General features: G+C 38.3%; 4 protein-coding genes, 1 non-coding gene and 1 pseudogene across 10 annotated transcripts; 3 read left to right on the top strand and 3 right to left on the bottom strand.

Moving 5' to 3' along the window:
• Positions 1-1,670, bottom strand: part of LOC148296727 (uncharacterized) — a 1,830-nt pseudogene extending 160 nt beyond the window's left edge.
• On the top strand, positions 1,179-1,283 carry LOC148296728 (small nucleolar RNA R71). Its single transcript, XR_015834199.1, has one exon. It is a non-coding gene; the product is annotated as a small nucleolar RNA R71 (small nucleolar RNA).
• Positions 1,671-7,453: 5,783 nt separating the features above from the next.
• LOC110763279 (uncharacterized) lies at positions 7,454-10,498 on the bottom strand. Its single transcript, XM_021966032.2, has 5 exons — positions 9,678-10,498; positions 9,101-9,222; positions 8,946-8,986; positions 8,747-8,845; positions 7,454-8,026 (listed from the first exon to the last, which is right to left on the bottom strand). The coding sequence occupies exons 1-5, from the start codon at positions 10,222-10,224 to the stop codon at positions 7,846-7,848; spliced, it is 990 nt and encodes a 329-aa protein (XP_021821724.1). The 5' UTR covers positions 10,225-10,498; the 3' UTR covers positions 7,454-7,845.
• A 27,482-nt stretch (positions 10,499-37,980) lies between these two features.
• LOC110772780 (rust resistance kinase Lr10-like) lies at positions 37,981-40,141 on the top strand. Of its 6 annotated transcripts, none has more exons than XM_088249273.1 (3): positions 37,981-38,626; positions 38,913-38,933; positions 39,024-40,141. In XM_088249273.1, the coding sequence occupies exons 1-3, from the start codon at positions 37,984-37,986 to the stop codon at positions 40,133-40,135; spliced, it is 1,776 nt and encodes a 591-aa protein (XP_088105399.1). In that variant the 5' UTR covers positions 37,981-37,983; the 3' UTR covers positions 40,136-40,141. The 6 variants fall into 6 exon arrangements, with proteins under 6 accessions (XP_088105399.1, XP_088105398.1, XP_088105397.1 ...); XM_088249272.1 differs by having other exon boundaries at positions 38,907-38,933; XM_088249271.1 differs by having other exon boundaries at positions 37,981-38,635.
• A 7,352-nt stretch (positions 40,142-47,493) lies between these two features.
• On the bottom strand, positions 47,494-48,033 carry LOC110772779 (uncharacterized). The gene has a single exon (XM_021977245.2). The coding sequence runs from the start codon at positions 48,031-48,033 to the stop codon at positions 47,494-47,496; it is 540 nt and encodes a 179-aa protein (XP_021832937.2).
• A 2,273-nt stretch (positions 48,034-50,306) lies between these two features.
• LOC110774572 (LEAF RUST 10 DISEASE-RESISTANCE LOCUS RECEPTOR-LIKE PROTEIN KINASE-like 2.2) lies at positions 50,307-62,099 on the top strand. The gene is made up of 4 exons (XM_088247843.1): positions 50,307-51,074; positions 53,316-53,348; positions 60,663-60,701; positions 60,808-62,099. Exons 1-4 carry the CDS (start codon positions 50,345-50,347, stop codon positions 61,884-61,886), a joined length of 1,881 nt encoding a protein of 626 aa, XP_088103969.1. The 5' UTR covers positions 50,307-50,344; the 3' UTR covers positions 61,887-62,099.
• The last annotated feature ends 9,767 nt before the right edge of the window (positions 62,100-71,866 follow it).

Genomic DNA, 71,866 nt, shown 5'->3' with positions numbered 1-71,866 from the left:
TCTGTAAGAATAACTTTTTCAAAATCCACGAGCTTCTTTTTCTTTGTGCAAACATCCTTTAAAAACTTGGCATAAGATGGAATGTTCCTAATTGCATCAATCAATGGGAGATTGATATGAACTTTGGCCAACGTCTTCATAAAATCTATCAACTGTTGATCTTTAACTTTGGGCTTCAACCTTTCGGGATAAGGCATTGGAGGCACATAAACACGCTCTGCAGTTTCTGCAGCAATTCTTTCACTGTTTTCGGATCTGCCCATAGACTCTGTAGAATCTGCAAAAATTGCAGAATTTGCAACAATATCAGATTCTGCAAAATTTCCTGAATCTGTTTGTGGCTGTGATGCTGCCCGCGAATTTTCAGCACAAATTTCACCTCTATTGTCATAACTTTTACCCGAACGTAGAACTCGAACTGCCTTACAATCTGCGCCTCCCCTTGGATTTTGTTCAGTTTGGCTAGGAAATGTACCTGGTGCTCTTTCTGAAACTTGGAATGCAATCTGCCCCATTTGTTTTTCTATGTTTTTCACTGTTGCCTGCATATTTTGGAATTCTTGATTGGTGTCGTTTGCTAATTTTTCAATTGCAACCTCCCAAGCAACCTTAGGCGCAGCAGGTTGCTGTACCTGTTGTTGAAATTGTGGCCTTGCAAACTGATCTCTGTCCCACTTAAAATTAGGATGATCTCTCCAACTCGGGTTGTAAACAGTTGAATACGCGTCATATCTTGGACGCTGAAAATTATTAAATGCATTAACTTGTTCCGCTGCAAATTCTGGATAAGCATCTTTATGTGGACAGCTCAAAAAATCATGGGTTGTCACATTGCAAATGCTGCAGGCAACTGGTAAGGGCTGCTGTACAACAACCTGTGAACCTAGAATTCTTTGTAATAACATGTCAAATTTGGCATCAAATCTTTCAAGCTTTTTCTCCATTTTTTCAATTTGTGCCGACATATATGGAGAACCATTAGATAGCTCAAAAACAGACCTAGATTGTGGTTGCTCAACTGCCCATTGTTGTGTATCTGCTGCCATTTTTTCAAATAATAAACAAGCCTCTTATGCCTTTTTATCCTTGTACGAACCTCCGCATGAAGTGTTGACAAGAGTTTTTGTTGTCATATTTAACCCTCTGAAAAATATATGCACTTGATCAGTACTGTTAATACCAGAATGTGGACATTTTCGATTCAACTCTTTAAACCGTTCCCACGCCTCATGAAACTCTTCATTTGGTTTTTGGGCAAAAGATAAAATTTGAGTTCTCATGTCGAGAGTCTTTGAGGCTGGATAATACTTGTTTAAGAATTTTTCACTGAGTTGGTTCCAAGTGCTAATGCTTCCAGATGGAAGTGTGAGGAGCCATCTCCTTGCTTGATCTTTCAATGTGTATGGAAATAAACGAAGCTTAATAGATTTAGCTGAGAATCCTTTCACCAAAATATTCTTGCATCCCATTAAAAATTCTGCAATGTGCATGTTAGGATCATCAGCTAATAACCCATGAAATGTAGGTAGAATATTCAACATGTGATGCTTGATTTCGAATGTAGACCCTTCCTCCACTTCTGGATATGTAATGCAACCTGGTATGTTAGTGGCATGAGCTGTTAAAGAGTTACCCAAAGGATCACCAGCCTCTGGAATAACAAAAGCCATTGTTTCTTTACTGTGCAGGTCCTCAGAATATAAAGACTGCAGAAAAGTCCCTTGCAGTGAAGGAACCCACAGCAAATTTTGCTCCGTGCGTCTCCTCCTTAAAGATTGCTCAGGTTCTGGATCACACGGAAACAATTGCTGAATTGCTGAACGTGTGCTGACCATGCACATATTGTAAATCTACACTGCCCTGCTGTGATATGTAAAAATAAAATAAAAACAAAGATTATTTCTTCTTTTTTTTGGTATGTATGTACAGCAATAATTCATGCAGAATCTGATTAGAACAAATTATTTTAAATAATCCCCGGCAACGGTGCCAAATTCTTGATAGACTTTTTAGTACCTGCACAAATAGGGTTAAAACTCCTATAAAACTTGCAAGAATGACAAGGTTATTGTAGTATAAATGATTCTCGCAAGGTCGTTCTCCGCAGGGATTATTAAATAACTTGTAGCAAACCAAATTCTAATTAATTATTGTAAAAGAGAAAGTTGAGATGTTTGATTTTAAGACCTTAACTTAAAACGAATTTAACTAATAAAAATAAGGCAATATGCAAAATTAAAGCTAAGAGCAAAAGAAACAGTTGTGTTTTTAGAAATCAAATTAAGAAAGCACTAGGGATCCGCCGTCACCATAACAATTCTATATAGTTCTCCCCATTACTTATGACCTATACATGCATATTTCAAAGGTTGGGTATTCCTAATATATGCCTACTTGGACCCCCAACATAGAGCGTATATCACACATGCAATCCGTCTGTGGTATTCAGATCAAATCTAAACATACATGACTCATTAAGTTATGTGAAACCTTTTGACAAACCTTGCAACCCTTAAGACGTGGTATTCATCCTAAGTGAACTTGCACATATTAATCACAAGAAGCCTTCGTCAATTTCAAGGACTGACCTCCGACCAAAATTGCATCAAATTACTTTTCTAAACATCCTAATGGTGATCAAGCATCAAGACACTTAGATAGTTTAACCCAGTGATGAATAATTCGAAAACCTGCATGCATATAATCATAAGCAAATTGGACAAAAACTACATATTCTTGCTAAGGCTCGTGCCCTCACCCTAGCAAAAGAGAGTTAGTTACGCATGTTCATAATAAAAATCATCAAGTTCTTCATTAAAATAATAAAGATCGAAAACACCTTGAAGTAGAAATTCTTCAAAAACCCTAGCAAAAGTCGCGTTCACAAGCCAAAAAAAGAGATCTAAATTTTCTGTGAAAAATAACTTAAATATCCCCTAAAACCTAGCTGCCCAATCCCCACAAGGAAACTAAATAAAATAAAATAATGACATGACATAAAATCCAAATTGTACTAGGAGAATCTGTCCATAATCTGCCCAGCCACTTTTTGGGCTCAAATCTCCTCCAAATCCAGTCCAATATATCTTGTTTTAAAGATAAAAACGTTCTGAACACTTCTCCAGAAGGCCATGAATCCATCAGAGGTCATCTCGGGCTCCAAAAATGCCATAAAAGCCCAAAACGTCACTTTCCATCACTGCACACTGCTCCTTTATTTTATCACCAGAAAATAACCGCTTGGTAGAAAAGTCTGAAATTTTGATACGATCAAGCCAAGTGACTCACGAACATCTTCCAACTAGAATTACTCCAAAATTCGTCCATTTGATTATGTTTTGCTCCAGAGAAAGTCGACAGTCCTATATTGAGAATACAATTCAAAGTATCAAAATTCTTCCAAAATATGAACCAAAATGTACCAAGAATGGGGTTAAATCGGTGGCGGACCCAGACTTTCGTTCATCTGGGGGCTGAAAAAAATTCAATGGGTTATGTGGGGGCTTTACTTGAGAAGGACCTAAAAATAATTAAAAATAATGAATTTAGATGGGATTATATGGCTGAAGTGTTTGGGTAAGTGTGGACAGCTGCCCATAGTTGGAGAAACACTTGCATGCACCGGGGATAGGACAACAGTCCTATCCCCCTCCAATCACAACCCGCCATGTGTCCATTTTCTGCCAAAGTTGGACACGTGGTGTGCTGCGATTGGAGGGGGATAGGACTGTTGTCCTATCCCCGGTGCAGGCAAGTTTTTTCGCAATAGTTGGCATTAATTGGGTCCACCCCTGGTTAAATATATAATATAAAATATACCCATCAATCTATTCTTCAATTCTTCCCTTTCTTCCAAACCCTCCACAAATCTAGAGTTTTGACAAAGAGTGCGCAAGTTTGGAGCCAATATGTTGTGATTACACTTTCCAAAACCTCTTCTGTTGCTTAAACAGAGAAAAAAAATGGATAATAAATTATGTATGTGATATATGGTAACATTTTAACAAAATTTACGTTCGTGCAACATAAAAAAAAGATTTTGATATGTGCATTTAGTACTTCTTTAATTTCTACTGTTACCTAATGATTTTGAACAATTCAAAAGAACTATAGTTAACAATTCTTCACGCCAACCAATTCCTCTTTACCATTGTTTTCACCTTTTTAAAAATCAAGAGTAACGAAAAAAATTGTAATTTTTAAGTACCATTTGTGCTTTTACTTTTACTATTAACACTTACATGTTTGTCTTTTTCGTCCTCACCCTCATTATTTTCATCCTTTTCATTTTATTCGTTTTCACGATGAAGATCAGAAACACCCACTCAGTACAGTCATGAACAAAGATAGTTGGATCATATTTGCAAAATTTTGTTCTTATATGATAAATGAACATATTTTACAACGATAATCACCTTCAAATATTGAATTTGGGTTACAAGCATTAATATAAACGAGTAATTGTTTATAAACTAGTAATTCTTTAGGTTACATTAAAACTTGTTAGTCGTATTATATACCTTTTACTGTTTGTTGTATTCTATATTAATCTTCCTGATGAAAAATTTATAGAAAGTTCCATTGTTTTATTTTTCGAATGACTACGTTGAACTCTTCTCTTTTGTCTAAACACAGTATCGACAAATCTAGAGCTTTGGCAAATAGTGCACAAATTTGGAGCTGTTGTGTTGCTATTAGAGTTTCTCCCACATCTTCTATCACAATATTCTATCGCAATTCCAACCTCAGAGGCATCAAATTTGAAGAGTGATGAAATGTAAAAAACATATCTCCATTGAGTGTGCACGGCAAGTTGGTGCAAATATTTTCGAAGGCGGGCTAGCGTAACTAACGCTTGTTTCCATGAACTTGTATCTGTAGGCAAAACATGCCATGATCTATTCTTCAACTCATCTGTTTCATCTAAACCCAATGTCAACAAATCAAGAGCATTGGCAAAGAATGCACAAGTTTAGAGCCTATATATGTGTTGCAATTACAGTTTCTCCCAGATCTTCTATCACAATTCCAACCTTAGAGGCATCATATTCGAATACCTTGGATTGGATGAATGTAAACAAAATATCTCCATTGAATGTGCTTGAGACGTTGGTGCAAATATTTCGAAGGCGGGACTAGTGTAACTAATGTTTGTTGTCATGATCTTATATATGTAGTCAAAACATGCCATGATCTTTTCTTCAAATCTGATCTTGCGTCTAAACCTAATGTCGACAAATCTAGAACTTTGGCAAATAGTGTGCAAGTTTGGAGCCAATGTGTTGCAACTACAGTTTCCCCTACATCATCTCTCACTTATCCAGAAAATAAAATGGATCATAAATTATGTATGAGATATATGGTTTGAGAGTGTAACAATTTAACATAATTTATGTTCATTCATTGACCAATATTTTTTTTTTTTTTCGATATGAGCAGTTACCTTATGATTTTGAACAATTCAAAGGAACAATAGTTAACAATTCTGCACGTCAACCAATTCCTCTGTGTCATTGGTTTCGCATTTTTAAAAATCGAGAGATTAGCTCCAAAAAAAAAACTGTAGTTTTGAAGTGTGTCTATTCGTTAACCGTTTCTTTTTCAATTTTCCTATAAAAACAACTTGGTCCTAAATATTTTTTATTTTATTTTATTAGATCCAATAGTATAATTACTTTTACTAACTCACCCTCGTTGTTTTCATCCTCTTCATTTTACTCGTTTTCACATTGAACATCAGAAACACCCGATCAATACAATCATGAAGAAAAAAAAAGCTGGATCATATTTGCATAATTTGTTCTTAGACGATAAATGAACATATTTTACATAGAAAGTCAAATACAGATATTGAATTAGGGTTACAAGCATTAATATAAACGAGTAGGGTTGACAATGGATTGTAGCTTAAGTAAGGTGAACAAACTCTCGTCTTTAATATCGCGAGGAATTTATAAAATACTTAGGCATTTTCATATTCCAAATAATTTGCGCAAAAAAAAGGTGTCGCGTTAAAGTAAAAACTTGTAATATTCCATGGGGATGACAATGTGATACGTAACGTAAGTAAACTCACTAACTCACACTTCCTTCCAACCCACCCCTCATGTTACGTGTGGTGGGGTTGAACAAGAAAGGGAATCACATCGGCTTGGTCCCAAATTGATGTTATATGAAGTCGAGAAATATTGTCAAACCTTGCTTGCTCTACAAGAATCAGAATCTTCGTAGAAGGCAGGAAGCATGACATTGACAGCGTTAGAAAAGTAAAAGATGTCTTAGGTTTTCCAATTTTGTAGAACACTCAGCTGTCCAAGTGTCCATCATAAAATGCGACAGTTGAGTAGAAGGAAGGAAGCACGACATTGACAACGTTAGAAAAGTAAAGATGTATTAGGTTTTCCAATTTTGTAGAACACTCAGCTGTCCAAGTGTCCAACATAAAATGCGACAGGAAGAGAAACGTCGTACATGCTTCACATACTCTCATTATAAAAATGAACATATACGATGGTCGTATTATGTTTTGATTTAGTTTGCTTAAAAACGAAAATGCTAAGTTGGTCAGGATAGTATTCAGGTCTCCTTCCACTCAAGTTTGAATCATCGTCTCCCAAAATTAGAGTAATTTTAAGATATCGCCGTATAAAAACAAAAGGGTAACTTCCCAACATATACGATTCGACAATAGAGTGAGTGAATTTTCTGTATATCTTTAAAATTATGAATACAAGGCTTTGTTTCTGCCTGAATACATTTCCAAACTGACTTCTAAAAGATTCTAGAACCACGTATAGAACGATTGTAGAATAAGTACGCTGCAGGTTGCAGACGTCAGCTAAGAATTGGCATAGCTGACCCTAAACTTTTCCCCAACTCTTTTCTCGACTTGAAAATTACCCACTAACAATTGAAAACGGACCTGCAAGAAGTAGCAAATTAGAACATTCCAATCCCAAAGCTGAAACAACTAACCAAGATAAAAGTGTTTCATTATACTGAGGGGACGAAGGTAAGGTATAAAAAGCCAGAGCACCCCCAGAGTTGCCAAAGGGAAAAGAATACCAGAGGAGAGGCAGAATTTAGATAAACTCATAGAGAACGGTTAGCAGGAACAACTACTGGGGCAGCTAAAGAACCGAATGTAGCCGGGATACCCACCCATGCACCGTAAAGAAGCAGTTACAGTAAACTCTCCCAACTTACAGTAATTTAGGAGTTTAGCATATATTCTAATGAAGTTGGAAGAATATAAACTCCATTATCGAATCACTGACGAAAATTCCAACCAATGGCAGAAACAAGCATTTCCACCTGGCCGTGCAATTCGACTACAGAATGTAAGCTACTGTCAAGTTTAAAAGGAGGAAATCGAATTTTCCTGATCAATCTGGGAAAAAGAAACATTGCTACAAATTATAAAATGTGTGAGCCAACCAGAACACCAGGAAACTAAAAGTATCAAGTAAATCTGCCTTTGAATTTTCAAACAAAAATAATGAACCTACAAAATTGAACCAGCCAAATTAATGAATGCAACGGAACTCCAATAGCTGGCCTTGGAAGGAAATATTTATTCAAATCATTATCTCTAAGAAGCTGGAATCGCTAGTTGACTCCTTGTCAGTGGCCAGCAGTTGCCGGACTGGCTAGCCTTCCCTGCCTTCAGCCTAGCTACTTAGTCTTAATCTATTACTTGAATCAAGGTCATTGCAGCAAACTAATGAACTTGAAACATGTTCCTCATCGGGGAAACTCTTCCCTCACTAAAGTTGTAAGCTCTTCTACAACAATGTGATTTATTTGATCCCAAGGAATTTATGTTTATATAACCATATCCAACTTCTACATGTTTAGTTTCTTCAGACTCTGTTCTGAGAAAGAATCCAAGATGTCATAGTGTCCATATCCATGAAAGAGAACATTGATTGGTTTCTCCTCTTCTTTCCGATACTCTTCACCATAATTTGCTATGTTAACCAAACCAGCCGAGCTTCTATCTATCATGAAGACAGATATTGGTGTCCTGAGGAGTAAAACATTGTGTCAGACTTAAGGATTAAGCAGATTGCTATATAGATCATAACACACCCTCTTCCGGCAAAAAACTGAAAGAAAGGCGAAATGGAAACTAAAATTGTAGAACCATGATAGGTAGTGTTCCCTTTGAAAATTAATCAAGAAAAAAAAAAGAATGACGACACAAAATATGCAGCCATGGCAGCTAAACTAAACTAAAACTTAAGGGGGAAAATGCAGGCCATTTGCATGAAAAAGACTAAATGTAGAGCCTGGGAAGAGAAGAAGGAAAAGACTAAATGAAAGAATATAAAAACCCCAGGCTGAGAAACTAAACTTCAAACTTAAACTCTGATATTTTGAAATGCTCAAAATTGTCGAACACAATGACAATGCAACCTATTTATTGAAGCCACACAAATCTGAATATAGAAATCCTAACATAAAACCCAATAATAACCCAACATGTAGCTCAAAATGCTTAACTAAGTCAACCATAGATGAGTTAAAACCCTATGCCACGAAACTAATCCACACACCCTCATCGCATGTACGTGAGTAGAAACGCATCACAAACTCCATCTATGGCAACATGATGGTATGAGAATCCAAAATAAGTAGGAAGGACAACCGGGCCTATGGAGTTAACACAATTCTACCAGAATGAGAAAACATCAACAATCATGGTTGAAGGTATAACAAACAACACAAAACTGCTTGTTCTCACTTTAAAACATGAGAAGCCATCAGCAACTCAGGTTCTCCACCCCAAACATAAGGCTGTTGAAGTCTCTTCACATACGCATCAAAATCACCTTCGATGAACCTAAACATGCATTTCATAAAAGATTAAAAACCAAATCATTTCTGCGACATGGTAACAAAAACAAATTGAAAAATTTCAGTCCAAAATCACAAAAGCTTACCATTCTGTTTCCTCCCGCCTCTTTAAGAGCTCGTCTACGACCTACACCACACAATAAGAAAATACAGCACACATATAAACAATTTGGTAAAACATTCAATGCCTCCGAAAAAGGAAACAAAAAAACATTTATGCCTAAAAATGAATGAGAGTTACTTGAGCTCTTAATTCATCAGCGAGATCTCTCTGACGATTTTCATCAGGGGCTTCCTCCCCATTTCTCAAGCAAGCCACGTGTGCTATCGCTCTGAATAGGCATCGACCATCGGCTGGCACCCCTGTTATTATCTCAGACAGCATCAACGTATAGTTCAGGATGTTTTGACGGAAAATTGAAGTCAAAACAAAGAAAGACAACGAAAGTAACTTATGTATGCATGCACCCACAAACAAACACAGTCACCAAACAAAGCATTAGGAAAAGCACCAAAAAGTTCCAAAAAAGAAAAGTTAAGAATAGTGGCTTTCAATAAAACCAATTAAAAATTCACAACCAAAAAGTGCACATATGACATAGCATTTCTCAATAGACTAATCTTAGTGGTGAATCCAAACACCCAAAATGAAAAAGATGAGAGCTTTCTTCTTCATTATTTATATAAATTTTTTATATAAAAAAATAAAAAATAAAAAACAATACTTGACATAACAAACTCAATAATTCACTGAAACAATGTCAATAAATTGATGAAATTGATCCTAATTAGCATTAATTACAAGAAAAAAAAGTAACCTGTAACTCTGTAATCAGCGGAGTTATCAATGTTATTCTGATCAGGAGCAGCTGAGCATTTCGAATCAAAACTCTCAGCATTCTCGTTCGAAACGCCGTCGTTTCCGTCAGGAGTAGAGTCGTCAGCCCAGTCGATCGGGGCTAAGCAGTTGCAGACGCCGAAGAGGAGCCAAGCCGAGTCGGGACGGTGGAGCCAACGAGCTGGCCGTGCGTCCCAAGCGGCGTTCCACGACCCCTCTCCCTTAAGCTCGTAGTGGATCGCCGGCCGGAGGAGATCTCCAGATCTCCGGTTGCCGGAGGAAGGGAGCAAGGCGTGCCATATCGATGCCGCGCCGGTGCCGCAAGCCGAGCCGAGCTGGCACGCGCTCGAGTGGTGGTGGCGCCGGGTCTCAAAACCGCAGGAGAAGCTAGCGATTTGCTGATGAATAAGGGGAAAGGTATGGGCTTGGAGGAGCCGGCTCTGGTGAGCCGCCGCCGAGCCGTGAGCGAAGGACGAGAGGGAGCTGACGATCCAAGTCTTCCGGCGCGCGCAAAGAAATCCGAGCATCACCGGATTGAGTCGTTGAGGGAGGAAGAGGGGATGTGTGTGCTATTGGTCAGCTGTCAGGGTGACGGGCTTAACCTACGCACCAATTCGTTGCTGGAAGGTTGGAAATTGTGGCGTACAGCTATCACCAGAAAGGCTATTGTTGGTGGCTGCAGCCATGGCTAAAGGTGATGATGATGAGATTTTCTGAGGTTTTTGTGAGTGTGAGGGCGAAGCTTTTTAGGGGAAGCCAAGAGGGTGACACTCGCGTTTCACGAGGAAAATGTGATTTTTAATTTTAATTTAATTTAATTTTACGTATATTATGATATACGGGCAAAATATATGTACTTTTGTTTTTTGAAGTTTGTGATTTATACTGTTGGAAGCATATGCCAATGAGATATTCCAGAATTTTCTTTTTTATGAGTTGTTTTCATTTTTATGATTATTTATTAAATGATAGACGATTACCAATATGTATGAAATAATTGACAAGTGGGCAGTATTACGTTTATGAGATATTTATTTAGAGTAAAATAACTTTGAAATTTCAAAATAAAATTTAAAGATAAATCTTATTTTTTAAATACTAATATACAGTAATTATTGTAAACCTTATTTAGGGCTATAATTGAAAAACTAAACAAAGTTTGTTTACAAATCGTGTACAAACAAATGATATTTCTTAGTTACTTTTCTAACATTACCAACATGGTAAATGAATATCGAACAAAAAACAAAAAAAGCCTTAGGGTGAATTTGCTTCATAGGAAAAGGGAATTGGTAAGTCCATGCTTGAAAAATGATTTCTCGGCTCATGGAGTAATATGGGGAAAATGAACCTCCCCCACCATCCACCTTGGGGTTTCATTTCCCTTCCTAATAGAACCAATACAATCATTAACTACACTTTTTAATGATTAACCTGCCCCTATTAACAATTAAAAAATACCCAGGAAAGCATTAGTTATCCTATTTTTGCATATTTCTAATTTAGGGATATAATTATAAAATTAAACAAAGTTTGTTTTTAATTTGTACACAAACCAAACATAGGAAAGGAAAAAAGATATCCTAGTTATTTTTCTGACTTAGGCCATGTTTGGTTCATAAAAGGGAATTGATAGGGAATCAATCCCCATGCGTTTTCCCACTTGATGGAAAATGGAAGATTCATTTCCCATGTTTGGTAATGTTGGGAAATTAACTTGGAAATACAACTTTATTTTCTTTTCCATATTTGGTTTGTGTAGGAATGTAAAACCATAGTCTAAAATATCGATAATATCGACGAAATATCGATAATATCGATGATAATATCAGAAAATATCGATGTCGATAATTTCTCTCACACTTCAACAATATTTTGCCAAAATATCGCTATAATATCGATAATATCGAGATCATGAAGACAATGAAAAATTTGAAGAGTGATTTAAACTAACACCCCATGAGGTTTCTTGTGTTTTCACAAAACCCCTTCAGGTCTCAAAAATTACACGAACAACACCTGAGGTTTCAGTTTGTTTTCACAAAACCTCTTTTCGTTGATTATTTATCCGAAAATTGATGATTTCAGTGAAAAAAAAACTTATACAAATGACAAAATTAACCTGAATGAAGTATATGCAATCTAATCTCAAAGGCCAACTTTGTCATTTGGAGAATTTTTTTGTATAAAATCATCAATCTTTGGATGAAAAATCAATGAAAAGTAGTTTTGTGAAAATAATTTAAAACATCAAGGGGTGTTCTTGTAATTTCTAAAACCTCAAGGAGTTTTGTGAAAATGTCGAAAAGCCCATGAGGTGTTAGCGTAAATAACTCAAATTTGAACCTTATAGAAACTCAAATTTGTAGTGTTTGTCAGCTCGCTATATAATCAACTTAAATCAGTTAAACCCATAATGCAATGCATTGCCTTCCAATTTTTTTGAGATAAAGTAATAGATAATTGACTAAATAAACATCCTCCAAAGTTTCAAGAAAAAATTCCAAATTTTTCTTACAATTTCCCTGGTTTTTATTCAATTTTTATCGATATCGATAATATCCCGATATTTCCATCGAAATTTACGTGTTTTTGGACTACCGATATTTTCGAAACCATCGATATTTAAGACCTTATGTAAAACAAAGTTTGTTTAATTTTCCAATTATACCCATATGAAATCAAATAATAAAATCATGCATTTAATGCTATATTGTAATTCTAAATTGTTAATGGGGACAAAATGGTCATGAAAAACATGTATTTAATGTTGGCCCGTTTTCCCAAATTTTCCCATTGGAAGGGAAAATGAGACCCAAGGGGGGAGGAGGGTTACATTTTCCCTTATATTTTCCCATGTGCTAGGCAACCATTTCCCATAACTGGACTTACCAAATGGAGCCTTAGAGTAATCAAATAAATGGCTATCAATAAAATTATTTTATGTCCCATATTTTACTCTTTTTTTTAGCCAAAAAAAAAAAAAAACTTTCATGTTCTATATTATCACATTTTAGGATTTAAAGCATTTTGGAGGAAGAAAAGAATAAATTTTGTCCAAGTTGGAAGTAGAAAATCAATTACTTATGAAGGAAATTTATCTCATTAATCAACACAATATAAGAGGATATCAACACCTTATAAATTATCCTTTCTAATTTCCACTAAAATGAAAAATCATTCACCTTTACATTCATTTCCTTGTTCAACTTGCCTGTGAGTTTTTCAATCGAATCCAATTTCAAGTACCTATTTATAAAGGCATGTTGAATAAATAAATAGAGAAATTTGTTCCAACTTGAAGATAGAAGATGAATTACTTATGAAGGAAACTTATCCCCAAAATGTTAGGATATCAACACCTTATAATGTGTCCTTTTTAATCTCAAAATGAAAATCCCTCAAATCTACCTTCATTTCGTCCTTGAACCTACATTAGATCTATTGCGCTATCCAATCCAATTATATTTAACGAATGAGGCATTAATGTTAAATTCAAATTATTATAATTCATATTAGAAAGGTAATTCGATTTAAATCTTTTATGACTTAGAAATAAACTTAAACCGACACTTTTAATCATAACCAAGATGATATGCAAATTGTCTTAAAAAAAAATATGCAAATTAATTACTAGAATCCATATGATCAAAAGAGGAATAAAACACGACTTTTTTTTTAATAAATAAATATCAGAATTTAAAACAATGAGCGGATCACCTCAATAAAGAGTTTATAAAAGTCTAGTGGTATTCAATTTTGACTTTTAATAAGTAGTTAAAAGTATTTAAAAGTTTGGTGGTATCTAGTTGTGACTTTTATGTAAAATGAGTTCGGTTGTTTTTTCATTTTTATTAACTAGGAGGGTGATTCAGTATTAAAATTTCTAGAAAAATAAATATTACTAAGATTGAAATAAATGTTTTTTGGTATAAAATAAGTATAGTTAACACGGCTATATATGGCTCAATACGGTTTGAGTTTGATTTGTGTTTGAATCGTTTTTAGTTTGTCCGAGCTCTGTTCGTAAAAGAAACAAGTGTAGCTTGACCAAAATATTAGGCTCATTAGAGAAATGGCGTCAAAATTGAGCTTGGCATACTCGGCTCTCATACAGGTCGTGAGTAGCTTATATTCTTTTATGAGATAATATTATGGGGAAAAAAAACTCTCTCACCTTACGCGAGGAGAGCCATAAGGCGGCTATTGTTTCTCCCTGTGCCTGCTTCCTCTACGTCTCTGTTAGGTTTTCTCCTTCGTTTTCTGAGGGTTTCTTTGATTTCTCTTGGATTCAGTTTGATTTTTTTTCTTTTTTTCTTTTTCCATAGGAATCTTCACCGGGGCTCTTCCGTACAGGTGCACCTATTGCTGGCTATCGACTGTGGCCTTATGGGGGTGTGTTTGTCTGGATCTATCTTTGTGGGAGGCTTGTGGTGGAGGTGACGTTGTAGAAGGGCTGTTAGGTGTAGGAAAGGTCATTGAAGAAGGTTCGGGTAATGAGGAAGATTCACGAAGAAGGTTAATTGGAGAAGAATTGGATGGTGCGGGTGAAGTCATAGGTTGGGTATGTGGATCAACAATGGGTGGCTCAAGTGGTGGGTTTGATTGGTTGGGCTCAAGTGAATGGGTGTCTTGAGTGATTGGGATGGATGGTAAAACTGGAGCTTGAGGTAGCTCGAGTTGTGTGTCATGGGAAATATCTGAGAATGGGAATACATGTTCATGAAAAACTACATCCCGGTTGGAGAAGAATTGATGTGTTTTGAGATCAAATAGGCGATATGCCTTTTGGCCAGAGGGATAACCCACAAAAATGCATCTACGAGCCCTAGCATCAAACTTGTGTGTGTGGGCTGTTTGGGTGGCATAACAAAGGCATCCAAAGACACGCAAATGGGTGTAGGAGGGTAAAATTTTGTAGAGCATTTCATGTGGAGTCTTTCTAGAAAGCACTAAGGTGGGCACACGATTGATTAAATATGCAGCAGTTAGGACACTCTCCCCCCAAAATTTAAGGGGTAGGCCTGCTTGAAAACGTAATGCACGTGCAACTTGAAGGAGGTGTCTGTGCTTTCGTTCCACAACCCCATTTTGTTGAGGGGTGTGGGGGCAAGAATGTTGCCAGATTGTGCCCAGTTGGTTAAAAAACGGACGCATGGACAAAAATTCTAATCCATTATCACTACGGACTTGGTTGACTGTGCATTGGAATTGTATGGAAGCGTAGGCAAAAAAGGTTTTCAATTTTTCTTGTGTCTCAGACTTAAAATTCATGAGAAATATCCAAGTAAAATGTGAATAATCATCAACAATTATTAAGAAATATCTAGCACCTGAGTGAGAAGGCAAGTGATGAGGACCCTAATCATCACAATGTATTAAATCGAAAGCTTTATTTGTTGAAATGGAATTGAGCAAAAAAGGTAATCTGGTTTGTTTAGCAAGAGGACATACATAACAATGGGAATTAAAATCAAAAGAAATTGAAGGGATAGTTTGAGATAAAACTCGAGATGGACCACTAGACAAGTGACCCAATCGTTTGTGCCAGAGATTTGTTGTTGAAGAGGGTTGTGCAACAGTAGCAATTTTGGGACTACGCTCACGAAGAAAAACTTCGATGACTGGTACTAAATAGTACAAACCATCACTCTCCTCCCCCAATCCAATCATCTTCCTTGAGGTTAAATCCTGGAGGATACAAAAGGTGGGAAAAAATAAGATCAAACAATTGAGGTCACGAGTGAGTTTGCTAACAGACAACAAATTAACTCGAAACCCAGGGACACAAAAAACATCATGTAATTTTAGGTGAGAGGTGAGGGGTGAGATTGATAGAACCAACACAAGTGATTTTTGCTTGTGTTCCATTTGGCATGGTGATCGAGGAATTAAAAGGTGAGGATTTTTCTGGGATTAATTTGGATGAAAAAGTAATATGATCACTTGCACCGTTATCAATGATCCAATAATCTGGATGATCAGTGGCAAAGGCATAACACTGAGGTTTAGTCATACCTGCGGCATTCACAAATGCTTGATTTTTACCATCACCTCGAAGGATTGCCTTGATTTGGCACACTTCATCATCTGTAAATTTTAAATCTTCAAGGGTCTTGGCAGCAAATGTCTTGGCTCCCTCCTTGTTGGTATTGTTGGCTGCTGCACGCTTGTTTCTATTTGGTGGCTTGATTGCCTTTCCATGCAACTTGTGCCAGGTTGGAAATGGATGAAGATAGTAACACCGATCCATGGTATGAGTGTCACCATCACAGTATGTGCAGTGGAGGTTTTTGTTATCTTCACCTTGCACTGGGCGAGGCTGCTTATTGGTGTTTCTTGATACATTCATTGCATGAGAAGAATTATTCTCCCCACTTTCAGCTATTTGCCTTTGTTTTTCTTCTTGTACAAGCATCCCATATACCTTACGCTCAGTAGGCAAGGGTGACATTAGTAGGATCTGTGTGTGAACTGCGGAGTAAGTTTCATTCAGGCCCATATGGACTGCTGATGTTGTTGAAGTTCGGCAATGTCTCGTTTAATCTGGAAAATCCTGGAAATATTCCCTTGAGAGAAGCGTTCTTTGAGATCTAACCAAACCTCAGCAGCTGTATTTGCATAGATGACGGTGTTGGCTAGAGAGGGGCTGATGGAGTTGAGGATCCAAGACTTGATCATCTGGTTACATCTCCTCCAGATGGGGTATTTGGCGCTGGTTGTGGTTGGTGCTTTGATCGTCCCATCCACAAAGCCAAGTTTGTTCTTTGCCTCCAAAGTCATTATCATTGCAAGACTCCAAGTTGCATAATTGTCACCATCCAAGAGTGAGTGACAAGTGTCAGACCAGTTTGGTCTGAATGATGTATATAAAAGGGATCAGAGACATCGTTGGTCTCTGTGTTTTGAGATTTAGGCTTATGGCCTGTGGGTTTTGGTGTTTCTTCGTCGCTAGCCATGTTCTAGAGGTTGCGGAAGGTGATGAAGATATAAGAGTCACCGAGATCGGCGCTTTGATACCATGAAAAAATAGAGAGGCTAGGCAACGAGAGTTTGAGGAGAAAACTCCAGATTTTGTTGTGTCTTTCATTCACAAAGTACAAGCTAATATAATGCCTAAGCAAGGCTGTACAAGGTAAGTAGTTGTTTACACCATAATTAACCGAGCATGTCCAGCCTTAAAACAACTAGCACCAAGGCAGACTTGCCTTCTCCCCTGCCGAAGGAAGACACTCTTCCAAGATGCCAGACACCTGCCAAGGCTCCCGACTGCTGAAGGTCCCAATTGCTGAACCTAATCTCAAGGACACGTGTCGCCACCACAGCGCTTGGACATAGTCCCACATCGGAAATCTACACAAACCTCTCATTTTCACTTCCTTATAAGTAGGGAACAATACCCTGGTAACTGGGGGGACTAAATTCTCACTCTTACTGTTACTCTGTCAAAATTACCACTTACAGCTGACTTAAGCATCGGAGAGCCTTCGGCCGGCACCACACCGGTGTCCGAAGCTTAACGACTGTTTCTTCCTCTTTGTCTTTTGCAGGGTATCTAGATACTGAAGGTCCTAGCCACCTAAACTGCTGAAGACCCAAGTCTTTACCTAAGTTGACCCTCTCCCAAAAAGAGCATCAACAGTTTGGCGCCGTCTGTGGGAACCGACTTCTGAATCCCAACTCCCTCTACCAGCCCAGCTGGCTCCTTCCCCTATCAGGCCCCGTCGCCTCTTCCACACCCCACACTCCACTATGGTGAGCGAGGCTAGCCATGCTACCCAGCGCCCCACACCCCGTGGGGATTCCTCCCGAAAGAAACCTTCGGCAGAGGGGGATCTCCAGGCAGAGGTGGAACGCCTCCGCGCTAGTGTAGTCAAGATGTCAGAAAACTACGAACATCTTCGCACTAAGAATGTTGAGCTGGAGCACGATTGCCGAGCCCTAAAGCGCAATGTGGAGAACACTCGCCATCGATTTATCCAGCAAGACCTCACCCAGGATGTCGAGCACACCCTGCCGAACCAACATGCCATCTCCCGTCATAGCGCCCCCATCCAGTCGAGGCCTGACAAAGGCAAAGGCCATCTTCATCCGGAGATGACCAAGTCGCGACCCCTCCACATCTCCCCACCAAGAGATCGGCCCCATAGCCCAACCAAAATCTACAAAGATTGCCGGGACCGTATCTCAGAGAAGCGGAAGAAGCCTATCCCCATCAATGTCGACCTCAGTGACCCAAGGGTGACGCACCTCGGTCCCCTACCAAAGCCAACCCGCGTGCTTACCCAAGAAGGAGTGGGGGACTCGGACGATTGGGAACCTCGCAACCCCGAAGACTGGGAGACCTACCATTCCGAAGACTTCGAACAATGGGAGGATTACCCTCCCCAACCCACCCAACACTTCAGGTCTTCGGCACCCAATGCTCTTCCGCATGCTGACCCAGCCATGCGCCTCCTCTTTGAGAAGGTCCGGCGCCTGGAGAGTGAGCAACACCGCAGCCACCAGCCTCTCTGGGCTAAACCTCGCCCTGGGCCCTTTACCGAACGCATCCTCAATTATCATCAAGAGAAGGACATTCAGCCACTTCGTATTGCCTCTTACGCAGGCACAGAGGACCCCCTTACCCATATCCATTCCTTCCAGTCCGCCCTCGGATGCAAGGGCCTTAGTGATGAGGGCATGTGTCTCCTTTTCCCTTCCACCCTCAGTGGCGCAGCTCTGAATTGGTTTTACCGGCTGAACCCCCGCACTATCAACTCCTTCGACAGTCTGAAGCAGACCTTCCTGGACCATTTCATGATCCAGACCGATCGCCTCTACTCCGCTGACGATCTGTACATGCTTCGGCAGGGTGAGGACGAACCCCTTCGGGAGTATGCTGCCCGCTTCAGCCACGAGTACTCTCGTTGCCCAGACACCGACGATCGAGCTGCATTCGGCGCTTTCAAAAGTGGCCTTAGAGAATCCAACTTCCGCTACCTAGTCCACAGCAACCCATGGAACACATATGCGGAGCTGATGAAGCAAGCAGCTATTCACGCCAAGGCCGAGTACTTTAACACCAAACGTGGCCCAGCCAACCAGTCGAGGAGCACCTTCGGTAATTCCCCATCTGCTTCAGCACCCACCCCGGCCAAACCTCACCATTCAGCTCCCGTTCCTGACCACCAGGGTACCCAGTACCCTAAGAGGAAAGACAGCCACCAGCATACCTTCAACAACGAGAAGCGTAGCAGACACGACAACCGCCATCAGCCCCGCGGAGGCCACCCTCCCAGGCCAAGTGGTCGTGCCCCACTCCCTTTTGAGCCGAAGCCCAGGTTCGAGGTATTCACCACGTTGAACACTACTTATGAGAATGTTCTGGTCCAGGAAGCCCCCATTATACCCAAACCTCCCCCTCGGAGACTGCCCAACAAGCCTATGCCGAACACAGGCGTCTTCTGCCGATTCCACCAGTTCACTGGCCATGATACCGAATCTTGTATCACATTGCGCAACATCATTGAAGGCCTCATCCGGGAAGGGAAGCTAGACAAGTACGTGCACAACCACCCAGCCCCACCTAACCCACACCAACGACAGATCAACATGATCTCTACCATTAGTGGTGGCCCTACATTGGCTGGAACCTCCAATAACTCCATCAAACATTATGTCCGCTCCACCTATGCGCACCAGGTCTTCAGCACCGAGCAGGGACGCTTGCCGAAGACCCATAAATTAGGCTGGGCCCCCATTACCTTTAGCGAGGAAGAGGAGCGTGGTGTCATTTTCCCTCATGACGACCCACTCATCATCCGGGCGGACATCTCTAACTTCGATGTTGGGCGTATCCTGGTGGACACTGGCAGCTCGGTCAGTGTGATGTTTGCTGAAGCTTTCAACGAACTCCAAGTCCCTACTCACTTGCTGGACCGTAGCATCACCCCTCTGGTGAGCTTCTCTGGCGATGTTGTCCAGCCTATTGGGAGCATCCACCTCCCTATCTCCATTGGTTCAGCACCCCAGCGAGCAACGATCACCACTCCCTTCATGTCAATGTTCAGGATGATTCATCAAGTTCATACTCATACTCAAGGTGTTTATCCTAGTCTTCAACATGTTCGTACAAAAAGGACGATTCAATTTGAAAGTTCAAGGCAAAGGAGGTCTAACCTTGTTTGCACCACCACGGAAAGCCAGTCGGAAATCTTTCTGATCAATGCTCTACCACCAAGTCTCTAGCCGGAAATCACCTTTTCTCCTCCCCACTTTCTCAAAATTTTCCTCAAGTATGAGACATTCTCCACTCCAAGCTCCTATTTATAGATCCTCAACGGTACCAACGCCTTGGGTCACGGAAAAACCCTAGCACCCTTTCATCTTCCCTCCCAAATCTCTTGTACCTACACATTTTGAAATTCAAATTCGAATTCATAAAAAAAAAAAAAAAAAAAAAAAAAAAAAAAAAAAAAAAAAAAAAAAAATTTTGCACCTGCCGAACGGTAAAAAAAAAAAAAAAAAAAAAAAAAAAAAAAAAATTGAACCTGCCGAACGGTAGGTGACATGCAGAACCAATTTGGAAGTGCTCACTTGCCTAGCACTTGGCTGACCTAGCCCTCAAAAAAAAAAAAAAAAAAAAAAAAAAAAATTGAACCTGCCGAACGGTAGGTGACATGCAGAACCAATTTGGAAGTGCTCACTTGCCTAGCACTTGGCTGACCTAGCCCTCAAAAAAAAAAAAAAAAAAAAAAAAATTTTGAACCTGCCGAACGGTAGGTGACATGCAGAACCAATTTGGAAGTGCTCACTTGCCTAGCACTTGGCTGACCTAGCCCTCAAAAAAAAAAAAAAAAAAAAAAAAAAAAAAAAAATTGAACCTGCCGAACGGTAGGTGACATGCAGAACCAATTTGGAAGTGCTCACTTGCCTAGCACTTGGCTGACCTAGCCCTCAAAAAAAAAAAAAAAAAAAAAAAAAAAAAAAAATTTTTGCACCTGCCGAACGGTAGGCAACGTGCAGAAGCAATTTGGGAAGTGAGGGAGCACTTGGCTGACCCAGCCATCAAAAAAAAAAAAAAAAAAAAAAAAAAAAATTGAACCTACCGAACGGTAGGTGACATGCAGAATCAATTTGGAAGGAAAGGGTCACTTGGCTCCAACCCAAAAAAAAAAAAAAAAAAAAAAAAAAAAAAAAAAAACGGAACTAACCTTGTTTAAACCACCACGGAGTAAACCACCTTTTCTCCTCTTCACTTCCTTTTCCTCAAAGCTCAAGTGTGAGTCCTTCTCCAGTCCAAACTCTTATTTATAGATCCTCAAAAGGTACCAGCCTTGGGCCATGAGAGTACCCTAGCACCTTTTTCATTTTCCCTCCCAAATCTCCTACACAGTTTGAACTTCCAAAAAAAAAAAAAAAAAAAAAAAAGCCTGCCGAACGGTAGGTAGCATGCAGAAGCAATTTGAGGGGTGATTGTTGGCTGACCTAGCCACAAAAAAAAAAAAAAAAAAAAAAAAAAAAAAAAAAAAAAAAAAAAAAAAAAAAAGAATAAGCCAAAACATCTAGGCCATACTTTTGAAGCTTGACGCAACTTCTGGGTTGCCAACTTGGGGGACTAGGGAATGCCCTACGACTCATACTAACCTAGGAATGCTCGGTCATAATTATGCAAAAAACTTACAAGTTCCCAACCCAGAAGCTACTTCTTGACCGCGAACTTGGGGGACTACTGTTTACACCATAATTAACCGAGCATGTCCAGCCTTAAAACAACTAGCACCAAGGCAGACTTGCCTTCTCCCCTGCCGAAGGAAGACACTCTTCCAAGATGCCAGACACCTGCCAAGGCTCCCGACTGCTGAAGGTCCCAATTGCTGAACCTAATCTCAAGGACACGTGTCGCCACCACAGCGCTTGGACATAGTCCCACATCGGAAATCTACACAAACCTCTCATTTTCACTTCCTTATAAGTAGGGAACAATACCCTGGTAACTGGGGGGACTAAATTCTCACTCTTACTGTTACTCTGTCAAAATTACCACTTACAGCTGACTTAAGCATCGGAGAGCCTTCGGCCGGCACCACACCGGTGTCCGAAGCTTAACGACTGTTTCTTCCTCTTTGTCTTTTGCAGGGTATCTAGATACTGAAGGTCCTAGCCACCTAAACTGCTGAAGACCCAAGTCTTTACCTAAGTTGACCCTCTCCCAAAAAGAGCATCAACAGTAGTAAAGCTGCAGATATTCTCGATCCTACAATCAAGGTAATATGATTGTAGAGTAAATACAAGATTACTGCCTATCAATCAATCAATGCAATCTGTATATTCTAACAGGTGGTTTTGTGCGGTGCGGCTGTTGTTGTGCTGGGTTTGTTTTTTGGCAATGGATGGTATCCCCTTTGCCCAGGTTGATGGATCCTCCTTCACCACCTGTGTTGGAGATGGTGGTTTTTGACACGAAGGTGCAGCGAAGGGTGGCTACTGTACTCTCTATTTAGGAACTGGCAGTGGTTTCTTTAGCTCAGCAGGGGTAACAAGTATGCATAATCAAGTGAGAAAATTAAGCATGTGGGAATTGACGGTGTGGGTGAGCATATGATCGATAGGGGAATTGATTCTTCTGGTAAGCGATGATTTCGTACCAATGTTTTTTTATGCCAAGACAGAGGAGACTAGCCTCTACGGGTCTCCAAGGTCTCCCTGGTAGTTCTCTTGGAGAGTTCGTGGGCTTTGCTTCTGTGATTATTTCGTGCTAGTGTTCCTTTGTTTTTGATCCATTGCAGACTGATCAAATCTCGCGTTGTACAAATGAATATGTTTACATTGGAGGCTTTTTTGGACAAAACTTGAGAGGCGTTGGTGCGCTCTTTCGATGAGTTTCCTTAATTTTTGTCTGTTGCATGTGTGCTACTTTTTTCTCGCTCTAAGTTTCCTGAGAAGGTTTTACTGAAGCCATTGTTAACATGCAGGTTCTTTTGTAATGTTATATGGATATTAATAGAATTGATTTCTCTTTAAAAAAAAAAAAAAGTGGGGTGGGGATAATACTTGATATATACGTTTCCAAAGGACTACCGCATCTTGACTATGTCCATTGTCCGTCAATCATTTTGTGGTGCTTTTATGTTCAACGAAACTAAAGAAAGTGTCTAGGCAAATTTCCAAAGTAAAGAAGTTTTGGTTTTTTATTTTAATGAGTATTTCAAAATATATTTTAATACCAAATATTTTAAGAATTTAAAATTAACTTTAATGTTTAAACGTTAGCTAATTTGATTTAATTGCTTTCTTCAAATTGAATCTTTATTCTGAGTTCTGGTAACGTTTAATTGGTTTAATGTGAAAAATTCTGCAGACCCAATCAACTATTATTTACTTGTTTGTTTATTTTGGGCATTAAATTTTGTTGGCTTTGTTTTTAACGTAGGCTTTGCCTTCAATTTATTTGACTTCTTTAGAAAAAGCTTTCGCTTATATGATCATTTTGATTTGCTGAAGGTCTTGATTACAAATTGTTTGTGTTTATACATAATTACTTGGTCTATTAGTATCAGTGTTCAATTTCTAAACTGTGCCACTATTATTTATCAAACGGCAAAATCTGTCTTTAATGACCGACTGAGAAGGGGGAGTTCGATAAACTGTGCCACTATTATTTATCAAACGGCAATTCTCTCTTTTATTCAGATTGTGCTTTGAATTTTAACAAGGGGGAGTTCGATAAATTTGGAGAACAAAAGATAGAATTGAGAAATAAAAAATAGGAAGACTCCGATGCAGCAAAAGCCTAATGGAGAGACAGTTAAAAGGCTAACGGAACAAATAGTTAGAAGGCTAAAAATAAATTATTACACATGTCTCATTCCCATTGGCGGGTACACTAGCCAACTGGTGTACCGGGTACCTACAAAAATTTCTCCTCTTTGGGGTCAGCTTTGGCTGAAAAACATTTGGTAATAAATTTCGTTTTATGTTTTAAAAAAGGTGAAATTTTGTTTTCAAAATCACCCTTAATTTGAAAACAACTTAAAAGAATTTTCATTTTTCATTTTCATTTTTTTGCACTTCTTTCTCATTCACCAATTGTACATCACCACACATGCATTGCACTCCAGTTACCAAAGCTCGATATTTTGGGACCTTTTGACTTGGACTTGGCTGCTCAACTCCTACGTTTGGCTGTGAACCCAATCCAAGCCTCGGAATCTCCATATCCAAAATTAAAAGAAAATTCATCCTAACTTCAAACAATTCACCAAACAATACTACGAACTCTTTGTAACATGCACTTTCTATCTATGATATCAAATTCACAATTTGATCCCCAAAAAATTTCATTTCCAAGTTTCACATAACATTGAAAATTGAAAAATGAAGTCAATTATCAAACAACTTTAAAATAGTTTTTCTTGAAAACTAAAATTGATTACCAAACAAGTTTTCTTTTTAAATTTCTTAAAAATGCAAAACTGAAAGCCAGTAGGGTATAGCTTAGTTGATTGAGCTCTTCCACCTTTACTCATGTGGGCGGAGGTTTGAAAACCCTTGGCACCCAATGAATATTTGTGTAAACTCCCTTCCCCAAATCGCTTGTACTAAAATAATATATATATGAAAACTGAAAACTAATTGAAATGGTTATCAAACGGGTCATTACGGGTTAATAATGATGCCTAGGGCCCTAGGGCTTTTGTCCATATGAACTCGATAAAAATGGAGCCTGGACCTTTCGTCCATATGAGCTTGATACACATGGAGAGCTTGGAAACTTCGTCCATGAGAGCTCGAAATAAATTGAGCTTGGACCTTTCATCCATATGAGCTCAATAAAAATGGAGCCTGGACCTTTCTTCCACTAGAGCTCACCAAAAAATGAGCTTGAACCTTTCATCCATTAAAGCTTGATAAAAATGGAGCATGGATCTTTCGTCTATCAGAACTCAGCGAAAATTGAGCTTGGACCTTTTGTCCATATGAGCTTGATAAAAATGGAGCCTAGACCTTTTGTCCATCAAGGCTCTACAAAAATTGAGTTGGGACCTTTCCTCCCTATAAGCTCGATAAAATGGAGCTTAACCCTTTCGTCTATCAGAGCTTTAAAAAAAATTGAGCTGAGATCTTTCGTCCATATAAGCTCGATAAAATGGAGCTTGGACCTTTCGTCCATCAAAGCTAGACAAAAATGAAGTTGCATTAGGGGTTCATAATGAAGCTTTTGGCCTTAGGGCCCTAGGTCTTTAGGACTCTTCATTTGGGGGTATGTTTGTGGATAAAATTGCCATAGGGTTGAGCTTTATATGTGTGAGAGTTCGTTTTCTTTTATAAAAAAAATTAAAGAAAAATAATTGTTATATATTTATAAGTAATTATCTTGGTTAAATATATATATAAGCTCAATGGATCAATTCGGATATACTCATTTTGTATACTAAATAATATTTATATCTTATTATATTATATTATATATATATACATGTATATTAATTAAATATTTTCTATTTAAAAGAAGAGGTTGATGTAGCTTATCAAATATATTAAGTGACTTACAAGTGGCAATCATGAATGTTAGAATATAGAAGATATTTTTGTACCGTCATTATAGTTTGATATAGTTATCCACAACTTGGATAACAAGTTTATTGCCAGCCAATAAGAGAACTTTGGTGCACCGCCTCTTCTTAATATAAATAGGAATAGATGTTCATTCATTTCAAGCAAGAATTATTTGAGAAGAAGATGATAGTTCTTTTAGTGAGAGAGAGAGAGAGAGATAGAGAGAGAGAGAGAGAGAGAGAGAGGTGATTGTTGGAGGAGATAGGTAGATGGGTTGTCTTGCCAATTTATTTAAAGGGTTCTCATTAGCGAGGTGAGTGGTTTATGTAATGTGTTCTAAAAGTTCTTATTTTGTGATAAAATATGAAAACCATGAATTATCGTGGATTTATTCTATTTACAAATATCTCTCTATTTCAAGTCAAGCATGTCTAATTTGGTGCAATCTTTCACACTATATATATATTGATTGGAATATGAAGTATGTATTATTCATGGAACATGAGAACTTCAATGTTGGAGTATTCGAGGGATAGATGTACCACACGGGGATATAGGGCAGTGAAGCCAATATAGGGGTCACGTGGTTGGTTACATGCTATGAAGGATAACCAAGATATGAAGGGATGATGTGATATGATCTGGATTGGTGTATCTTTTCATGATATTTTCTAGAGTGTGTAAAACGGCATTGCTTGACTGGCATATTACATAATCTACTCACTGAGCGGTGGTTGCTCATCCCTCACCTTGTTTAATTTTTCAGATGAATTAGTGGGCAAGACAAGGACTAAACCAGTTGAGGATGGATTAGATGAGAGTGATAGAGCTTTATTTATTAATTGTAAAGTTGTAAGATTTTTGAAACTATTTTTATAACATAAGTTTATTTTAAACTTTTCTTTGTATTTCTTTTTATTTTATTCACGCACCGGGCGCTGGGTTTCCACCTACCCCCGGGTCCGGGGCGTGACAATATGTATTGGAATTCTATTCAGAGATGGACTTCTAATTTGAGGCTAATTAGAATTTGATTATCTCCAAGTTTTTATATAAAGGTGTAGGGGCTTTTTTGTTCCAGCAACTACAGTTGGGCCTGAGCTGCTGTAAAGAGCAAATGGGTGGAGTTGCCCCTGTTCCTGAGTTCAAGAATCAGGCCCCAAGAGTGCTTCGAAAGGTTCGTGGAGCCTTAGGAAGCACTTTGGTTTCTTTCACCAACAAAACAAGCAGTTGCTTACATGTTAATTTTTGGCTTGGCCTGAGAAGCTTGTGGCATGGAAGCTGAGCATTCATGAGTTTAGCATTAGAGAGAAAGCTTGGATTTCCTATGAGAAACAGAGGTTCAAAGCAAGAGGAGAGAGAAATTTAGGAAGATTTGTTGAGGGAAGAGAGGACAAGATGAGAGTGGAAGTATGGGTGACTTGAGCAAATTTCCAGCCGCTTGACGAAAGTTTCGTCGTGCTCTTGGATGGTTTGCCCGAAGAGAAAAAAGAAGAAGATGGGAGAAAAGGACTTGAAATTGAAGGTTCCAGCAGAGAGTAAGGATGCTTGCTTGCTCTCTGGATGTGTTATTTTGCTGGGTAGGAGATGCCCCTTTTTGTAGGCGCTGGAACCCCTAATTTTACCAAGCCACCCTCTCCCTTTTCCTTCACTTTCTTCCATTCAATCCTATTTAGTGAAACTTTCCTAGTTTGAGCATATAGGCACGAAGCTTTTTGGAGTTCCAAGATTTTTCACGTCGCTAGACTCCTCCATGTGGATGAGGTGCCACTTACTTGTCTTCCTGGTTTTCCTATTAAAGCTTGCAAAAGAAAGGAAAATGGGTAGGGACGTTGGTCTGAAGGTTATTCTTCCTCCAGCAACCTGCGCATATGGATTTCCTTTGGTTCTTGCGATGGCTTGCCATTTGACTTGGTTTTTGTAACATCCCGACCCAAAGTATTATTAAGATTGGTTTTAATTTAATTAAAATTTGGAATTTCCAATTTTGCCTTCGAAGTGGGGGCAAAAAGGTCAATTTTTATCCGGAGAGAGTTTGGGGCAGCAAGTGGTGTTTTTAGGAAGATGGTACTGAGCCGAGTCCGTAGACATGCGGTAGGCTCGATTCGGATTTGAAACGAAGAAGTTATGGTCGAAAAACCATTAAGGGCCTAATTGGAAATTTTCAGAAATGAATTTTGTTAAAATCAGAAAATCGGATTATTTCTCTCATTTCCCTCTCTCTCTCTCCCGTGCGTCTCTCTCTCTCCCGTCGACTCCCTCTCTCTCTGCAAAAACCCCCAGCCAGAGGCGGATGCACGTTGGGACAAGAGGGCTCTAACGACCCCTTGGAATGCCTGAAATTTGGCTATAGACTCCATGGACGACCCCTTGGACAGCTGCAGAGCGACCCCTTCTGTGCACACCAGGTGCTTGACGAAAGTCCCAGCCTGTCTGTCTTGTGTTGGTCTGCCATGGAATCAATAGACCATTTGTTTTCGATTGTGCACTGATGCAAAAGCCAAACCAACTTTCGTGCTGCTCTTGTTTGTGAAACAATGGAAGAAAGTCTCTTCGTTTAGTTAGCAGTGAGGGAGTGGCGAGGGAGGCTGGGAGGAAATAAACAGAGAGAGAAAGAAAGGATAAAAAAAAGAGGGGTTGGCTGGAAGAAGACGGAAAATAATAAAGAAAGAGAGGGGGAAATATTAAATAAAAGAAAAGAAAAGGAGAATAGAAAAAATAATAAATAAATAAAAGAAGATGGATCTATCTTCTAGTCACTCTTTTTTTCTTCTTTTTTTCCTTTCTTTTTTTCTACCCACTTTTGTAGTTATATTTATTTTGTTGTTGGCAATGGCATATTTGATTAAAACCATTTATAATCATAAGTTATCTTTTATTATGTTATATCACAATTGGAACTCAAAAAAAGAGAGAATTTGAAAGAGAAAAAATAGATAAGAAAAAGAAAAACTCTCTAATTTTTTTTTTGGAACATTTACACTATGACCCCTTGGGTTACTGATCCTGGATCCGCCACTGCCCCCAACCACCACCACTGACCACCGTAGCCCCCACCGTCGGAGCCAAGCTCACCGGCCCGGCCCTGCCGTCTCCTCCCCCGCCATCTCTGCCGTCGCCAGCAGGGCCGTCCCTGAGATTTTGAGGGCCCTGTGCGAAACTTAAATTGGGGCCTCACATAATCTAATACGAAAAATACTATAAATAAAAATTTGCCATAACTTAATGTCATAAACAATTTCTTTTTAGAACCAAAAGTCACCATCAATAAACATGTAATGACTAACTAAGTCGTTTTGTATATCCAGAAACGTATTTTCTAGTAGGTGGCATGTTTAGATTACAAAGAAAAATTCCAAAACCCTATAACCTGGAAGAAAACCCCAACAAGAAATAGATAAATATTTCTAAAAACTATGTTCTCATATAACCAATCATCAACATGATAATAATTTAATAAAATAAGTCACGTAATATATAGATTGAAATTTAGATACATACCTGAATTTGAATTGATATTTGAATATGCCTATTTGATTTTGAGTGGTCTTTATGAATTTAGGAATTAGGGTTTTCTCTTTTTAGTGTTGAAATTCTTGAAATTGAAATAATAACAAAAAATTTCAAATGATTGAAAAAAGAACCAAGAGAGATTGATGAATGATGATGATTACTTACTAGAAAATCATAGTTTAAGAGAAAGAAGAAGTCATGAAGCTTTTTTTGTTTTGTTTTGAATGAAGAAAGTACTTTTCTTAGAGGAGAAAACTTTTTTTTTTTTCTCTAAGAACTATAGGGGAGGAGTAGAAAGTCTTTGGGGGATATATATACTCCGTTTGGTGGTTACCTTCGATGTTTCCCTTTTTTTAAAAGTGTTTCTATTTTTTATTTATTTTATAATATGTAAAGCTTGTTATAATGCTAAAAAAAATATAAAAAGGCAATTGATTGACTTCAATAAGAATCGAACTCTGGCACCTCTGTTGAGAGGAGGCGCGCTAGAAAGCCAACTCAACCACATACGCTTTTATGCAAACAATTAGCATGCTATAGTATATATACATTTTTTATAATAATAATATATATATAATATAAAGAAATTTTTTTTCGGGGCCCTCAAGAATCGGGGGCCCTGTGCGGTGGCGCCACTTGCGCCACCCCAGGGCCGCCCCTGGTCGCCAGCCGCTGCAGCCACCGGAAAGAAAAACGCAGAAAATTTGCTGGTTTTTGGCAGATTTTTCCAAAGGCTCGTTCTCCTTCGTTTCTCAACCAAATTGGACGAGTGAGGTATGAAAATCTAACTATTTTTCGTGCTCTAGCTGCATGTTGGATAGGTTTCCCGAAATTTTGAGAGTTTACAAGTCAAATTTCGAAATTTAGCTTCAGCCGGTTTTCAGTTGGGATTTCCGGCCACTTCCGGCCATTTTCTGGTCTTCACCCAAGAAGAAAAGTGGTTCCAAATTAGGTGTATTACCTAGGTTAGGAGTTTGGAGCCAAAATACTAAGTTTTTCCGGTCACCAGAATTGTGATCAAGCCACCCGCGTGCGGCAGCGCGTGGGGCGGCGCGTGGGCAGTCCGGCAGAGGTCACACTTTATCCTAGAATGATCCTTGTGTTGTCACGAGCGCGTAGGAGTTTACGGATCTCAATTTGGATATCGTTTGGGCCTCGAACCAATTTGACATATTATGTGATTTTCGGGTTTGATGTGTTTGGACCGTTGGATCAAACCCAATTTCACGTATGTTGTTCCTGGTATTCCTAGGATCGTATAGGAATTCGCGGATTGTGAATCGGAGCCCCGGATGTTCCGATTCAATGATTTAAAGTTTATGTTTTACGTTAACCGTTCGATCGTGAGTGTTGACCGTCCGGTCGACCGAGTGTCTTCCGAGACTTTTCCAGCGTTTGAAACTCTTAGGTGGACCCTAGGAGTGTCTCGTTCCTCGTGCGTACTAGAAACCCGGGAAAATTAGGATTTTATTTTAAAGTCTTATTTCGGAAAGTTGGATTTTAATATCGTATTCCTATTCTGAAATAGGTAATCCGACTCCGCCTTCGGAGCAGGCAGGACCCTCTCGGGGTCATGCAGCGTGGGACTACTTGTGAGTGGATTTTGTTTTCAAATAAATAGCATGGTTTGATAAGGAAATTTCTATGCATGGAGATTTAAATGGTTTTATGCAAACCCATCCTTTCGTATCCAATTATTCATATGTTGAATATGTTGTGTTATAAAGTTATTTGCAATTTATTTGGGTTTTGACATATAAAGTATCTTGAAGCATATAAGTATTTTATTGGGAAAGTGATGGCTTGTTGAAATTGTGTGAGGTACTTTGGGGTGTTATGAGATGAGGAAAAGTATGAGTTTAGAATGTCAGTTTGGAGTGCTGTAAGCACTGCCCTGTGTACCTCCCCTGATTTGGATTGTGGATATGGAATTGTGAGATACTTGGAAATGTCGGAACCCGGGGCATACCTTAACGGGGTGCCGCTGTAGACCCTTAATTGGGTAGTCTGCGCGCGTAGGACTGTTTACAGGCGTACGGGTCTTGATTCTTCGTCCGTACGTGCTGGCTGAGAATTAGTCCCCCAGTTGGACGGCTTGTCCCTAGCCACATAGTCCGTTTGAGGGCTGATAATTGTGAGCTAGTCAACAATCCCCTGCTGGATTGTTTCCCCGGTACAATTAGGCGTGTCTTATATATATATAGAGTGTATCTCTCATATTTTAGTATTATGCAATTGTTCTTATTTTTGAGCGAGGATACTTCCCCGCTCGTCGTGCCGGTGGGCACGGGTTTCGAGAGTTTGATTTGAGTTTTGTAAGGAAAGGTTTGGGTGGGTTGATTTGTATGTTTCATCGGATTTCGGATTTAGCTCGGGTTTGAGCAAATTATTTATATATGTATTTGACGGACTTAATGCATTGTTCTCATGCATGGTTTTCTAACAGTGGGGTTATATTACTTTGGTTTAAATTGAACTAAACTTTGTTTTGTCCACTCACAATTTTCTGTTTTGCGCCCCACAGCCAGTAGTGACTGGTACGAGCAGCAGAGCTGTGTCGTGTGCCCTTGAACCGTGAACTTTGGTGCTCCGAGCTTTTGTAGAGCTTCGGTACCCTGTTAACTCGTAAAACTCTATTTTTATTGGTTGGTTGAATTCTGTTAGATGCTCTGTTATTGCCCAGTTAGAATTTGGTATTTTGAGGCCGGAGGCCATGGTTTGTAACACTAAGCTTTGTGTATATTTTACGCTGGCTGTTGGGTTGAATTTTTATCTGTGTTTCTGACAAGTTGAAATTATTGGGATATGTCCTGTTTACAGGGGAGACTCTGCCAAAATTTTTGGTGGAAAGTCTCGGTTTTTAGTAAGTGGGCCCGGCATCTGCGGAATGCCGGATTTTTAGGCGGGATCCGACCCGGTTTCCGAGGAAATCCGGGGCGGGTCCTGTCAGTTTTGATTCGGTTGAGGCTTTTTTTGATAATGCTAGATATTTTACATGATGCTAGATATTTTATAAGGTGTTGGGCTGGGCTATTTTCTAAGGTGTTGGGTCATTGGTATTTTATTTCCAGCGGCCTGTGAGTTTACCTTGGTTTCGTCAAGCTGCCGGAAGCAACCTATTTGCTTTGGTTTTGACAAGGTGCTGGATATTTTGGTTGTTGTGAGATTTTTTTTCAAGTGTTGAAGGCCATTGCATATTTTCCTAAGGTATTGGGCCACTCTTCTCTCTCTCATGCTTACCCATATGTTTGGGTTCAAGAAATGGGCTTGAGTTTTGGTGCTCCCAAGTAGCCCAAAACTTTCATTCCTTGAACCATCAATGGGCCTCATGAATATTCGTAACCATCCATACCACAACATGCTCAGTAAGCCCCAGGCAATAGCGGGGCTTGGGCCCACTTAAGCTTGTAGCGTGGCTTGGTGCCAAGATAAAGGTTTTCCGCTTGGCGTTGCGTGTTATTTGGCGTGCTTATGCTCGAGCTTTGCCGTATTGTAATGGGCTATGGTCAGGCCCAATGGCACTCGACAGGATAATAAGCACAAGTTCATAGAGCAAGTACATTTTACGGGCTTGTTATGACCTTTCTGCGTGGCGGGTTGCGTATTTGCTTGGCCTGGCATGTGGACCATAACTTGTGCAAGTGTACACGACAAACTCTTGCGTACCCAAGTTGGGCTTCTTCCCTAGTTAGGTGTCGTATTGGGCCAGAAATATATTTGGGCCCAACCTTGAATTTTTTAGGCCTCGACAAAAGGCAACTCTCAAACTTGAGAGGGGTTCCAGGAGGCTTTTCTCTCGCATCCTCTCACGAGAACTCAACCCTACAATATTAATATCTTATTTTATTCATTATATGAATGCTATGGGTGTAATTGGTATATGGGTTGTGAGGATCAAACACTTTGTATCTCTTATTCTTTCTTCATTCAACAGTGAAAACACCCCAACACCCCCTAGAGGTAGCCCGATTATGGGTAAATCTCTCATGTCTCTTGATTGCATGTTCTTACTTAATTTCTATTTACAAGTGCAATCCCTAAGCACTAGAAATCGTTCTAGAGAACGACCTGCTTGGTCATGCCATGTTTGTTTGGAAGGATTGCCGACCTCGATCTCGAAGAGGTCATTTTCTATTAAACCAAATTTAGGCATCAACAGTTTGGCGTCGTCTGTGTAAAACGACACGAAAATCCATATCGTTTACATCATCGTTATCTCCTACCTGGTAAAACTCCACTTGCACCAAGAACGCCTCCTCCGCAAAGATTGCTCCGACAAAGTTTCTGTTGAGACACCTATATGTCTTCCATCTGCGTTGCCTAGTCTACAAAGCAAAGACCGCAACAATTGAAAAAGAAGACATCGAAGAGAAACCAAAAGTAATCTTCTCAAAGCGTTATTAGTTAGCCAGAGGACGCATATGACCAACAGGAAACAAGAAACAAGACAAAAAGGAAAATGGGCATGGCCTTGTCAATGTCATGTTTCACTGCATATAGCTTTTATTTTAAACCCACATATTTTTGGGTCACACTCCCTACACGAATGAGAATGCAAAGTACAAATGCTCTTACAATGTGAACCAAGGGAACAGCAACCAAAAGAAAATCAGGGGACTTCCTTACTTGTTTCAATTGCTTTTGTTTGCAGCAATTTGATCACACGAACGTCCCCAAGACAAAAACAAAATAGAGAGCAGCCACACATGTCAAAGGGGAAATTCTATTTTCACTCAACATCTGAAGCAACATTCTTATATATGGTTTCCAGTGTAAGAAAAGATGGGGCAGTCGACAGAAATTTCTCCATGGATTTTTCAACATGGCACGTGGATTTTTCGAGTGCCTGGGATATTGGGGATGCCTCATTATTTCCCACAAATGCTCCAAATTTGGTTCCCATATTTGATATATATCGTTTCAAAAAGAACAAATTTGAAGACGCGAAGACTATCATCACAAGGCCCAAAAGCATTGCCCATTGATCAGCACACTCATCATATTGGTCTAACATCTGTACATATATTCGTGCTCTAACATGAGGCATGGTTCTCACTTTACGAGCCAATGTTTCAGCCAAGGTTCCTCCACCGCGACTCCAGGTCCAAGGGAAATGAAGGTCCCGACTAAAGAGAAGCCACAAAAAGAAAGTCTTGTTACAACTATTGATAGTTTTTCTGGTCATTTAGAAGGTTTTTTTTATTATTTATAGATTATCGACTTTTCGGAAAGAATTTTAGCGCAAGTCCAATTGGAGAAGAAAGTTAAGACATCAAATATCATTGGGTGAATTTTAGCGCAAGTCCAATTGGAAAAGTGAAAGTTGAGAAATTCGTAAACAAAAGAAAAATGGGGTAAGCGACGGATGGGCGCTATTTTATATTTTAGGGTATTCGGAGCCACAGGACATGCATGCTTTGTGCCCTAAACTATGAATTAGTGGGATTAGAAGGGAGTGAGTTCATGGCATCACCTCATATGCAAATTTATTTATCTTGTATGGTTGCATAATTTATGTATCTTGTATTGTTTGATGCATGACACTTTGATTAACTGTGATAGTTGACCTTGAGGGGTTTGACGGTACTCAACTGGGCATTAGAATGCTCATACCCTAATAGATTGTGTGTGATTCAAGGCGAAGTTTGAGGAAGCGGGTTTCAACCAAGCTACTAGGCCTTTGTTGTTGATTTGTGTAATTTATATTTCTAAGTAGTCAACCGTTTGTTAAAGATCTTAAAGTGTATTTAACTACGAGTTACTGTGACTCTAATTATGTGTTATTAAGTAAATTTTTATTATTTGTGGCTCTATTTCTCATCATATTATGGTTGTAGGATTTTATTCTTATGACTATGATATGGCTCACACCCTGATTCGGGAATATTCCTTTTTCTAGAATCGGGTCGTGATAGTGGAGGAGGAAGCGTGAGACTGCATGAGTGGTTGTCTTATTTATTTTTTTAATTTTTTATGAAGTTTTATTTATTTATAAAGTTCTTATTTGCCTTTTATTTTTCTTTTGTTTTTATGTATTTGATTTTTATTTTACTCAAAATTATAAATATACCCTTAGTATTAACAGAGAATTGGACGAAATCATCTAAAATCTAATGACAGGTTTGAAATTGGCCATTTCAATTAATTCAAGTGCTAAATTGGCTGACTTTTAGTTCAAGGGGTTAAGTTCGATTAGGGTCCTAATTCGGGGGGTATTTCAGCAAAATTTTAACTAAAAAATAAGGAGCATAATTGTAAATGCTCTCATAATTTATAAATAAACAAGTTCCCTATATAGTCATTGTACACTTTGACATTTTACATATGCACTTACTTAGTATTACTAATGTTAAATATTATTGTTGCATCTCAGAAGCCAGTCTAGACGATTAGAGTTCATGTAATTGGAATGAGCTATTAATGATATGATGTATATTTGTTTGCCGGTGCAGTGTAACTTTACAATTTGACAAGAAAGCACAATCCATGATTTATATAAAGAGATATTTAGTCAAATACCCATTCTTAGCACTAAAACTATAAATAAACCCCATACTATTTAATTTCTATAAACAAACCCAAAAAAACCCAAAAAATGACAATTGGCCCTATTGAATTTAATTTTGATTATTAAATTACTTTGATGTCCTATTGAGTATTTTGGGCTTGTTTATATGTTTTGGGGTTGGGTTTGTTTTGAGAAATCAATGGCAGTTTTGTAATTTAAAAGAAGTTAAAAGCCTTTTTGTTATGTTATAAATGAGTTTTGGGTGTGTTTCTAAAGTCCATTTCATATGGGGTATTTTTATAATTTGGGCTCATATATTGGGTATATTAGTGAATCTCCTGTATATAAATGAGCAGATATGGGCTTAGCCAAATTGGGTAGAGCGGATGTGTTTCTCACTATGCACCTGAGTTCTAATCATCCTCTCTATAATTTGGGCTCGTTTGGTACGTCGGACTGTACTGACTAATTTCTGTCGGATAGTACTAATCTGTTCCGGAGAGTACTGACTATTTATCCATAATATTATAAGGCGTTTGGTGATGTTCCGGATAAATAGTTTGTCAAAGTTATACTGTGTTTGGTGATGTTCCGGATAACATCAGATTAGACTATTTTAAAAATAAATAAAAAACTTTGATAATTTTAATGGAAATTGAGATTCAATCCCACAACGTCGAATCAATATATCACATACAAAGAAAACATTCGATTAAAAAAAATGTCAAAAAATAAAAATTAATAACTTAATTTCCACAAAAATTTAATAAAAAATTGAAATATATAAAGAATAGAGAAGAAGTAAGATGAAGCATATTGGAGAGAGTATGAAAAAGAGAGAGAGAGATTGAGAGATGAATACCTGGAGAGGAGTGAAGAAAATAACATGTGGAGAAGATAGCAGAGAAGAACCCTAGGGAGAAGAAGATGAAAAGATCGTCTGACTTTTTTCGTAGAACGCGTGTTCTTTTTTTCTAGCCGTATAATTAAGCGTATATTATCTAATCCGAGGTGTGTGGGCTGTATTAGTTAGTCAGGTAAGTAGAGTATTAAAAGCCCAACCCGTATAAAATAGTCGGATAATTAAATAATACAAGTTGACACCAAACACCTGACATAGACTATTTACTCCTATCCAAAGTCTAATACGGTGTACCAAACGAGTAAAATATTGCTTGTATAAAAAAAAAATTATATAAAGAATTATTAAACGATCACTGTCCTTCAGGCCCAAAAGAAAATGCCAGGGTGCTTAATTTCAATTAATTAATTTGGCACACCAACTGAGTATTCCACTTCTTGGAAAGTGATGGTTGCTCTAGTATTCAAACCCTTGAATTTCCTTATTCCAATATCACACGTCACCCATGCTGTCCAATTCTTAATTTCCACATTTCATAGGCTTGGACCAAAAACAATAATAAGAAAAGCACAACGACCCAGTATAAAAATTTGGGCAAAGTATAATTTTGAACTAGTACAGGGTGCCAATGGGTTCCCACCAGGGCCGGCCCTGACTTTTGGATGGCCCTTGGCTAGAAATGAAAATGATGCCCTTGGCTAGATAAATAAAAGAATTTCTAGTACATATTAGCTTTCTTTCATTGATTGCTACTTTTAGCAATTAAATACTTTTTGGCAATTAAATACTTTAATACATGTAATTGATGTTTGTATATTATATAATTTTCATTTGGACTCTTCAGAAACACTTGTAATCAAACTTGGGGCCTCCAAATGCCAAACTATTGAAATTATTCTCCTCTAAAATCATATTCTTCAACTTGGTACATATATAATATATATAATTTGGGGCCCTACAAATGCGAGGCCTGTGGCCGTTGCCCTCCTTGCCCACCCTCAGGGCCGGCATTGGTTCCCACCACAGTGGGGAATGGTGGCTTCCCCTCCCCATGTCAACCAGTTTGAACCCGTTTGAACTCCAATGTAACCCCAAAAATAAAGTTGAACGTTAACTATTGCAATGATCACTCAACTTGTACCCAACTTTTATTCCAGTGACTCAGTTCAATTTTAAAATTCTATTTGTTTGTATACTTTCACTTGTATCTTATTTTCATCAGAATTTTGTGTAATTTTCTGTTAATATTAAGGGTAAACTGGTGATGTCACCTCCCAAATAAGGGATAAATTAGACACTTCACCACTTATGTGAAATAAAATAAAGAAATTCCAGGGGATGGTATTTGTTAATTGGAGTGGGGCTGTGTGGGATGCCCTTAAAAATATATGTTGGATGTCCTTGGTTGTTGAAAAAGGCGTGAGAGTTTGTGTGTGATTTAGAAAGTTAGGAGGAATAGGAGGAAATTGTATGTGCTTGAATCATTCAACTTATATATATATATATATATATATTTATTCTCTTATCCGGATGTCCGTACGTTATTATCGTGCGGATCCTATTGTAAACAGGCAGGAAAACAAAAGGGGATAGTACAAAATACACGGCGTCCGCACGATAATAACGTCTGGATGTCCGCATAAGAGAATTTCTGATATATATATGTAAAATATTCAGAGAGAACCGGAGAGGGTGATAGTCAAACTCTTGTCTAGCAATGTAAGAGAAAATACCAAGTAAATAGTTGGATGCATCGTTATAAGATGAGGAAGGCCATGGATATCAAACAGTAAGTCAATAGCACGACACAGATAATAGTGTCATTTAGATCAGAGAAAATCCATGAGCATTATTTCCACAGAAATGCAACAAGCTGTTCTCATCTCTTCCCTTTGCTTAATTTTAGTCGCTTTTTCCAGAGTTCTTGGAGAAACCCAAAAAGCCTGCAAACAACTTCACTGTGGGGATCATGGCCCTGCTATCCATTTCCCTTTCAGGCTCAAAGACAGACACCCAGATCATTGTGGATATCCTGGGTTTGTTGTATCTTGCAATGAAAGACATGAGACTGTTCTTGAGCTGCCAATTCCAGTCAAATTCTCTGTGAATACTATAGATTATAAGAATCAGGAAATCTATTTATATTACCCAGATAATTGCCAACTGGCAAAGCTTTTAGAAACCCAGAACATGTCATTCTTTCCCTTTTACGTAATTGACCAAGGGAACTTTATGCTATTCGATTGTTCTTCAGGGCTTGAGGAATCTGGAGAGGTTGCTGTCCCCTGTCTTAGTAGCCCCGGCCACCATATTTATGCAGTGTATTCTTCTGATTACGTTGAAGGCCTACAATATTGTACCAAGACGTCTGATGTTTTATCAGTCCCATATAAATTTCGTTGGTCTGAACCAAATTGTACAGAATGTGAAGCTAAAGGAAAGAAGTGTAGATTGAAGAGTAATGGCACCAAAAACGAAATCGAATGTGTACATGAAGCAAATATGAGTAAGTGGGGTAACATTTATTTATTTATTTTCATATATATACAGACATACATACATACATATATATATATATACGTATTGTGCTTCAGTTTTTACAGATTCCAAATTTCTAATAGAGCATAGATGTTTACACTTTCTGCTTGCTTATTCATCCATCATTTTTTCCTAAGCAAAAACTAAAACGAAATAATCTTCAAACCGTGTGAAGTTGTACCAAATTCATGTACCCATATAAAATATTAATTTCATACATATTCTGACTGTGCCATTATCTTTTACAGGTGCAGCAAGGAAATTAGTGGTTACAGGTGAGTCAACTAACTGGTTTTTGGTTTGTTTCATCTCTACAAGACGTTGTCGGTATATATATATGTATTCACATAGGGTTTTCTGTGCAGGTGCATCCCTGGGTTCATTTGTTCTCATGCTACTGGTCATTGCAGCCTATCATGTCTATAGCTATGACAGAAATGAAAAAGAGAATCGATTGAAAATTGAAAGATTTCTAGAGGACTACAAAGCTCTCAAGCCAAGCAGATATTCTTATGCAGACATTAAGAGGATTACAGATCAATTCAAGGACAAGTTAGGGGAAGGAGCCTATGGATCTGTTTATAAAGGAAAGCTTTCTTCTGAATTATTTGTTGCAGTGAAAGTCCTCAACAGTTCTACGGGAGATGGGGAAGACTTCATAAATGAAGTGGGAACAATGGGTCATATCCACCATGTTAACGTGGTTCGCATGGTTGGCTTCTGTGCTGATGGATTTAGACGCGCTCTTGTCTATGAGTTCTTACCTAACGGTTCACTACAAGATTTCATTTCATCAGCCAACAATAATAACAGTTTCCTTGGTTGGGATAAGTTGCAAGATATCGCTCTAGGCGTAGCCCAAGGAATTGAATATCTTCACCAAGGATGTGATCAACGGATCCTCCATTTTGATATCAAACCACAAAACGTTTTGCTAGACTACAACTTCACTGCAAAACTTTCAGATTTTGGTTTGGCCAAGTTATGTTCCAAGGATCAAAGCCTAGTGTCAATGACTACAGCTAGGGGAACCATGGGCTACATTGCACCTGAAGTGTTCTCCAGGAACTTCGGAAAGGTGTCCTACAAGTCAGATGTCTATAGTTTTGGAATGCTATTGCTTGAGATGATACGAGGTAAAAAGCATATTGGTGCAACCCCGGAGAACACTAACGAAGCTTACTACCCAGAGGCGGTCTATAATCTTCTCGAAGAAGCAGAAGACCCAAGAGTCCATATTGGAGAAGAAGGAGATGGTAAAATTCCAACGAAACTTGCCATTGTAGGGTTGTGGTGCATCCAATGGAACCCGGTGGATCGTCCTTCCATGAAAACGGTGGTTGAAATGTTGGAAGGAGGAGAAAACTTAACCAAGCCGCCAAATCCTTTTGCTTCCACAGGTTCTACAAGAATATTTGCAACTGGGCCATCAAGAAATTTAAATCTAGAGTTAGAAACAATTGTTGAGTTAGAGTAATAAGTAAGATAATGGTACTAAAATTCAATGTATCGTGTTAATACATACAAACAATCCTTACTAAGAGCAACGTGGTAATTTGAAGGGTAAAGTTTGCTACTTTACTATTTTGTTACCCCATCAGTTTCTTCAATTTAATTAATTCAATATTTGACTTTTCTTTTTCTTTTTAATCAAACACTAATATTTAATTCAGTTTAATAATACTAAATCAATATTTAAATAATAATTCATTATTGTTCACTTGGCCCCATGTGGCTTTTGCCACGCCAAGACATCTTTTATTGTTCAGAAGCTTAATAAATCCGTTGAAGAGCCAAAGTCCACTCGTCTGTTCTGAAGAGTGAATGAGGAGTCCTATATTTGGTGAGCGTGTTTGACAAGGCTATTGGATAAGGTTTTTGCTGATGTGACTCATCTATTTTTGTGTCCCAAGGTCTTTGAAGATGCTGTTAGAGATGCTCTAAGTTTTTAATTATTTTATCCTCAAATTTGCGTGTTTCCACGTGTCAAAAGCCATAAATTTATATACCTTGAAACTTTAGCTACAATGCAGAAATTATTTGTATTTATATATTATAAAATTGTAACTGTAATGTAGGGATTTGATAAGTCATATGGTTAGGTAGTTTGTTTAGTTTTTGATTGCGTGATGTGGTACTCTTTTTCCTTGACTGGATTTCCTCTTCTTCATATTTTTTAAGACAACGTTTTAAGGAGGCCACAAAATAGCACTGCATATTCCAGTTTTCCTGGTTTTTTTATTATCTGAATTCTTAGTTTGAATGAAATCTCTACCTATTTTGATTTAATAAAAAAATACCCGAAAGAGATGACTACAATGCATAGTCCAATTTGAAAGCTCATAGAGAACTACTTATTCGTTGTTAAGACTAGCCACTTCGCACGCGCTTCCGTGCGTGCAAGAGGCTTTGTTTACAAAAATTTTAATTTATTTTAGAATTAAAAAAGATAATATGTAGTTGTGTTCCATAAAAATAGGATCCATTATCTAATTTTTCTTGTAATTTTATTTTATTTAATATGAAAAAGTGTGAATTTACCATATTATTCTCATTTAATTAGTAATTTTAATTCTTAATGTTTGCATTAACCAAGGGCATTTTCTGGTATTTTGAATGTTATACCATTTTCTGCCTTTTGCTTTATATATATAGATACATACACATGTCATGTTGAAAACTCTCCTTCATAGGAATATATATATGTGAAAGAAAAAATTTACAAAAGAGGGAATAATTAAAAATTCAGAATAGTTAATGTTAGAAAATTATAATATTTATATTTAATTTTTTAATAATTGAATGTAAATTAAATTGTGGGATTTGTGACTTTAAGTACATGACTTTTACGAATTGGTATGTATCAATTGGGAATAGTCATGTTCTTAATAGAGGAAAAATAAAATATTATTTATTTTGTTTGCAAATAAAACAATAATACTTTATGTGAAAAGTTGCATTGTTTTATAGTAATTGAAACATTGCACTTCTCGGCTTATGGTTGTAACAGGAAAAGACAAATTTGTTGATATTTTTCAATCACATCTTTTCTGAACAGAGAACTTTTTTTTTTTTTTTTTTTTTTTTTTCCTGAGTCAAACAACTTATACGAAACAAACCAACCTAAAACCCAACCACAAAACCCTTAAAACAACATCCCATCACTACGTAGATATTGTCAAAGAAGACCTCCTATGATCTAGAAAAAGCATCATAGTTCTTCGTACAGAGTCAAAAACGTACTGTGGGTATCAAAAAAGATCCAGTCAATCACCCAACCGCAAAACCATTGAAACACATCCCATCACTATGCAGATACTGTCAAAGAACGCCTCCTATGATATAAAGAAAGCATCATAATTCTTCATACAGAGTCAAAAACGTATTGTGAGCATCATAACAGATCCAGCCAAACACCAACCACCACCTCCAATTTTCTTGATCCAGAACTCGAGCTGACAAGCAAGGGAGACCAAGATTGGCCTCTTAGCCTGAAGAAAATTCCGAAGAAAGATCTTCATAGTAGGAACGTTCATCGGTTGCTAAGCCCAAGAACGTTCCATAGGAGAATTATTAGGGAGATCTTGGAGACCCCTCGAGGCTAGTCTCCTCCGCCTTGTCAACAAAATCCTCGATACAAAAACTATGCTTACCAGAAAAATCCATGCCACTACTAATCAGATGCCCAGCACAAGTTTTCGCACGCTTCTGATTCCCCATTGGTGTCACATACTTGTCATCCCCTTGAGCAGAAGAGACGGTGGCCATCTCCATAGTGTTAAGATGGAGACCCCTCACCAGTGACTGGCTCCTTAGGAACCCAGAAAGGAAGCCAACGCAACCACCCCAAGAAGAACAAAAGAGCACAAAAAATGTCATACCCAATTCACCAAGAAGAACCCAAAGAGAAAAGCAGAGAAGACTGAGAGAGACGACGCAGACAATGAGTAAAGAAAACTAGAGAAACCCTAACCCTAGCCTTCAAGGCTCTCCTCGCATGAACGAGAGAGCGACCCCAAATCTAAACAGAGGCCTTGTTGCCTATAAATAGAGAAGGTCCTACAAAATTTCATTCATCCAGTTGTCATCCAACAATAGTAGTTTTTAGGGCATTCATAGCATTGTATTTTCATAAATATAGTGTGTTAGTAAGAGAGAGTTCATACACAAGTTTGAGTTTTCTTTTCTTGGGGATTAGAGTGCTACTTCAACAAGAAGTCGATCGTTGTATCTTGGGAGACGTTTGCGAAGAAAATCCTAAAAGCACCTGTGAGGAGGGAATTTCGTCTTAAGGAGATAGAACCAAGTTTTAGACTCGATCATTTGTAAAGTATTCCTAATTTTACCTTGTCATTATTTTATTGTATTTATTTCGAATTTATAGTGAAGTTTTATTTTCGAAATTCTGTAAATATAGCAATTATCTTTATTTTTTACCAACAGTTAAGATATCCACCACTCATACTACTCACACTTATAAATAAATAAATAAATAAATAAAAACACCAACAATATAACTATAAAAGCTTGACAATACCCTTGAGACCACATAAAAGCATGGTTTGTGGCCTAATATAACGAGATTCCTTGGTATACAAGCTCCACGTACATGTAGATTCCGATTTGGGGTCACTCTCTTGTTATGTGAGGAAAGTCATGAGTCTTATCTAGGGTTTCCTCTCGCAGTCAGCTGCCATCCCATCCTGGTGAATCCACGTCGCTTTCTCTCTCTTGCAAGATTGTCTTCTCACGCTTAGTGGTTAACACCTCCAGCCTCTGGCCAATTGCGTTTAGTCGCTCTCTTAAATCCCACCGTCATAGTCGCCATCGTTCTCCCTCTCCGACCTTGCAGGGCGTGTCTTCCTGTTTGTCCTCATTTGCACTCCTGAGCTATTCTCCCTCTGTCTGCCATTGCTGTGATCATTCCCGGGTTTATTTGCACTCAATTTGGGGCCTGGTTTATTTGTTCTCGGTTTTGAATTCCTTACTGTTTGGTGTATAGTCTATTGTGTTGGGATGTCTATGTCTGTTGTAGACATTGAGCAATCCTTTGATAGTAGTCTGGTACTCACGCCACGTGAAAAGACTGGTCTGATTATTGGTTCTTCTAACGTTGCATACAATTTTGTTGGTTTTATTTATGGTCTTGTCGCTCAAGTCCTTACTGATAAACCTGTCAATTGTGATGGCTTTATAAAAACCTTGGGTGCATCTTGTCGCTTTGGAGATGTCTCTATAAAAGAAATTGGTTCCAACAAATATTGGGTGCGTTTTGTTTGTGATCGCGATAAGAAGCAGGTTCTTGATATGGAGCCTTGTGCCTTTCGGCGTTCATTGATATTGCTGGCGAACATCCCTGATAACGGGAATCTGCATTCAATGCCTTTATCCCTTGGTACCTTTTGGGTTCAACTCCATGGTGTCCTTGGTTTTTGCATGACTGTCATTGTTGCTAAAGCAATAGGGGCTATTCCCAGAGAAGTTCTTTAGGTGGATAATTGTGATAGTTCTAACTGTGTGAGTCGTTTTATTCATATTCGTGTAAGGTTTGATGTCACACAGCCTCTTATATGTTGTACACCTGTTACCTTCCCAGAAGTGGGCAAGCGAATGGTGGACTTTAAGTATGAATATCTTCCTGAATATTGCTTTGCATGGGCAAAATTGGTCACCCATCCCAGGTGTATGTTGATAAATATGAGCTCTCTCAAGGTTCTCTCAATCCGTCTTTGTTGGCCAAGTTTTCCTTTGCTTTTGTTGATTTGGAAGATGATACCAACTTGCAGGCAACTCTATAGGCTCTTCGGAATGCCATATTTCGGCTCCCTTACCCCCATATAAGAGCCCTCTTTGTTCTCCTCGGCAAGCGGGTCTTTGGACCAATGATGGTTCGGGTGGTCATAGTAGTTCTGACACTCTGTCTTGGCGGTCTTCCTCTCGTGAACGACTGAGGTAGAGGATTCCATCTCCCCTTCAGCTCTTCCACTTTGCTCCATAGTGTTTGATGCGGTGGCCTCTCTTCGGCACCAATATGAGATATTTGCTACGGCGGCGAGTACTCCGCTAGCTTCTCTACTTGTGCCAAACACCTCGGTGGTCCCAGTGATCCCCGCGCTAAATGATCCCATCTTCCAGGCGCCTCCCCTTATTCCCTGGGATTTAATAACCTATGATCCTCTTGAACTTATGCCTATTATTCAGTTCTCTGCACGTCATTCACCAAAAAAGGGTCTCGGCAGACCCAAGAAAGGGGAGATTCTCCGTAGTGCCTCTTATATGATTACTGCTAAGCATAAAACTCCTATTACACCTATTTCTGTCAGTGATACTTTGGTTTCTGGAGTAGATTTCATGGCTTCTAAGCGACTGTACATTGATGTCCCTTCTGATGAACCTATGAAGACCAGTCCAGTGGAGTCTCTTGGGAGCATTCCTTAATGTGTTTTTGGAGCATTCGTGGGCTTGGCGGTCTGGTGAATGCTCTCAAACTTGCTCCCCATGAGCAAGTTAAGTTGTTGATGCCAGTTTTGTTATTATTACATGGTGTTTCTTATTTCACCCCTTCACATCTCTTTGATTTTCGCATGTTTCAAGGACTAGTTATATAGGAGGTTTCTTTGTCAGTGTTGAGATGATACAACGTGCTTGGGGGACCTTTTATTCATTTTCCTGGCATGTTTGCATGGTTTGTCTCTTCTTTGTGTCACTCTTTGCAAACTTTCTCTAATTTCATCGCCATTCACTATTGGAGGTGGCTAGAGATGGTGTGCTTGTGGTTGGTTTTTTTTTTTTCTCTTCTTGGGGAATTGGTGTGTTCTCTGTCGGATGCTCTCACTATCTTGTGGCTGTGCAAAGGACTATGATCTCATAGCAGGGTTCTTTTGACAGTTGGGTTGTGTTGTAGTGTTCTCGTCGGAGGTCTATGTGCTAGTTTGTTGATTTATTCTGATTCAGACTCTCTTGTTAGTCTATGACATGTGTGGTGTTCTTTTCTACCCTGGGGTTTGTCCCTCAAGAAGGTTTCGTATCGCTCTATGTATATGAATGAAATCATTTTTCTCAAAAAAAAAAAAAAAAAAGAGATTGGTAATTAAATTTTCTACAGTCTGTATTTAATCTTAATTCTAGCGTTTGCAATAGGCTATGAACTTATACACCATCTCCACTTTCAAATTAGTCTTTTCGACCTCAGTGTAACGTCTGTTACTTTTCATTACATATATATCTAAAACATTAAAAGTTAAAAACATCCAATATAATTGAAAAATAAAAACCGACTGGAAAAACATTATAAGTTCATTTGTTCAAGATAAGTGGTGAAATGTCTAGTTTATCCATTATTCGATTGGTGGAATGATTGATTACCCCTAAACTTAACATAAAACTTAACAAAAGTGATGGTAATGAGGAAAATAAGACACAAAGGAAAGTATACGGGCAATAGGAAAAATTGAATTGAGTGATCAAAATGAAATTCAAATATGAGAGTTGGGCACAGGGTCCCCATCCTGAACCCGTTGGCTGTTGGTGGACTGCTTGAGTTGCTCCCAAATTTTGTAATACATTAATGATGGATATTCATGGTTTCAACTTTGTTTTTCCCTGAGACTAGACTTGTTGAAAATTATAAGGGCCGGTTTGATAACTATTTCAATTTTAGTTTTTAGTTTTCATTTTTTTGTGCTGGATTATAAAGTAAAATGAGAGTGAGAATGAGTGAGGATGAGATTGAGAGAGAGGATGGGAGGGGAGGATGGGAGGGAGGAGTAACAAAAGTGAAAACAATTTCAAATAGATTTTAGTTTTTAGTTTTTGTTTTCACTTTTGTTCCTTCTCCCTCACATCCTCCCCTCTCATCTTCCCTCTCAATTCCATCTCCACTCTCATTCTCACTTCCATTCTCCCTATTTTTCCTCTATACTCTAGCACAAAAAATGAAAGCTAAAAACTAAAATTGAAATTGTTTTCAAACGAGTCTTAAGCAAAGACGGACTGTGCATATGGCTAACCTGTGCTATAGCCTAGGTGACTTTTTCTTTTTCATATCCTATAACATTCCCAGCCCACCACCTGCTTGGTGAAATGCTCCACTCCAGGGAAGGTTTGTAGAGGTGTAAGCCTATAGATGCATTTTTCAGGAAAAAGATGAGAACACACGCCATCTATTTGACTTTTAATTTAAAAGTTTGTTTGTTTTTTTTTTTCTTCAATGAAATGGTAAGTTTGACAAGAGGTATATTTAATACACACGGTGTCGTTTTCATTAAATTTATGTAACCCAGCTAATCCTTTCCTTCTTATTAATTAATTTCCTTCTCACTACAAGCCCAAGTTCCATAAAGCAATAGCTACACACCTTTTCCAAGCATTGTAAAACAACCATAAATATTTTTATTTTAGACAAATATTTGTGGACCGGCACAATGCATATTTATTTTGATATAATAAAAAAAATTACCCGAAAGAGATGACTACTTTTTTTTTTTTTTTGGTCTGAACCACGAGATGGTCCTGGATGGGCCCAAACTATGGGTGGCACCTTTAAGCCTTAACCACAACCCAGACTAATCCCCACTCACACTGGGTCGGCCCATAAGGGGTAAAGTGCTGGCCAAAATGGTGACTCCATACGAGATGACTACTTTTATTTTAATATGCTAAAAAAATACTTTATTTAGCCTTATATTTTTAGAACAAATATTCATGGACCGACCACTGCACGCACACACTTTTATTTTTGGTAGGTTTGTATGTAAGATAAATTTAGCCCACCCCAATTTAAAATCATGGATCCATCCCTAGTCCTTTTTTGAGAATCAAGATTTCATTCAAAACTCAAAAAGAGAGTACATCTGCAGAAAGAAATGGGAGCAACCATGTAGGTGCTTCCTCAATCCAAGAAACAAAATCATTACAACTAATTGCAAACTGAGCCAAAGTATGTGCCACCTTATTACCGCTTCTTGGGGTCCATTGACATAAAACTATTCTAAATTTACTAAGTAGATGTTTCGCCTCTTCAAATAAGAGACCATCTGTTCCATTGCAATCCTCTATTGAAAGAATACCAGTTATGCATTCTTTTGCGTCCATCTCTAGAATGGCATAAGTAAATCCCATGTCAACAGCAAATCGCATTTCTTCAATTGCAGCCATAAGCTCCGTTTGCCTAGCCCAATAACTGGCTTGGATTGGCTTAACACATGCACCCATAAATTCACCATACTCATTTCTAACAACCACACCAATCCCACGAATGGAGTCACCAGGTTTGAGTGCTCCATCTACATTTATTTTATAAAAACCTGCTGGTGGAGGCCTCCAAACATGAGAAGGAGCTTGAGAGCTAGACGTACCATCATGGATTCCTTCCATAGTCCTAAGTTTCTCAAATTTCTATTCCAGTTGTTGTGCTTTTCTCATTATTATTTTTAGTCAAAGTCTGTGAAAAGCTGGAAGGTAAGCATTGGATAGCAGACGAGGATACATCATGGATGATGCTTTCTTATCAAATTGTAAAGATACACTGCACGGACCGGCAGCAAAAGAGGATGCATCATGCCTTAGTAGTTCATTTCAACTACATGACAAAACATCAGCGACTTTCTAGAAATCGAGGATTCTTTCGCTTTTTTAGGGCCGTTTGGTAACTATTTCTTGTTTTTTAGATTTTAGTTTTTATTTTTTGTTAGATATATAGAGAAAAAAATTTCTTGTGTTTTGGACCGTTAGCCAATGTGATCAAATCCGTTAAATTTATATTTAAAAACTGTTTAAATCTATATATATAAACATTCAAAATATCAGAAAATGCCTTTGGTTAATGCAAACATTAAAAATTGAAATTATTAATTAAATGAGGATAATATGGTAAATTCACACTTTTTCAAATTTTAAAGAAAAATCAAATAATAGATCCTATTTTTATGGAACACAACTACCCATTATCTTTTTTAATTCTACAATAAATTTTAAATTTTTTTAAAAAAAACCTCTTGCAGGCGCGGAAGCGCTTGTGGAGAGGCTAGTATTAATAATTAAAAAAAAGATATATTTGAATTCAATTTAAAATTAGATAATTAAGAAATAAAAATAAGATCTAAAACTAAAAGAAATTAAAATCAAAGAATACCACCATCCAATCTAGTCGCCACCCCCACCCTTCTCTCTTCTCTCTTTCTCCCAGCAACTACCTGCCCAGCTACTTCCTGCAGCCGGACCCAAAGGCCCCAACTGATCCCCAAGCTACACCCACCTCCTAAACTCAAATCCACCCAACCCCTGATCTCTCTCTCTAAAAAACAACCCCTACCGCCCGACCATCTCCCAGCAGGATCACCAACCCCACCATTAATTCCCATTTGGCCAACATGATAAAACATAGGTTTTAATGAAGTTTCAATATATTTTTAAATTAATTCAATTTTTAAAATCAATTTCAAATAAGTTTATAGGTTTTCAAAAAAAAAAAAAAAAGGGTTAAATGTCAAAATAGTCCTTGTGTTTTATCATATTGGCCAATTTAGTCCATGTGTTTTTAATTTGGCCAATTTAGTCATTATGTTTAGCACCGTTAGCCAATGTGGTCCAATCCATTAATTTGATGTTAAAAAGTTTTTAAGAATTAATATAATAATTGAATTGAATTTAAAAATAAATAAATAAGCACTAAAAAAATAAAAAGGAGATCCAAAAACAAAAATTAAAAAATAAAAAATAAAAAAACAAGGCACCACCATCCAATCCCAGCTACCTCCCTCTAATCAAATGCTATCACACACAAAATTGTGGATTTTCTCAATTTCCCTTCTTTGAATTAATTGTCAGTCTAGGTTTGATGTGAGGAAGGTTTTGAGCTAACTGTTGATGCCAATACAAAAATATGGGTTCTACATCGAGGATTTTATGCATAATTGGGTTTGGAAAGTCTGTCTACCTGGAATTGGAGCTGGTGATTGGAGCTTGGGTTGGCTTTGGAGAAGCTGTAGACAGTTGAAGAAATTATATTGCAGTTCATGAGCTGTGAAGGGATTGGTGAAGGAGGGTATTTTTCGTCCTTTGCTATGTTTTAATGAAGTTTGAATATTTTAAAGTTAATTCTTAAAAAAATTAACTTCAAAAAGGTTTTCAGTTTTTAAAAGACAAAAAAAGGTTAATAATGTAAATTTAATTGATTGGACCACATTGGATAACTATTCTGAACACAATGACTAAATTGGCTAAATTGAAAACACAAGGATTAAATTGGCCAACATGGTAAAACACAGGGACTATTTTGACATTTAAACCAAGAAAAAAAATATCATTATATTTATTTAATCGCAATTTTAACGGAATGAGCCACATTGGCTAACAGTCCTAAACCCAGGGACCAAATTAGCCAAATTAAAAACAGAGATTAAATTGACCAACGTGATAAAAACATAGGGACTATTTTTTTTTTTTTTTGGTGAGTAACATAGGGACTATTTTAGCATTTAAGGCTTTGTTTAAATAAGCTGGTCCAATTGGAATGGAACCTTAAATTAATCACTAGAAGCGAAGCTTCACAGAAGCTAGCTTGTGAAGAATTGGCACGTCATTGAATTTATCAGAAGCGATGACAATCCACCTAATTATAAAACTACGGCTACTGTCTAAAGCTTTACTTTGTGTAGCTATCAAACTCAAACCTAACTCTCTCTCCATGGAAACTGGAAAGTCGTTCTTCACCTTGTCGTCATGGTTTGTAATTGTAGCCTTTCTTGTTGTTGGTTTATCCGGTGAAACTTGTAACGCTAAGTGTACCTCTTCCTGTGGCAATATCCCCAACATAAGCTATCCTTTCCGACTAAAAGATGATCCAAAGCACTGCGGCGATTTATTGTTTACTCTGTCCTGTGAGAACAACAGTACACTACTAGTAGACCTACCTCCTTCTGGAAAATACTATGTCCAGGCAATCAACTACGATAATCAAACCATCCGAGTTGTAGATCCCGGCATTCAGAAGAACAATTGCTCCTCCAGTCCTCTTTATCCTCTCGCCGTTAGTTCTCAATTTCAGAGTATGGGTCCGAACGGCCAATATTACCCATTTGGTATGCCTGTAACTTTCTTGAAGTGCGCAAGTCCGGTGAATTCTCCACTCTATGTGGACACTGCTCCATGCCTTAATATGAGTTCTTCGTCCCAACAAAAAACGCATGGCTATGTCATGATTGGCTGGACAAAAGCATCGGACTTTGAGATCGGGTGCACTGTAGAGTGGACGACGGCTATGCTTGACTCGTATAAACATCAACTCGACAACACTTCCTATGAATACATACACAGCTCTCTGCTGTATGGCTTTGACGTGGAATATTATACTGATCGTTGGTGCACATCAGGATGGCGGGTGGAATATTATTATTGTTTTCACCACACTATCTCAGGTATGTGATTAAATAACGTGAAATGGTAAATGCAACAAGAAGAAGTGGAATTAATGGTAAAGATTTAAATTCAATTATCATACATAATCTTTAAGGCCCCAAAATATTTTTAACGTGTGTATTATTATATATATATATTAATATTATAAGTACTATATAAATATTCGAGCGTGCAGGATATAAAAATGAGCATGTATTTGTTTGAGTTGGTTTTCAACGCCTCAATCAGCTGGTATTTTAACTTTCTTTTTTACTGTTAACAACAGGAAAAAAAATTCCAAAACACATCCTAAAAAAAAGGAAACACGTCAAAGAAGAGGAAACCAGTATATATAATAAGCAGTCGTACGATTTCACCAATCAACTTTTTGGCTTAATTAAGTAGTAGTCCCTCAATTATACCCTGAATTACATTTTCATCCCTCAACTCCAAAAATAGTTGCAGAAGTCCCTCAATTATATATCGTGTTGCACTACGGTCCTTTCCGTCAAGTCTGAAGGAGGGGGAAGGTGTGGATTGCAGCAATGGAGGAAGGGGTGGGTGGTGGAGGAGAGGTAAGGTTGTGGATGAATTTCCAAATTTACCCTCATTTTGTACAAAAAATTTAACATTGTTTGATGGAAGGACCAATGATGCAACACGATACATAATTGGGGGATCTTTGCAACTATTTTTGGAGTTTATGGATGAAAATGTAACTACGGGTATAGTGTTAGCATTACACATCGGTCCGGCTCGGTGTTCCGATTTTCCGGTCCTAATGCCCACCCCAAGCCGCAAGTGTTAGCGTTACACATCGTTTCAATGACACTTTCAAGCCCACTCTGATGCGCACGAAGCTACCCAGACAATCCCCCTTTTTAGGCTGCGATCACCATGAAGAAAGTACCTAAATAGTTCCCTATCTTTTCGCCAATCGTTGGCAACATGAAAAGTAAGGGACTATGTCTCGCCTTAACCCTAAAACTTTGGGTATCCAAAGGGATCGACATAGGATCCACACTCCCAGCAGTTGTCTCCAACAGTAGCAACGCATGATCAAAAGTCTTGTGACTGATATTTCTTGGCTATTACTTCCTAACTAAACTCATCAAAATTTATGGGTTATCCCTCCTTGGTGGAGCATGAACGTGAACCATGAATGGTGGCTTGGTTGGGTTTTTGGCATGTGAAGAATGTTGACCGGTGCATGTGAACGCTTGTTGTTCAATGAAGCATCCTCTCCCATGATGAACATCAGAAACCCTAAAAGAAAAATAAGTATTCTACACATACGAATCCGTTTTAAGTCTCTCGTGAAACATTGAAGAACCTACATGCAAACTAACGTAACTCGTACATATAATCCCTAAATGCTTTTGGGTTTATATATAATTTTGTGGGTGATCGAAAAATAAAATTGTGTGGGTTATCCCTAAAAAACCCTAAATGCTTTTGGGTTTATATATAATTTTGCCTAAATTTTCAACTATCATGCATACATAATCGCATAAATACATGACTTTACAATTGTTTTCTGTTCTAAATTTGAAATCCTTTTGATTAATGTAATATGCATGTATTCAATACTAAATTATCTGGGGTCGTGCATAAGTTTCATTTGTGTTTATTTTTCATGTGAAAGACAAATTATGGTGCTTTATGTCATGTGGATGACCACAGTTCATCAACATTAAAGTATTCATTTTTTTCCCATAAGAGTGTTCGGTTCTTATAGAGCACGAATATGTATTTTGTGGTAGACATTGAGAGCATGAATAGGGTACTTGTGCTTCTGTTCTACAAGTGATTCAACATATAGCTTCAATTTATGGATTCCTCAAATAAGTTTATTTGAGGTACATTCCTTGTAGAACCTATTATGTATTGTATGTTAATGATCCGAATTGTTAATATTTCAGATCTTATTCCCTTAAAGATCATCTCTGCAAAACATCATTCGAATTGAAAACCCTTTAACAATTTGATTAAATTGCCGTCATTTTAAGATTTTATGCAGACCACGTTCATTGTTTTTTGGTTAGAATGTCTTAGTTTTTGATTCACCAAATTTCTTGGAATGATGAAGACAATATCAAATTAAAGAGAATTGCTTAGTGAAAAAAGGAAGATTAACATGCACGAAGATAGACCCAAATAAGTTGTTAGCATTGATTTGCTTCTCAGATGGTTAGCGTTTGAGCTCATGTCCATATGTATGTATATCATTGACTTCGTTTTCATTTTCTTTGTAATTGCAGGTTTCTTTGGCTATGTGAGACAGAGTATTATAGGTACGTAAATTTCTCAACATAATGTCAATTTTTTTTTTCTTTTTTCCAATGAATGTTGAAACTAAAGTATCACTTAGAAGGATCTACTTAATAATTTCATATTTGAACCTTATGCGATGGCCCCCTTGGTGTTAGATGTTAGAATATTACTTAACCACCATCTATCATATCACTTTATAATACTAATTATGGGGAACAATTGATGTGAGAGCTAACGTATTGAATGTTAATTGGGTGTGTTAAGAACCGCATGTCAAGTTAATTATCCGTTTGATTTAGGAATATAAGGAAATATTTACTTGAATTGGATGAGCCTGATCTCCATATTCATTTCTGCTACAATAAACAAGGAGAACTTTGAATATTTGGGCTGATCCGCCGGAGGCGCGCGGCTTACGGATAAGCATGCTAAGCTTTTTGTCTTTTCTCCACATGGCATCCTGCCACTGCCATTGGAGTGTAAATATTTGCTTCCACACCAATTATTGTGGCACATAATTTACTGTTTGAAATAAATGAAGTTGATAGTAGGCTCCGTATACAAAGAAAAAGAAATGTTTGCATATAAGTCGAGATTTAAAAAGTCGACATATGATTTGGTGCCTCTAGGTTTGAAAGAATAACTATAAGGTGACTTGGGTGTGAGGCCCTACGATATGGATCATTTAAGAAGAAACGGGGGGGGGGTGTAGTGAGTTCAAATTTATAGACTTTTGTAGAGTTAACATATTTTTATTAATTTGTTTAGGCTTATTTATAGTATTGCCCCTAAAACTATAGTGAATTTTCACTTTACCTCTTGAAAGTTAAAGTAACCTAGAGTGTCCCCTTGATTAAAGTTTGGTGGTTCACTTTGCTCTCTGCCCTTAACTCTATTAAAAATGATGATGTGGCATAAATAGGACCCCCTCTTTTGTTGCAATCTATGCCATATAAGTGCCACATGTGAAAAAATAAATAAAATATTTTATTCAAAAAAAATTTAACAAATAGGAAAAGGTATAAGGAATCATCGTTTGGCCTGCGGCCTGTGGGAAGAAGTGGGTAGCCCGAGGCTCGATGGGCCAAAGTCCGCCTCAACCAAATGGTTAGGCCCGCTCATTCTAAGGTTGGGCAGGGCTTGGGCTTAGGATTTGAAACCTCAGCCCACCCACGGCCCGCCTGCCTATTCCCTTCTTTTTAAGATTTAATTGATGCACTCCCTAACCTCATTTTATGCTTAATCAAAATAATGTAATATCTATGATAAACTAATAAACTTCTTATTTTGTTTACACATGTTATAAATTAAGTTAATATTCATAATATTCATTTTTAGGTATAATATTTTTTTAAATAGATTAGCTATTGGTCTAGGTTTAGTAAAAGAGTTTGGCTATTATATTTTTGTTTTCTGAAGTTATGTAGTAATATATACTATTGTGTAAGAGAAGACACTTTATCCATCACTTTTAACAAAAAAAAATATGTAAAAAAAAGATTTAGAAAAAAATAATTTTGTTTTAAAAGCCTGACCCGTTTAGACCCATAACGGCCCATTCCAAGCCCGGCCCAAACCTAAAAATTTCAGGCCGAGTCAACCCAATTCGGCACCTTACTTCTCACTCACCTTCTCTCTCTGTCTTTCTCTTTCTGTACCCGATCCCTTCCCCCACCACCAACCCCCACTTGGGGGCAGCCATCACTGCCCCACCCCCTCCCCACCCAAACAACCACCCACATATACAACACAGCCCAGCCCCACCCGTCTCTCTCTACCTCTATTTGTCTTTCTCTTTGTCTCTGGTTTTGGAGAGAAAAAAATTTCATATGGTGTATTTGGTGACTTTTTGGTTCCCAAAACAAATAAAGGGTTTATGTAGTTAACCTAGTTAACGGTGCAAATCGTGCATGAATTTGAAAAATACATAATAGTTTGGTTGGCTTTATGTAGTTAACTTAAATAAATTAATGATGGATTTTTTTTGTTTTATGATTTTTCTCTTATGCGGACATCCGGATAAGAGAATAACTAATATATATACAGAAATTCTCTTATGCGGACATCCGGACGTTATTATCGTGCGGACGCAGTGTATTTTGTACTATCCCTCTCTGTTTTCCTGCTTGTTTACAATAGGATCCGCACGATAATAACGTGCGGACATCCGGATAAGAGAATAACTAATATATATACAGAAATTCTCTTATGCGGACATCCGGACGTTATTATCGTGCGGACGCAGTGTATTTTGTACTATCCCTCTCTGTTTTCCTGCTTGTTTACAATAGGATCCGCACGATAATAACGTGCGGACATCCGGATAAGAGAATAACTATATATATATATATATATATAAATATGCACTTTAGTTCCTAATCGGTAAGAGACTAGAATTGTTATCGAGTTTAAAAAATACAAAAAAATCTTTCAAAGGGGAGGTTGGAGAAATCATGTCGTTGGTACCTACGACACGATTTACACTTAAAGTCTTTCAAAGTCTACAAAACTCCATAAATATTTAATGAATTCGTCAAAGTAAATGAGGTTTTGGATACTTGGTGACATTTATAAACTCTCTAAAAGTCCACTTGAATATCACTAGACTTTCATGGACTTTTTGTTAGTCTACATGGAATGTCAATACTTTAAAAATCTAGATTGAATAGGATAAAACATTTTCGAACTATAAAATCCATATACACACATGCCTACTTCATTATAAGAGAATATTGTTTGTGATAATTTTTTTGTGTATTCATCTCCTTGTAGGACCATATTTATAATACAATAAATTCTTGTAGGTCAAGGAAAGTAATAACTCCTAATTTTATTTATAGTAGGAAATCATGAATTAAAGTAAATCAATTATGTTTGATATAGAAATCCTTGGTGTGTAAAGAAAGTAAATGCGGGTCCACAAGTGATGTCAACACTCCCCCTCAAGTTGGTGCATAGATGTCTCTAATGTCCAACTGGTCCAGTGAAATGTGGAACGCTATATTGGAAATTGCTTTTGTCAAAACATCCACCAATTGATCCTCGGACTTTACGAAAGGAAACTGAATCACTTTAGCTTCCAGCTTCTGTTTTATATAGTGTCGATTTACCTCAACATGTATGGTGCGATCATGTTGAACTGAATCCTGTGCAATAGCTATTGATGTAGGTCTACACCCAAGTTCAATAAGCAACCTCTTTAACCAAATGAGTTCGCAAATTCCTTTGGTCATATCTCTGAACTCAGCTTTTGTATTGGATAAGGCGACCACCTTCTATTTCTTGCTCCTCCATGTAACCAAATTACCTCCCACAAATGTGAAGTAACCGGATGTGGATTTCCTATCCATTATACTTCATGCCTAATCTGCATCTGTGTAACTATCAATATTCAGATGACCACGTTTTGAGAACATAAGTCCTTTTTCGGGTATAGACTTCAAATATCTAAGTATTCTGAGAACTCCATTCATGTGGTCTTCACTAGAGAATGCATAAATTGACTTACTACTCTCACCGGATAAGCAATGTTTGGTCGAGTATGTGACAAATAGATTAATCTTCCCACTAACCTTTGGTATCTTTCCTTGTTAGCATTCCTCTGTCTATCAACAAGTCCAAGACATATTTCTGTTGAGATAGAAATATGCCTTTCTTTGATTCGGCCACCTGAATCCCCAAGAGATGCTTGAGTCCACCTAGATTCTTCATTTCAATTTCAGTAGCTAAATAGTCTTGCAGCCGAGATATTTCATGTTCATCATTCCCAGTAATAATCATATCAACATAGATTATTAAAGTTGTTACCTTTCCTTTCTAATGTTTCAAGAACAGAGTATGATATGAATTGCTCTGCTTGAACCCATAATTCCTCATTGCCAAAGTGAATTGTCTGAACCATGCACGTGGTGATTGTTTCAAACCATATAGTGCGTTTCACAATTTTCACACCATACTAGTTTGAGTAGATGTTGTATATCCCAGTGGAACGTCCATGTACACTTCTTCTGTGAGTTCACTATGCAAGAAAGCATTTTTTACATCAAACTGATGGAGTTGCCAATCCAGGTTAGCTGTAAGAGATAGTAGCACTTTGACTGTGTTAAGCTTTGCTATGGGGGCAAAGGATTCTTTATAATCAATGTCATAGGTCTATGTGTACCCTTTTGCCACAAGTCTGGCCTTATATCTTTTAACGGACCCATCGGCATTGTGTTTGATAGTAAACACCCATCTGTATCTAACTGTTCTTTTTCCTAGGGGTAATATCTCTTTTATACACGTTTGATTTTTCTCCAGAGCTTTCATTTCTTCTTTCATTGCTTGGGTCCACTTCGGATCTTTCAATGCTTCAGCCATATTAGTGGGAATGGCAATAACAGATAATTGATGCACAAACACCTTCAGTCGTTTAGGCAGTCTTTGACTGGACACATGATTGGCAATTGGGTACTTCGTTGTCTTCCCAATATCAGGAGAATACAGGTTTGATGGTTTTCCACAGTTCTTCCTCAAAGGTAATTGGTATCCAATAGAATCTTCAACTAAATTCACAGGAGTCGTAGGAATATTTACCTCATGGATATTCTCACAAAATTGGTTGTCTGGTACTGTTGAATGAGAGGGAGGTCTTCAGTGTGTTCAAGTTCGTCTTCTTTCTCAAGGGAGTCAGAAGTACTCAAATCATGGGATGTTTCAAACATAGGCGACCGGTTGAATTCTTCAGAGTGACTGGCCGTTTTATCCCGAGGTGAGCTATCTTATTCTGCTATTCGAGGCGACTAGTCGTTCTTATTCTAATGACCGTTTGTTTTGTCCAAGGAGCTTACTGTTTGAAGCGACCGGTCGTTATTGTCAGAACGAGCAATCGTTTTTGTCCGAACTTCGATTTTTTCATTTTCTAAGGTACTCCAAGTCTGTGCTTCACTCCATGTCCCCCCCCCCCCCTGAAGCGGAGAATTGGAAACTGCGTCATGAAAGAATGTCTTGGACTCCAAAAAAGTGACATCCATAGTGACATATGTGCTTCGGGAAGGAGGATCATAATATTGGTAGCTTTTTTGATGAGTGCCATATCCCAAAAAACCACAATGAAGCACACATCGATCAAGTTTGCTGCGCTGATTTTTGTGGAGATGAATGAAGGCCACATATCAAAATATTCGGGGTGTGAGCACCAAAATAGAGGGCATGGCCCGTGTTGTGCGAACACTTGTAAGCGTGTTGTGCGAACACTTGTAAGAGAGTTTTAAAGTTCAAGACACTAGAAGGCGTGCGGTTGATTAGGTGAATTGCGGTGACGATAGCATCATCCTAGTGATAGTGAGGAAAATGAGCACTAATCAGAAGTGCTCGGGCTGTTTCAAGAAGATGTCTATTCTTTCATTCAACAATACCATTTTGTTGTGGTATTTGAGGACATATCGTCTCATGGATAATTCTATGCTATTGGAAGTTTGAAAGTCATGATTGACAAATTCTCCACTATTGTCGAAGTGAAGAATCTGAATTTGAGCATTGAATTGAGTTTTCATCTGTTTGTGGAAGAATTGAAACCATGAAAATACTTCATTTTTTTTTCTTCATCAAATAAAGTCATGTCATCCATGTACAATCATCGACGAATGTGACAAACCAGCGAATGCGATAAGGAGTAGTGATAGGCGAGTGTCCCCAGACATCAGAGTGAATTAACCTAAACAGAGTAGTACACTTTCTCGTACTCAACGTATAGGGCACACAGTGATTCTTGCCCAAAATACAACAGTCATATTTCGAAGTCAGAGTCTTTTAAACCTGAGAATAAAGCAATATGCTTCATATAAATAAAGGATGGATATCCCAAATGACGTTGCCACAACCAGATTTGCCTTTGTTTGCTATAAGAGGAATGTGTCGCACTGTTAGCCATGCCCATATTGAAGTCATCTACATAATATAGCCCCCCTTCTTTTAGTACCATAACCAATAATTTCCTTAGTGTGAATATCATGAAGCAAACAAAAAGTCAGATAGATTAGTACACAATAATTCAATTGTTCAGTAACCTAACCAGCTGACATCAACTTATTGGATAGAGATGGAACAAGTAAAGTGTTAGGCAATGACAGAGAGGACGAGAGAGCAATAGTGCGAGTCCTTGTTACAAGATAAGTAACTCCATTAGCGTTAGCAATACTAGTTCGTCTTGGTTGGGTGGTACTCAAAAAATTGTAAGGATCACGAGTCATATGATTGGTTGCGCCGAAGTTAATCACTTGTATTCGAAGTATGGAATACATAACCAGAACCACTCCTAGCAGCTTCACACCATCTTTGATTTTTGAGTTCATCCCACCAATTGAGTTAGCCATTCAATTTGAAACAATCTCACGAATGTGTCTCAGATTGCCACAGTATGTGAATCTATTCTATTTATCTGGAGCTCTGTTCGAAAAGTCATAATATGGGCATCAAAAAATTTATTTGGATTAGTCTGGGTCGGTATATGGGTGTGGATCTTGGTTAGGATCTGGGTTTGAGTCTAATTTAGGGTCGGGGTTGGGATCTGAGTCTTGGTTAGTATATGGGTCTGAGTCTGAGTCTGAGTATGAGTTAGGCTCTTTTTCAGTAATTGGGTCATTCTTGATATCAATTCTTCTAAGATCAGGGTTGGGTCGGGGTCGAGGCCTGGTTTTGTACCTTTAAAAATTGGGTCATATAGGTCATCAATTCTTCAATGTTTTGGGTCAGGGTCTAACTCTAGATTTTCAAAAATTGGTTCATCTGGGTCTTCAATTCTTTTAGTTTCTAGATCTGGGAGGTAGAGGAATCGGTGGTGCTACCTCCATGAGGGATGATCGGATATTGATTCCCCATGGCAGGTCAGTGTGTGGTTGGCTAGAATTTAGCAGCAATCCCAAGAACCTAGCTCAGATACCATGCTAAAATATGAAATTTATAAGAGAATATTATTTGTGGAAATTTTAAGTGTATTCTTCTCCTTATAGGAGGTCATATTTATAATACAATAAATCCTTGTGGGTCAAGTAAAGTAATAACTCATAATTCTATTTATAGTAGGAAATTATGAATTAAAGTAAATCAATTACATTTAATATAGGAATCTTGGGTGTGTAAGGAAAATAAATGCAGGTCCACAAGTCATGCCAACACACAACTAGTGTAGTTGTTTTGTAAACTAACTAGAATATTCTCAACGTATGGTTTTAGTTATATGAGAACAATTATTTGACCTAATTGATCATTTAAACATTGTTATCACCCTTTTATTTTTAGAAATTCATTTTTCACTTGCAACTTTCTGACATCATCTAATGTTACTCACTTTGTAGTATTTCTTCGCAAACATCGAGTGGTGCTGTTTATCATCGGTACGAGCTTTTGTACCTTGCTTTAATATTATTTATTATGCATGAATAAATATTAGATTTGAAGCAAGAGGAATAATGAGTACTATTTTGTAATTTTTGTGTACAGTTGGATTTTTTCTTGCAAGATTTATGTTAGGTATTGGCATCTTGATCTATAAGTGGAGGATAAGGCATATTTCAATGTATACAACTATAGAGGATTTTCTGCGGAGTGATAACTTCATCCCAATAAGGTACTCTTATTATCACATTAAAAGGATGACCGGTGGGTTCAAGGACAAGTTGGGTGAAGGAGGCTATGGATCTGTATTCAAAGGGAAATTACGAAGTGGCCGTTTTGGAGCAATTAAGATGTTAGGCAAGCCGAAAGCTAATGGTCAAGAGTTTATCAATGAGGTAGCTACAATTGGTCGGATTCACCATGTTAATGTGGTGCAACTTGTGGGTTATTGCGCCGAGGGATCAAAGCGTGCTCTAGTATATGACTTCATGCCCAATGGGTCTCTTGATAAGTACATTTATTCCAAAGAAGGAAGTATCCCCTTAAATTGCAAAAAAACATTTGAGATTTCCCTTGGAGTGGCTCGAGGAATCAAATATCTACATGAAGGTTGTGACATGCAAATTTTACATTTTGACATCAAGCCTCACAATATTCTTCTTGACGAGAATTTCATCCCAAAGATTTCTGACTTCGGACTTGCAAAATTATATCCCATAGATAATAGCATTGTCTCTTTGACAGTAGCAAGGGGAACATTGGGATACATGGCTCCAGAGCTATTGTACAAGAATATTGGGGGTGTTTCGTTCAAAGCTGATGTTTATAGTTTTGGAATGTTGTTAATGGAAATGACAACCAGAAGGAAGAATTTGAATGCATTTGCAGAGCATTCAAGCCAAATCTACTTCCCTTCATGGGTTTATGATCAATATAATGAGGGGAAGGACTTGGAGATGGGCGATGTACCAGAGGAGGAAAAGGAAATCATGAAAAAAATGGTTATAACGGCCTTATGGTGTATACAAATGAAGCCAAGTGATCGTCCTTCGATGAAGAAAGTCATAGAGATGCTTGAAGGCGGTGTTGAACTCTTGAAATTGCCTCCCAAGCCTTTTCTATGTCCACAAGAGATGCAAGTGGGTGATCTTGATCAAGCTAGTTTGAATCAAGTGTATTTTTAAGATTGAGCTAACATCTACTTTCTCAGCTAGGTAAAGACAGCTCGCATAGACTAGTCTATTTGTTTGAAACTCAATGCCATTTTACTAGTTATGTAATAGTAGTGTGCATGTAAATTGAAATCAAAACTGTTGTTAAATAAGGAAACAGGTGAAGAACCAAGAACGTATTTGTGGAATTCAAACTTCTCTTCACATTCAACTTAAATACTAAATACAACTTAAATAGCAAACTAACAAAGCATCTAAGCTAAATAATTGGAACAACCAAGCACGACTAAATCATGACATTCAGCCACTAACCATGACTCCATGACAACTTGGACTCTCCTATTAACTAGCAACTAAACAAACAAGTTCCTAAAGAATAGGACTTCCACAACTTAACTAGATAAACATAAACATTATTGTGGGAGCAAATTTCCCCACGAGAATATTCGATTGGAAAGATTCCCCTTTCTTCTTCGCCGCCTCTTTCTCCTTGCAAAATAGAACAAATAAGAGGACCACACCCGGGGGGGTGTTGGCCAAAGGCCCTCCGATGCCTAAATTAGTTCAATTGAATCGTATAGAAAACAATAGCTAATAGGGTACGGAGATATGTTTATGGTGTAAACCGGGAGGCCGAAGCCTTATGTAAAAGAGAGAAAGAGAGGTGGTGGCTAGGGTTTGTGAGGGGAAGATCTCTACAGAATTTTAGTAGTAATTATGACGTACCTCAATCCTTGTGCGTAGCCAAGTATTTATAGGGGGTCTCGACGAGGTTGGTGAGGTTGGTGAGATTGGTGAGGTTGGTGTATTTAGGGATTTGATTTATTAGGGATTTAAATCAAATCCCTAAGTGTGGTAGGTATCCAATCAATTCCCAATCTAATTAGGTAACTCCTCATTTAATTGGGAAATGTGGTAGGAATCAAATCAGTTTTCAACTTAATTAGGTAATTCTCAATTTAATTGGATATCTCCCAATTAAATTGAGTAACTCCCAATTAGGTTGAGTAATTCCCAATTAGGTCAAATAATCCCTAAATGGAAGGAATTATCTAACCTAGGGTTTTGATTTAATTCGGTTCCCACAATTATAACTAGAATAATAAATATTCTTAACACCCTCCCTTAAAATGAATGTTCTACAAACAATCAGTTTAAAGGTAAAACTGCAATTCTTCAACCATTAATGGCAACGAGCAACATCCTTCAAAGAACTAACTCCCAACAAATTTCTCAATTTCACAAACATAGGTAGCTTGAGAAGCTTGGTTAAAATATCAGCAATTTGGTCCTTACTTTTACATCATCCTTGCAGAGATCACGAAGAAAATGATATCTCACATCAATATGTTTACTTCTTCCGTGCGAAACTGGATTTTTCGAAAGCTTAATACTAGAAACATTATCACAATAGATTGACGTTAGACCTTGCTGCATGTAGTGAATTTCTTCAATTAACCTTCTCAGCCAAATGGCTTGGCATGCATAGGATGTTGCTGCAACAAATTCAGCTTCAGTTTTTGATAAAGTCACAATCAACTGCTTCTTAGATGATCAAGCAACTGCCTTTATACCCATCATAAACACATATCCTGAAGTGCTCCTTCGATCATCTTGATCTCTCGCATAGTCACTGTCTATAAAACCAAACAAACCAAACTTTGCTTCCTTCGTATATAAAACACCAAAATCAATCGTACCTTTTAAATAGTGAAAAATTCTTTTTGTTACTGCAAGATGAAGCTCAGTAGGAATTCTCCATAAAATGACTAATAAGACTCACAACATGCATGCATAATATCCGGCCGGGTTGAAGTCAAATACATAAGACTTCCTACAATTTTCTTATAAAGAATGGGATCAACCTTTCTTCCATCCAAATTCTTCACGAGCTTCAAATAAGACGATGTTGGAGTTCCAACTAGATTGCAATCCTTCATATGAAACTTGTCCAAAATTTCTTGAACATACTTCTTTTGTGAGATAAAAATTCCAATAGGATATTGATTCACTTCAATTCCCAAAAAATAATGCATTAACCCAAGGTTTGACATGTCAAACTCAGTCATCATGGAATTTTTAAACTCATCAAACATTGCCTTATCAGATCAAATCATCAACATATAAACATACAATAAGAAAGCATCTATGCGACTGTACCAAGCTCTAGGTGCTTGTTTCAGCCCATAGAGTGCTTTGTTCAACTTATTTACCCATTTCAACAACATCATCACCAGTAACTACCATATCATCGACATAGATTAGCAGCAAAGTAATCTAACCATCCCCATGTTTGATAAATAGGGTATGATCCGAGTTACCTTGATGATATCCATTCTTCTTCATTGCTTCAGTGAACCCGTTGGCCACAAGTCTTGCTTTATATCTGTCCATTGTGTCATCAGCTTTGTGCTTAACTGTGTACACTCATCGACATCCAATAGGTTTCTTTCCTTTAAGTTGCGAAACTATCTCCCATGTTCCATTCTTCTATAAGGCCTCTATTTCCACATTCATTGCTTCCACCCATTTTGGGTCTTGCAAAGCTTCTTCCAATCTACTAGGAATTTTAATTCCTTCTATCTCACTGACAAATGCTTTATCTTGAGGAGACAATCTGTGTGTGGAGACATAATCAACAATGGCATATTTCACCTTGCCTTCTGGTGTGAATTTGTCTGGTGGTGTTCCCTTGTTTGCTCGTGTAGGTAATTTTTTCACAATTTCAACAATATTTTGAGAAGCACTGTGATTTGAAGGACTTACCTCGGGGATGTTCAATGGAGCATGAGCATGTATGTTCAAGAGAGGGGGGGTCGCTATTGTCTAGTTCTGCTCAGTTGTTCGACTCGGCTTGACTAGTTAGCAGTTTGTTTCCAGTAGCTGCTTGGCTCAACTCGGCTGAGCTGAGCGGCTCTGATTCCAACGCACTATGTTGTGCTTCTTTCCACCATATTTCTATCTCAAACCAATTATGTGTTTCTTTTACTGTATTCTCCCCCTAAAGGATGATTGGGCACGTGTGCTGAAAAAACATATCATTCTCCACAAATGTAACATCCATGGTAACATAAGGGAGAGAGATTCTTTTTAGTTCTAAATTTGTTAATGTTTTATTTTAATATTAATTAGTTTTAATCATTATAATATTTAATTATATTTTTATCTATGTGGAGGTGGGCTCCACTTGCCACGTCACCCCTTCATTTGTGGATAATGATCCATGTGTATGAAATTACAAAAACACCCACGCCACGTCATCATAGTTAACAGACTTTTGGATGGTGTTGACAGCAGGGGGCAAAGTGGGTCATCAAACCACAGTCTCTTTGTGCCTAATAAATCACGGCCATGAACTGACCGAAGGAGCCCCTTTTCTCGGCCCTGGCATTTGCTCAAACGCAGCGTTTCGCCAAGATGTTTGGCCCTCCTGAAGACAAAAGGAAAGTTGCTAAGGCACGATCATCTCGGCCTCGATAATAGGCCGAGGCCGAGGCCGAACAAAATTACGGCCAATGATATTAAAAAATCAAATCATCACGTGATAGCAGGGTCCCATGCTTCATTTAATGAAGTAATGCATCTGTTTATTGCAGCAAACCCACTGGCCACAAATAAGCATTTAATGCACGAGGGAAGGTGGGAAGTGACTGAAGTCAGGTTGTGGCGACAGGAAACATAGTGATTAGACGCAGACATTCTCACAAGAATTCTTGCAGCTTGAGAGCTTGGGTGACCAGCTATCAGAACAATAAATGCGTCCCCACGGCCAAAGGCGCAGAACCCACGATCAGGGCGGCAGCCGAGATTCACCAGGATTTATGGGGTCACACCACCATACTTCACGATCCCAAATGTCGATTGGACTACCCACTTGCTCTAATTAGACTCCACTATGCAGGATTTCAGCCTCATTACTCCTCCAGGAACTCTTCCTATAAATACAAGGCTCAAGACTACTTTCAAAGGGTTCAAACACCAAACAAAAGCCTCCCACGGAGCAAATTATATTTTCTTGTAATGCACTTTCAATATCTTTACTTGCTTTCCTAGGAGTAGTGTTAGTTTGTAAGGAAAATCCATTCATCAATATATCATACGACCCTTGATTTTCAAGGCGCCGGAGCACCATCTTTGTTATTCATTCATTCACCCCATATATCATACGACTGCCGCTCACTGAGCAGCGCGCCGGAGCACCGCCCAAAACCCACCATCAGCACCACCCCTAAACGGCCTTGTAGCTCAGGCCGTGAACCTTGCAGCCGAGATCAGTTCCTCTCTCAGCTACACTCGTTTGATCAGAAGACGAGTTCAAACAGGCGCACCACTTAACCATTTCCATCCACATCAACCTCTCGACGCACAGTAGACCGTGCTGGCACGCCTGCGGACAACCGCACCGCATCCAAAAGCAGGAAGCCATGTGTTAACGCACATCCCCTCGGCCCGGAACCCCAGGCCGTGAGATCTGCGCGGTAGACACTTTTGGCATGCCTGACGAGTTCAAACAGGCACACCACTTAACCATTTCCATCCACATCAACCTCTCGATGCACGGTAGACCGTGCTGGCACGCCCGTGCACAACCGCACCACATCCAAAAGCAGGAAGCCACGTGTCAATGCACATCCCCTCGGCCCGGAACCCCAGGCTGTGAGATCTGCGCGGTAGACACAGTCAAGGAGGGTAAATGGGCCACTTTAAGTTTGGGTGGGTAATGTGAGATTTGACCATAGTTTCAGGGGGCATTGGTGTAAATAAGCCTTTTTTTTTAATCATTTGCAGTCCCCAAGATCAATATGTGTGCTCACAAGTAATCCCTACCGTCAAGCTCCATCCAAAAGTCTTTTAAATTGATGACGTAGCACACATATATGCGTCAAGTATCCAATGATATGATGTCACGTGGATTTAAATAAAAATGTATATATTTAAAAAATAATAAAACATTAAAAACAAAAACCAAAAATATTCACCACCTCCATCGCAGGCCAACCCCCACCCCTATCCGCCACCAACCCCCCAACCACCTTCCCCTCCCTAGCTAAACCCCTCACCCAAGTCAACCATCTCCCCTTCCAAATCCAAACTAACCATCTCACTTGACCGACCACTCATTCCAGCCGCAACGCACCCCATACCCACTCCACCTCTGATGTGCTCCAGCCTCCACTACCCACCTTAACCCCACTACCCAAGCCCCTCAACCAACTCAACAATCTCCCCTTCCAGACTCAAACTTACCATTCACCTTTGTATATACTTCCACCAATCTTCACAATAATGGTTGAGGAAGCTTGCATAAGCTTTTATTTTCTATTGTTGATAGTGTTAAATTGATAAAGATTGACGAATATTGGAGATATCTGTTATTGTTTATTTTTTCTTCTTTGAAGTTTGCTACAAAAGTGGGTAGGGCTGCAATGGGAATGAGATAATGGCCACATTTAAGGAGGACATTTCTAAAATTTCCCTTTGAATTTTTGACAACTAGGTGAGGTGAGATGATGAGTTTGGGTTTGGAAGGGGAGATAGTCAAGTTGGGTGAGAGGTGTTGAAGTTTGGCTCACCATATGATGCAGGAAGGAGGAAGAGGAACCAAGGGCTACAAGGAGTAGCGAGAAGAGGAGAAGAAGTCGCAAGAGGAAGCTGTGTTGTAGACCACCAATCACCGTTGGCCAAGTGACCGGTCGCTTTTGGCAGAGAGCTCGGGATGATTTTTTGCTCCAAAGCAATCGATTGTCAATACCCAACGATTGGTCGTTGTGTGAACAGTGTCACGCGTTGTTTTGGTGGTTTGGCGTGTTTTGAAGTGATTTCCTATTTTATTGGGGTTTCTTAGCCCAAAATAATAGGGTTTTGGTTTCCTATTCTTGGTTAACTTGTAACACAAGTCTTATGAGTTATAAATAGGAATTTTAGGGCTAGGTTAAAAGTAAGAGGGAGAGACACAAGACATAATTCAAGACGGGTGAATTCTTGAGTGTTTACAAGGGCATCAAAGGATTTGAGCAAGGGCATGAGAGAAATTAAGACGTAGGGTTGGAGAAGATAGAGAGCTAAGGGGGTTATTGTTGTAACCAAAGTTGTTCCTATTCTTTTAGTGAAATTTCTCAAGGGGATCACCAAAGAGGACGTAGACACGAGGCCAAACCTTTATAAATCTTTGTGCTCTTGTGTGTTTGCTTTACTCTCTTCATGGTATGTGTGTTTTTTTCTCAAGGGGTTTGTGTGTGTGCCGTCACATACACTACTACAAAAAGGGCAAAAGACGACCAGTAAACAACGACGGTAGATCAAAAAACCGTCGTTGTTTTTTAAAAGACGACGGTAATAGAAACCCGTCGTAGAAACATACTTTAAACACCTAAAAAACGGCACATGTATAGATATTTTGAAACCACGACGCACCAAATTAAAAAAGCGTCGTCTTATTACAAAGGTATTTTCAGAGTTAAAATCTGAACCTAAAAACAACGACTGCATCTATGAAATCACCGCCGTAGAAAGTAAAGATGACGAAATAAAAATAAGACGCCGTGTTAATTAATTAATAAACACGACCCAATTTTCTTAGTCAGCGACGCATAAATTCAAAGGAATCTACGACGGTTAATTACAAAAAAAATCGCCGCTTTAAATTAAGTTACCACGACTGTAAATATAAATTTATCGACTTTTTAATTATAATATACTACGACGGTATCCATAACTCTACTGTCGCATAATTGTACTAACCACGACGGTTTGTTAAATTAACGACGTACAAATTTTATGCAATTATTCGTCTATCATTACCAGAATGAACTCTGTTCCTCATCATAATCGAACCAGAATGAACAAAGGCAATGTTTTAGAAGTGGATGATGTGCCAATTACTCTCACAAGGAGTTTGAGGGCAAGAAGCTTGTCTCAACCGCCAAGGAAGGTCTCAAGCTTGATGAGAGTGAAGACGAGGCAAAGAAGAAGGAAGAGTTGAAGGAGAAGTTTGAGGGACTCTGCAAGGTTGTGAAGGATGTTTTGGGTGACAGAGTGGAGAAGGTTGTGGTGTCTGACCGTCTGACCGTGCTGGACTTCCAACATGGAAAGAATCATGAAGGCTCAGGCCTTGAGGGATAACAGAGCGGCTGGGTACATGTCGAGCAAGAAGACCATGGAGATCAACCCAGAGAACCCCATCATGGAGGAGCTGAGAAAGAGGGCTGATGCAGACCTTGTTCTCCTTCTGTGCAGAAAGACAATTTTTTAGATGATGTGTGCGTGTTTGTGTCTTTCAGATTCACAAACGCGCCCACACATCAACATCCAAACTGAAAAATGAAAGCGAGATGAGACAGAGAGGTGATGTGCCTCCAGAGAATTGAGAAAAAGTTGAAACCCTAATTGAAAAATGAAGACGACAGAAAGACAGAAAACCCATTATTTATAAACAAATATTATATACCACGTCGGTGTTTTAAAATATCGACGTTTATATATAACATACACGTCCTTTAAATCTAAAATAAGGTCGTATAAATTATTTAACAACGACGCTATATAAAAACGAAGTTGTAATTTTTTGGAAAATTAATTTATTGTGTAATTAAAAAAATTACACGTCGGTATGAGTAATTAAAACGACGTGGTATTAATTTTTAACGTCGTTATTATTGAATATAAGGTCGTTTGGTAAATTGGAAAATGACGATTCATCTTTTTTGAAGAAACATGCGTCGTGTAATTCGATTTCAAAACGTCGTTTCATTAAAACATACCGTCGTTGAAAGTAATATTATAGGGCAGTGTTAACAATAGCGCCGTATAATGTATCATACTAGGGCGCATACTATTAATAGCGTCGTTGTTATGAAAAGGTTTTTTATTATTTTAAACTTTTCGCCTTCCTGACCCATACTTGCATTGGTTCCAAACCCGAGAAAAACTTTCAAGCTTTGCTCATTTTTCATTCTCCAAGAACTGTTTCAAACTTTCAAGCTTATCTCCTCTTCGTCTTCATCTCTGAACTGAAACACCAAACTCCAGAAGAAAGCTTTCATCGCAAGCAAAGGGTAAGCATTTCTGGAAGGATTTTTGTTCCTGTTTTGCATGCGCATATCATTTTCGTTTTTTTAAATCTTTTTACATTTTTTCTTTCCAAGTTTGATAAAATTTGCAGACAAAGACGAAAAGTTTCCAAGTTTGAACACTACTCTGGTTCTTTTACTTCAACTAAATAAGACGACGGTGGCTTATTATTTACGTGGTTAGATTTATAGACCACGACGGTTCGTCAGTCACCCTAGCGTCGTGTGAAAGTGTTCGTCGTTGTTTTTTAAAATGATATCCTTTTTTTGTTTTTGATTTTTAAGGATATCATTTTAAGTTTCCAAGCTTTCATCGCATGTTTGATTTCTCTGAACAATGGTTTTTGTTTCGAAAATCTTTTTAATTATTTTTCTGCTGAAAATATTTTACGTTGTTCCTAATTTGTTTTTGTGGTATAGACGACGGTATATTAATATTTACGTCGTTTTATTTTCAATACCACGGCGAATGTTTATTATTAAGGTCGTTGTAATATTTAATACTCTGTTTTTATTATATCATAAGACGTCGGTTGTTTATTATTGACGTCGTTGTAATATCTTATAACGTCGGTGATTAATTACCGTCGTGTAAATTTATTATTACGTCGTTTGTTTTGTTCTTACGTCGTTTGAAATATTATAATACGTCGTAGTTTATAAATAATCGTCGTGGTTTTTCTTAATTTCACTGATATATTTTCACTTACAGGTTTAATTTGTCTGTAACCATGGTTTCTCAATCCCAAAGTAAGGAGTCTGGTTTGAAAAAAATGAATCCTCGAAGAAGGAGCTTAGAGTTGTAAATCCTCAAACCAAGGCCTCGAAGAAGATGAAGTTTGTTTCATCTTCTGAGACAGAACCAGCCAGCACGGCAACTATTTCTGAGGAGGCAAAGTCAAGTCGGGGTATGAGCACAATGCATCGTGTTGTGCAGAGAAAAATTTAGAAAATCAAGCCTGTTGTTGAGTACAATGAAGAAGGGAAACCTTATGGCCGTGCACATAATGAGATGCAGTCCTACATTGGTGTGTTGGCACGCTCCAGAGTCCCACTTGTGGACAAGAAATGGGTTCAAATATCCAAGGATATAAAAGAGCAGATTTGGGAAGCCGTTGACATGGCTTTTGTGGTTGGTAAAGGGGGCAAGCAAATGGTGCTATCTTCTGCCGCCAAGAAATGGAATGATTTCAAGTCCACACTAACGAGGTTTCATATCCTTCCATTCATCAAGGAGCAGGATAGATTAAGGCAGCCCCCTGAAACATACAAATTCATAGAGAAAGCTCAATGGGATGCCTTTGTAGCTTCAAGGTTATCTAAAGAATTTGAGGCTGTGCATGAAGAACAATCACAGAGGAGTGAGAAACTCGAGTACAATCATCGATTGTCTCGAAAAGGATATGTTGGTTTTAAGGAGAACTTGAAGGAAATCATGCCTGGGGTAGATATTGATCGATCTACCTTATGGAAAAAAGCAAGAGAAGACAAACATGGTAACATCCCGGATCCAAAGACTGCAGAGAAAGCAAAATTAATTGTAAGCCTACTCACTCTGTTTTAAAAATTTTATTACGTCTGCTGTTATATTTTTCTGTCGTGTGAAAAGTTTTACTACCTCGAAATATTTTAAAAGGCGACGTTAAAGGTCTGAATCTGGAATCCATGCTCTGTTTTTTGTATTTATAGCATAAGACGTCGGTGGATTATTATTGACGTCGTGTTAATATATTAATAACGTCGGTATTTAGTTAGCGTCGTCTTAAATATTATATTACGTCGATTATGTTATTGAGTCGTGTGAAATATTATATTACGTCTATTTTTTATAAATAACCGTCGTTTGTTTCCTTATTCTGACTTTTTATTATGTCTTTTTGTTAGGATGATTTGCAAAAGCAAGTCTCTGAAGGCACAATTTCT

Source organism: Prunus avium, chromosome 2 (genome assembly GCF_965620075.1).
Source record: "Prunus avium chromosome 2, drPruAviu1.hap1.1, whole genome shotgun sequence".
Classification (NCBI taxonomy): Eukaryota; Viridiplantae; Streptophyta; class Magnoliopsida; order Rosales; family Rosaceae; genus Prunus; species Prunus avium.
The sequence above is the reverse complement of the archived record's forward strand: the minus strand, read 5'-3'. Positions and strand labels throughout refer to the sequence as shown.

What these genes read in the sequence shown, in the direction of transcription:
- LOC110763279 (XM_021966032.2), bottom strand. Translation starts at nt 10,224, where the DNA reads ATGCTCGGATTTCTTTGCGCGCGCCGGAAGACTTGGATCGTCAGCTCC. An exon ending in CGCTGATTACAGAGTTACAG is followed by an intron (nt 9,223 to 9,677) that starts GTTACTTTTTTT and finishes AGATAATAACAG; the next exon opens with GGGTGCCAGCCGATGGTCGA. An exon ending in CTGATGAATTAAGAGCTCAA is followed by an intron (nt 8,987 to 9,100) that starts GTAACTCTCATT and finishes TGTGTGGTGTAG; the next exon opens with GTCGTAGACGAGCTCTTAAA.
- LOC110772780 (XM_021977246.2), top strand. Translation starts at nt 37,984, where the DNA reads ATGCAACAAGCTGTTCTCATCTCTTCCCTTTGCTTAATTTTAGTCGCT. An exon ending in AGCAAATATGAGTAAGTGGG is followed by an intron (nt 38,636 to 38,906) that starts GTAACATTTATT and finishes TATCTTTTACAG; the next exon opens with GTGCAGCAAGGAAATTAGTG. An exon ending in AAGGAAATTAGTGGTTACAG is followed by an intron (nt 38,934 to 39,023) that starts GTGAGTCAACTA and finishes TTTTCTGTGCAG; the next exon opens with GTGCATCCCTGGGTTCATTT.
- LOC110772779 (XM_021977245.2), bottom strand. Translation starts at nt 48,033, where the DNA reads ATGGAAGGAATCCATGATGGTACGTCTAGCTCTCAAGCTCCTTCTCAT.
- LOC110774572 (XM_088247843.1), top strand. Translation starts at nt 50,345, where the DNA reads ATGGAAACTGGAAAGTCGTTCTTCACCTTGTCGTCATGGTTTGTAATT. An exon ending in TTTTCACCACACTATCTCAG is followed by an intron (nt 51,075 to 53,315) that starts GTATGTGATTAA and finishes TTGTAATTGCAG; the next exon opens with GTTTCTTTGGCTATGTGAGA. An exon ending in AGTGGTGCTGTTTATCATCG is followed by an intron (nt 60,702 to 60,807) that starts GTACGAGCTTTT and finishes TTTTGTGTACAG; the next exon opens with TTGGATTTTTTCTTGCAAGA.